Below are 72,089 nucleotides of genomic sequence, written 5' to 3'. Positions count from 1 at the left end.
CCACCAAACACTCCATTTTCATTTCCTTCCTACACACACACACACTTTCTCTCTAATACCCGGACCCAAATCCGAACCAAGGAAGAACGAATCTCAGGTGTAAACACCATCAAACAACAAAGAACACGTCCAGATCCACGGGTGGTTCAGATCCGAACCCGAACCGAAAGGTGAGTTTTGGTTAAAAAAGATTAAGTTTTGAGCTCGGTTTCGACATGCTAACTGATAGAATGATAGATCGGGCTGTAAGATGTAAGAACAATATAAACTTGGTGAGTCGTAATCTAACGGGTGCGTTATAGCAAGAAAAGGTGATATTTGGACTTTGTAAAACACGAGTATACAAAGTTGGTACAACCCAAAACCCATAAGAAGGGTAAAATCGGTTCCTAAGGAAGAGTCACGGAGGAAAAGGGCTTTAAAATGGTAAAAATGCATAAAAGGAGATTTTGATTGCACAGAAAGAAATCGCATCGCATGCCATGCGAAGCGAATGGATTCCATGCGAAGCGAATGGTTTTCCATGCGAATGAATTTCCATGCAAATGGTTTTCTAAGCGAATGGTTTTCCATGCGAATGGTATTGCCATGCGATGCGAATGATTTTGCATGCGAATCAAATTGTTGTAAATCGTAACCCGATTCATTTTCTGATGCTAGGGGCTGCCGCCCCTAAACCCCGCTACCAAGGGCGCTGCCCCCGAACCCCTGTTAGTTGAAGGTTTCATTAACGTAGATGTATGAAGTAGTTGTAATAGATAATTGATACTCGTGACTTATTACACAGTTAGCCGTACACAGCCAAGGAAGGGCATTACCATTAATGTGACATCTGACCCGATCCGACCCGACCCAGGTACCCGTTTCTCTGACCCGATCTCTTTCTTTTATGATTTAATATTTATTTATGCTTATATTTTACTTTTAATAATAATAATATACTTTTCCTTCCCGCCTCTCTCTCTCTTTCTTTCCGCCGTCCCGTCCCTCTCCTTCTCTCTTTCCGCCTTCTTTTCCCTCTTGTCGCCGTCCCGCCCTTAAGCCTTGTTTCCCTCTTTTTCTTCTAACTCTTTGCTTGTCCTTTGGTTCTTCCCGCCTAAGGTTGTCTGCGCAGCTCCACGCGCCAGACCCCTTACAAGGAATCCTGCGTGAAGACCACCTGTTTCAGCGATACGCGAGACGAACTCTTCCCGCGACGCGCTAAGGATTGTAGTTCTTCTCGCAGCGCGCTAAGAATCGTAGTTCATCCCTCGACGCGCGAAGAATTATAGTTCTTCCCGCGGCGCGCTAGGAATTTTAGTTCCTCCCGCGGCGCGCTAAGAAATGTGACTCTTCCCGCGGCGCGCTTAGAAATGTAGTTCTTTCCGCGACGCGTTAAGGTTAGTTCTGTCTGCCTTCGCGCTCGCGCTCTCTTGACCTTTTGTGTCAGCCTTCTCGCGCTAAACCCCTTTTGAGTTTTCTTCTGTTTAATCTAGCCGTTGCTTTTGAGTTATCTTATCTTTTGAGCTGTTGACATAATCTGCTTTATGTCTGAAAAGTTACTTTCGGCGCAGCATGCGCACCAACCCCATTGGTTGACAGATAAAGTGACTGACATAATCTTTTGAGAATCTGCTTTTGCCATGCTTGACCAGTAACTTTATCTGTCCTCTCCCATGCCTTTTTCTGAATCCTGTCAGCCTTTTTCTCTTTTTCCCTGCTACCATATCTTTTGATATCTTTACTTTTCAGAACTTTTTACTGTTGATATCTTTTCTTTTACTTTTGGAGATCTTTTCTAGGGTTTGTGTCCCCTAGGGTTTGCCTATATATAGTACTATTTTCTTAACACTTCACACACTACACTTATTCTCTTCCTCCCTTTTTGCTCTCTGCCGTTGTTCTTCAGCCGCCTCCCTCCTCTCTTGCCTCCGTCTTCCTCCCTGTTCTGCCCTGCTTTTCCGGTAATATATATATATAATAATTTACTTATTAATTATGCTAACTTATAATCAAGACTTAAAACCGATCGTTAAAACAATAATCTTTACTTATAGGTTAACTTGCTTGTTTGGTTCTTGCTTTATCTATCATCGCATCTTTATCAAGTGAGTAATCTCGTACCTAATCCCTTTTTGCTTTTAATGTTTTGGGATGTTCATGTGTTCATACAAACTTAGAGTCTTAAACTTGTTTATGAACTTTAGTCGCGCAGTATCCCATGTGTTGAGGATGTAGACTTGGCTGTTTATTTGTATGTGTGGATCATTAACCGTCTTGTCGGTCTATTCCGCAGTTCGCATGGTACCATTAGATGAACACGGGAGAACTATCGTTTATGATTTTCTCTTTTGTTACACTTGCACAGTTAGTCTTGTTTGTGAGCTCAATTGTGAGCACTGGCAGTCTTGTCTCTTAGAGTTGGTCCCGATCTGATTACACCCTTGTTGAAACCCAGACATACACATGTTGCGCGCAGATTTATTGTTATCTATGCATTGTATTAAACTTGATTTCTCACCAACACGCAAGTGTTTGACGTTTATTTTAACACATGTTCAGGTTTGCAGTAGCTGTTTTGGAGCTTGTGGACACATAGGAAGTTTTCTTTATTTTGGACCTAGATTAAAATGTATCAAAACAAGTTATTGCTGTTCGGATATTATGATTTATAATATATTGATTTATGTTCATCATCATCATCATCATCATCGTACTCAGTATATCCCACCAATAGCAATGCTATGGTAGGGTCTGAGGAGGGTAAGATGTAGACAGCCTTACCTCTATCCCATAGGGATAGAGAGGCTGCTTCCGGTGAGACCCCCGGCTCGATAGTAGTTTTGAATCAAGCCTTGGACATAAGACACATAACACTCAATCATCGGAACACCGGCTCATTGGTGCATGTGCCCTTGTCTTTCGGCTATCAACGCCACCACATGATGCCTGATTAACCTTCCGCCACTTTTAACGTTATTTTCACGTGATTAGTAAAATAACGTCAAAAATAGTGCAATTTTACTTTTGCCCACCCAAGGGTTCACACATGGGTGGGCAAAAGTAAAATTGCACTATTTTTGACGTTATAGCCGAAAGACATCATGTAGTGGCGTTGATAGCTGAACGATAAAAGTGAAAATAACGTCAAAAATAGTGCAATTTTACTAATCTCGTGAAAATAACGTTAAAAGTGACGGACGGTTAATCAGGCATCATGTAGTGGCGTTGATAGCTGAACGATAAGGGTACATGCACCGATCAGCTGGTGTCCCGATGATTGAGTGCTATGTGCCTTATGTCCAAGGCTTGATGCAAAACTACTATCGAGCCGGGGGTCTCACCGGAAGCAGCCTCTCTATCCCTATGGGGTAGAGGTAAGGCTGCCTACATCTTACCCTCCTCAGACCCTACCATAGCTTTGCTATTGGTGGGATATACTGAGTACGATGATGAATATATTGATTTATGTTTATTTATATTATTTGTGTTTGCTTTGCGCGTGCGCGAATGAATGTATTTATTAAATATTGACACCCAATAGTGTCACGAGTAATGAAACAATATGTGGCGCCCCGATGTATAATCCGCCTTTGGTCGGGGTGTTACAGATTGGTATCAGAGCTCGTTGACTTAGGGATAGGTGGTTAGACGTAACGGCCTAGAATACCTAGATCTTTATTATTTATTCTTACTAGATTTTGTTCTTCGTAAGGAGTCCGTCTAGGGTTGATTATTTATTATTGTCTATTGAGTCAATTAAATATTTTAAATTGCCTTTGATTTCCGCGTTGTAAGGTAGGATTTTGTATAAAGGAACTAAATCATAATTAATTAGGTGACCGTAAGGGAACTTGATTTTTAATACTGGTATGCGTTAAAATTTATTAGAAACCCATATGTGTCTTCTTGAGAAGGGTCAGGGATCCTGTTCGGGTTTTCTTTTAAGTGTCTATTTTACAATCCCAGTCCATAACTAAATATTTTCCCGGGTTAAGTCATAACTGAAATTTAGGGGATTCTAACCTAGGTAGTTTTCTCATCATCATATTATTTTAAATAACAAATTCTTGCTTTTGTTTAAATTACTTGTTTTCTTAATTAGTTTTTAATTATAGTATTAAATTAGTATTTTAAATAAAAACCCCCAAAACAAATATAATTAATAAGTTGTGTTTTGTAGTCGAGTCTAATTAGCTAATAAACATAATTTAGAGAGTCTCGTGGGTTCGATATCCGGACTTACTTAGCTTTTACTAGAGTCGACCGGTTCACTTGCCGGTTAGTAGTTTAGTCGAGTTTTAGAGAGTCTAGAGTATTACTTAGTGTTTATCTTTAGTTAATTTAGTTAATAATTATTAAACTACTTCAAGCATAACAATGACCTTGCATGCGATTTATCTGAGTACGTTGGTTGTTACTAACTGGAAAGGACCTTACTTGCGCGATTTACACATGTTCATGGAATTGTATGATTTTCTATTACGTACATATCAAAACTTGTGTGATTCTCACCAACTACTTGTTAGTTGACTTTATTTTTATACATGCTATAGGTAAAACCATTAGAGGTTGAAGAAAAGGAAGAAAATTAGTACTTAGGTTATCAAAATAACGGATCAAGATGCAAGTTGCTAGCTGTTTTTATTTCCTTGTATTTTCTTACTTTCAAACTTGTGTATGTGATGTTTTAAATTAATTAATGATAATATTGTCACTTAATAGTGTCACATTTGTTTTGAGCAATCTGTACGTCATACTCAGACATTTCCGCTTAAACCGGGGTGTTACAACGATGCAGAACCTTCTACCTCAAAACATATTTTGAAGAAGTCAAATTTAACCTGAAAGTGATTCCAAACATCTAGGCAGAACCGAGTTGTAGCGGAAGAACCAAGTCACTAGTATTTTAAAAAAAGTCACATAGAAAGGGGCTGGAAACTCACCTATTGTCGGTTCCGCTCAGAGTTAATAGTAATACCCTTCTTCAATTGAACTCGGCTAACTGTTTAATAAAGTACAAGTATTAACTTTCTATTTTAAATATCTTATATTTCTAAGTGAACGATTCGACTTATACTTTTAACGAATTCCGAACTTCATCGGTTAATGAAACCGAACGCATAAGTTAGAAAACCAATCTTTATTAGTTTAACGAGACCTAACTTTATTATTTAAGGAACCGATCTTTATAGTTAATGATTTCTTAACAAGTAGGGTCTCGGGTTTGGTTTATGTTTTCATTTGAATCAGGTTTGGGTTGAGTCTGCGTGCTTTATTTGGTTGAATTTGGATCGAGCCGATGCACCCTTCTTCCCATTCAACTTGTTGGAGTCGAGTCAGGTATCCCCTAGTCGACTCGAACAGATTGCTTGAACCAACTCAAAGCCTACTCAAGTCAACCCATTGAGTCGAGTACATCATTCCAATCGAGTCCATTATTTAGGTCGAGCTCCATGACCCTATCGAGTCGATCGCATATTCCACTCGATCCGACTGGTCGATTCGGTTCCTTGGCCACATTCGACTCAAACGTGAGCCGAGTCTTTCAACCCAGTCGAATCCTCAATCGAGTCGGGTTCTCCTTTGCGACTCATATTTTAGATCGAGTCCTACCCCCACTCGGCTGGAACTTGAATCGAACCACCTTATGTCCGGTCGACTCGAATTATGAGTCGAGTCTACATATATATATATATATATATATATATATATATGGTAAGGTTAAAATGAAAACCCATTTGAGTTGTGAAAATCCGCGAAAACCCTATGTAACATCATTTTTTTATTTTTGTTACATGTAATATATGTTGTAACATTTAATACAAAATATCGAAACATCAAAAAAAAATGTTTTGCTATTTTTTAACATTTTTTACTAATTTTTATATATGTTTTCAGGAAAGAGAAAAAGTTATATTTATATTTACATTTTTTATTCACTTAATTGTGGACCACAAGATTTAAACATTAATTAAAAACATGTGGTTGAGAATGGGTTTCTAGAGTTTTCACAACTCAAGTGGGTTTTCATTTTATACTTAGCCTATATATATATATATATCCACTTGGTTAGAGTGGGGTTGGATGCTACAACTACTTAGTTCAAATTAAACCCATTGAGTCGGGATCCAACTCAACCGCTTGGCCTGAGTAAAGTCTATTTGGGTCCTATAATCTCATTCGGACAAAATAGGGAATCGGGTTTTATAAACCTCGCGAACCGGTTTAGGTTCGAACCCCGTGTTCACTTGAACCGAATCAAAATCATTTGAACCGAACTCCAACCCATTTTCACGGTTCAAACAAAACTTACTCGAATCGGGTGGACTAGTTCGTTTCGTTATCTAACTTCCAATATTCATTTGTTCATTACTACTTCATAAGAAACGAGAACAAGATGAAGATGAATGAAAGGATTAACTTTTAACAAATACATACCTTATAGATTTAGTCTAGATTGGATCCTGAATATCTTGAAATTCCTAGGTGATCTCTTCTTCTTAGGTGAATAGAATACAACTTGCTAATTTTTTATCTTGAATGAGATGAAAGGAAGGAATGTTTGTGTGTGTGCACTGGTGTATTTGATGATGATGATGATGATGATGATGATGATGATGGGAATTACTAGGGTTTTAGGAATGTTTAGGACTTAAATACTCTTAGGCCCATAGGCTTTAGGCCCATAATCACCCGTAAGTCCATGAACAATCCTATGCTTATCCTTTCACACTATTTATTATTTAATTTAATTAAATAACGACACACGACATTTAATTAAATAAAATCTTATATTATTTTATTCAATAGTTTTCAAACGCGGATGTTAACACTAACTCAAACTTGTCTATTTAAACGAATCTACCAAGTAAAAGATTTAAAATTTTATTATGAAATCATTGTAGAAAATTTGTAAGGACCATAAATATTACCAAATGAGTATTTTAAGAACAACCAAGTTATTTGTTAGTCTCCAATAGTTATAAATTTTTAGTCAACTAATACTACTTGGATGAATGATTTATACATAACAACCTTTAAGCGTCAAAAAGAATTTATAAATTTAAAGAAAGAGCACGCACGTAAAGCGAGCAAAGATGAGTCTTTAGAGCTTGATGGTTAATGGTTTTCCGGCTTGGATGAGTCTTGGGTTTCGGTAAGATTATAACCGATTGAGAGAAGAGAAAGATTAAAACAAAGTACAGAATAGAAAGTGCTATGGAGAGTGTTTGTTGAGAGAGGCTACATGCAAAAACAAGAAAGAGTGTGATATGGAGTCTATTTATGGGAGGGTTGTAAGGGGTTTAAAAAGAAACTAGAATTTTAATTTAACTAGAAACTTGACTAAGCTTTTGGAATATTAGACTTGGTCTCTGGCTAGTCGGTTTGCACCACAACCAAATGGAAGGGAAGAAGAAGACAAAAATGAGTAGGTTATGTCCCTGAGACTTGCAAAGAAAGAACATGAGTATGGTCTTTGGATAATATAAATCAAGAATGCACATTACTTGCTCATATGAATAACATGTAGGTCCTTTTGTCTGGCTTTTCTTCTTATTGCTACTATCGATTTGACAGAAAGTAAAAGGCAAGAAATGTGTTGACCAAGTCTTACAAGTTTGGTAAGAACTAATATAATAATACTACACACAAAAAATAACACTTGGGTAAACATGCTGCTACAATGGGTGGAAAGGGGAAAGCCACCGGCTTTTGTGTGGAAAGGAGGACAAATATTGAATATGATGAGTAAATTAATCCGTTTGTTGCCCATATTGTCTACTTCGTAAGAAACTCATTATAATATAATGAGATATTAGAAATTTAAATATGTCATTAATTAGATGTATATAGCAATTAGTTTTGTAGGATTATGGGGACCCAATTTTGAGATTAAGTGGTTGGATTGCGTCTTGAACTTTAATAAATAAGAGGTTTTATAGATAAAAATTTAATAAAAACTCAGCTTGGATTCGATCCATATGTTCTAAATCCGTGCCATGTGTATATTTAAAATATGCACCTTTAGACTTAATAAAATCATATACAAATAGTATTAAATACATGCCATGTGTATATTTATAAATATATACTTTCGGGTGTGTTCGTAATCTCAAACTGCTAGAAAAATACGTCTATGTGTATTAGCGCCAAAAGATTATATAAAAATAATCTTATGCAATATGTATGTTTGCATGCGTGCATGTATGTATGTATGTATATCGCATTCTGAAATTCCGACTGTCTTATCACCAATGTTCTCGTTTGTCAAGCTATTCCTTGTGTAACTCTGTAATTCCGATAATTACCTAGTGCATATGATGTGCATGATCTATCTTGCTAGATCTATTGTTGATTAAGTAGACCTGCGTCTTACCTATTGCAGTTAACGTAATCTAATCAAGTTTAAGGATTGTTCCAAATTGTGGATTGTCACAGACTAAAATCGTAAATTTGAAACTATTGGATTAAAACCGCAGATTTAGACAAACCACATGGACAAAAACCGCAGTTTACTCCATCAATTATTTTTAAATTACATGTTTATTATTTTGTTTGGCCCGGTTAATACAACATAGTCTGGTCAGAGTGGGATCGGGACTCTCCAAAGTTAGAGAGTGCGGTAGCCTAAATACAAAAAAATCATCACTCTAAAAAAATAAAAATTATGGTATAGATATGTCTCGTACATCATTCATGATTCTATTTTCGGAATGTATGACTATAAATTCTTTCTAGTTGCTAAGTTATCTTTGGCTTGTGCTTCACATCTACCATTGACGTATACTTTTGACATACATGTGTATGAAGTTGATAAATACCACCGCATAACACTACGTCATTGATAATCTTCTCTACGTCTCGTCTCATTGGCAACACTTAAAAATGGCCAACACCACACTAATTTTCCATATTAAAAATGAAGATATATTTTTGTGTTTTCATCTTCTTGTGCATGTTCTCACTTTCCTCAGCCCAAGTTTCATCTCCTGTCCTTGACATGGACGGAAATTCCCTCAGACGCGACACGAGCTGCTACATCTTGCCCATCACACGTGGCATGGGAGGCGGCATAGACCTAAGACCCACATCAGTAAACCTGAAATGCAAGCTTGCGGTGGCCCAAGAACGCATTGAGTACGACGGGTTACCATAAACTTTCATACCAGCCAACACTAGCAAAGACGCCATCATTTGTGAATCCATTGATCTTAACATTATGTTCTCAGGTAACGTCACCATTTGTGGCAAGCCTTCGGTTTGGAGGCGTGAGGTTATGAACCAACAAGAGTTTATCTCGAGCTATGGTAAGGTAGGGAATCCAGGTAGGGATACCTTAAGCAATTGGTTCATTATTAGAGAAGTATGGTCCCGGCAAGGGTTACAAGCTTGTGTATTGTCCTACGGTGTGCAACACCTGCAGCCCCGCTTGTGGTGATATTGCTGTGGCTAATGACTGGCAAAGAACTCTGATTTTGAGTAACGAGCCTCTAGTGGTCATGTTCAAGAAGGCATCGTGACTTAATTCCTCATCAAGAATGGTTACTTGTAATAATAACAGCTTGTCGTATGTCATGTTGTAAACGTTATAAAATTACCAATAAAACACAACAATATACGATAGCATCTATTTGTGCCTTGTGCTTGACATCTCTACTGATGTATGCTTCTCGCATACATGTGTATAGTATATAAACACATCATCTCTAAGACTATAATCTTCTTCCCGTCTCCTATAAATACAAGCTAGACATTCGGTTACACTTTTAATCGCCCAGCAACATACAGCAATAACACTTGATATCCTTCTGTGTTTTCATTATATTCTCCATGCTCTCAATATCCTCCACCCAAACTCCATTTATCCTTCATATCAACCGAGAATTCCACAGATCAGGCAAACGCTACTACATCTTGCCTGTCATGCGCAGTAGAGGCTGCAGCAGCTACCGTTGAGTTTCATACCAGACAATTCAACCAATGGCTCATGGCATCTTTCATGAATCCACAGATCTTAACATTAAGTTCCCAAGTAAAACAATGTGGCCAGACTGCAGTTTTGAGGCTTGAAACCATAAACGGACAATGGTTCTTCTCAAGACGTGGGACAGTGGGGAATTATTATTCAACTGGTTCAAGATAGAGAAATATGGTGAAAACGGTTATAAGCTTTGTTTACTGCCCTACGGTGTGCAACACATGCAGTCCCAATTTGTGGGTGACATTGGTGTCACTAAAGGCGAACGTAGAGGTTTAAAAAGGCATTATGACTTTATACCATTTGCATGCAATAAAGTTGATGTAGCGTTATAAGAAGATAAATAAAACACAACCATATACAAGGATTCTATGTTCTGTAAAAAATAATACCAAGAACAATATCAAGATTCTACCTTTAGAAGCATGCAATCAAAGTTAAAACAACCAAATTTACTCCACAAGCAGAAAGCTTCAACCACTAATCAAATTTTAAAAAAAACTCGAGAAATAACTAACTCTGCATAGCATGGTAGTTCTCGAGTTCCTTATCGAGTTCATCAGCCGACTTGTCCACAGCTGGCTTCCTGCCTCGACCGCGACCCCGACCACTACTTTGACCACGACCTCGCCCACGACCACCAACACTGCCGCCACGTGTGTTTATCATACCACCACGACCGTTCCTTGTACCTCCACCGTATCTCTGCCTAAAAACACAAACCAGTATACACAATCAAAACTTTTCTCATGAAACCAAACGATATTAAAATTTATGGTTTTAAAAAGAAACAAAATAAAAGGTAAAAACCATCACAAGGTGCGTACCCAAATGAACGATTAGCTGCAGTAGCACCTCTACCTCGGCCCATTCTTGACCTGCAAGGGAGTATGTTACATTAGATCACAATCTTTTAAATTGCGCGCTTATTGTGCTGATGCGCTATTACGAGGATCACGTCGCATTGCGCCAAATTCATGGCATGCGCTCCCAACGCACATCCAAACTTTGGACAAAACGCAACAGAGCAAAGCGTTCCCAACACAATGACCAAAATATTATTGTTATTTTCATATATATGTGTTTAAATAAAACTAGAATGATACTTTGTTATCCATCATCATCATCATCATCATCGTACTCAGTATATCCCACCAATAGCAAAGCTATGTTAGGGTCTGAGGAGGGTAAGATGTAGACAGCCTTACCTCTACCCCATAGGGATAGAGAGGCTGCTTCCGGTGAGACCCCCGGCTCGAATACTTTGTTATCCATGTGTGACTTTAAATTGAAACAGTAAAAAATATTTAAAAAGTGGCAAAAATAGTGTAAATCCATGAGCTACGTGTTATATATGTCGAGACTTGTTTTGTGAATTCTTTAAAGCAATGTATATAAAGCTAAAATTTCTGTTACGTGTTTTACATAAGATAAAATAATACATAGTGTGGCCAACTAGAATGTAAATCAAGCAATATGTAAAAACACAAACTTTACAAAAACTCCATGTCGATGTCCAAAACGATCAAGATCAATTGCTAACAATTGCGAACTTTATATCAAGTTTAAGTTGGCACTTGTGAGAGTCAAATACAATAATTTGATTGTTTTAGAGATCAGTAAGGGGATTTCGCTTATTTGTAAAGTTGGTGCATTAGACTACTGCTCAAGTTAGATTCTAGATTGCAACAAATACTGCTTTATTGGGATGTAAAAACACACAAACATATTTAGCTTTGTATAATTAATGCTTTAAAAAGAAAATCATAAAATAAGTCTTGCACTTAACAGTATGTCCAAGTTCAACTGCAATTCTCCTTTCCAACCAAGTCTAAAGCCGAAATTATCTAGCTGTCCCGATGTCACAAAAAATTCTGTGATAATAGTTCTTCTCAAAAAAAAAGATCTTTAGCTTTAAAATAATTAAAGTACCTTCCATAAGCAAGGTTATCTTTTATTTTGTCTTAAAAGAATAAAAGGAAATGTGAAAGATAACATACGTCATCACAACCGTCCTCTGGCCATTTAAACCTCCAACAACATTGACACGAGCAGAAACAGGAACCTTAGTGTTGGACCCTTCAATTTCAATCTTCATAGGCTTCCCGTCCAATTGCACATTGTTATACCGCTTTAATGCCTGAAAAGCATCACTTCTTCTAGCAAACAACACTTCAGCTGAGCCCTGTAAAATGAACACACGATATTATTTGATTTTACACTTTTACCCTTCACAATCACATTTATCATTTCCATAAAACTTACACTTGGACGACCATGTTTGTCATAATGAATTGCATATCTTTTCAGCTCTCCAATCTCAGAGAAAAGTTCCTATAGTTTAAAATCCATTATCAAAAAACTAAAAAAAGAAAACTTGCTAGAACGAGGCACATGAAATACATATATAAACAAGTTGTAAGGATGTACCCTAATATCTGAATTTGTCACTCCAATGTCCAAGTTGGAAATGTTTAATTTTGCGCCATTATCGAATCCGGGAACACCTGCTGCAGTTAAACTCTCTTCAAGCAAGTTGTGCTGCCAAGGTGAATTCTTTGGTTTGCGGAAAGACTGAAGCAAGCATACCAAAAAAGTCCAAATTGGGACAAAGTCAGTCTATTACCATAAGTTAAACAATTCACCGTTCTTCATGAATGAATCCAGAAACATTCAAATATTGAAATGATGAAATACTCATAACATTGAGGTATGTGGAGCTACACTAAACCCATTGCACAAAAAGTTTTGCTATTGTATAGAAACAAGCTCCAGTTCTGAAGTTCACGCGAAGGAATCCCCTTTGCAAAAACACCATGAACTAGGAGAGTAACTGATACTTTTGCTGGTGATATATCCCAGAAAAAGTAATAAATTCCATCATACATCCACCATCAAAAAATAGTATTGATGCTAGTAAATTGACCAAAAATAGATAGGCACGTGTTAGAATTTAGAAATGAGTATAGAAAATTTTGTCCCCTCTACTGTTTGGACTTTTGGTTATTTGAAATGATGAAGCTCCTTTAAAGGATGTGGCAAGCAAGTAAGCAATCTAACACAGCAATAACATCAAAGAACTTTTGTATCATCAAGCAGATGCATAAGAAAGCCCTCAATGCAACTCAAATGAAGTAGAGAGTAACAATTCTTTAGTAGCAGATCTGATATGTACTTTGCCATGAAGATGATGGTATCAAACACTCCTCACGTTAGAATTTCTAGCACAATGTTATGAGGTCCTCATGTTTGGTTTCTACTCAATTCTTAATCAAATGCATAAGTATCCATAAATTTGAAGCTTGCCTTGGCAATAGTATAAGCTGATGGCCGAGCATTGACAGCAAGGGGACCTCTGCGAGGTGGCCCTGTTGGTCTTCCACCACCAAATGACCTTTGTTGACCTCGGCCACCACGGGCCCGACCACGACCTCGATCTCTACCTCTAACAGTAGTACGCCTACTCTTTATCATATCATCAAGCGACATATCCAAAGATGCCATTGCAAAGAACACTGCACAGCCTTACTTTCAGAAGTAAACAGCCTGTCAAACACCAAAACTTATAAGAAAACTAGATCCAATAACATCAACAGAGCACAGTCATGCAACATAAGAATATGTAATAAAGTTGACAGTAAATGAAGATGTTCACAATACAACTACCTAAATCACAATATCATCTATATGAACAAGCTCATATCATCACAAAGAAACTAAACTAGCATCCCAAGTAAAGTAAAACACACACAATCACTGAATCACAAATATTGCAAGTTAAAACTGTGGAGTCTGGGCATTCAATGCCTTGACAAGGCTATGAATAACTTCCTGCATACCATGGTTCTAATACCATCGTTGTTAATAGCAAATAGCAGTCAATAGCAACAAGCTACCTATACGCTACGTAGAGATAGCGATGAAATAGTGGGCGCTATTTGATGTTTAGCGACAACGTATTAGAAAATTATTTAAAAAGAAATAGTCTTTAATTCACGCATTTAAGTTTTTACGAATTAATTACTGAAGATTGATGCTGTTTGGCCGATTACTAAAAATTCAGTTTTTAATATTAAAAAAAAAACAAATTGTCGCTAACGCTATTGAGCGTTAAACATCAGATTGCGCTGGATCATCGCTTCTCTGCGCTATTCGCAATAGCGCATGCTATGAGTGCTATTAACAACTATGTCTAATACTTTTACGAAAAACAGATATGACAGGCATTCACCTATGTTTGATCAGTAGCTAGCAATAAACAAGCTCAGAACTCAAAATTTAAAACAAAAACAATCAAGATCTACCTTGAAAAAAGCAATGGGCATTCAAATTTTAGTACAACTATCTTCGAATGCATTATATGCATGTATCACAATATCACATCAAATGTCATTGCGGCAGTGATGCCTAAAAGTTTGATGAATGAAGAATTATTAGTTCTCACCTGATTTAGTTATACCTGTTTACAAATCCTAAATTCACAAGTCTCAATAAACAAATTAAACTCAAATCACAAGCTTTAATAAGCATTCATCTACCTTTTTTCAGTAGCAAGCAGCAAATAAGCTCATATCTCAAAAATTAGGGCAAAAGCAATCAAGATCTACCGTTAAAAAATCAAAAATCATACTACACAACAGATAACGAAACAAAAACCTAATTGACTCCGTATACGTGAGATTAATAACGCTGCTGAGATAATCTAACGGCTAATTTGTACATATACAGAAAGCATACAGGATATCAACTGGTAACGTAAATTTACCTTTAGATGGTCACAGATCTGTGACGCTAGGATATATGATGGAGGATTATATGATGAGAAGCTGTGATTTATGGAGATTGTGATGCACAAAGCAAAGGGATTGAATTAGGGTTTGGGTAGAGAGGCGATAGATAGAGAGTGATAATAAAGATCGTAAAGTTTGACGTCGAACAAATTGGTAAATGGCGCTAGGGTTTTCTACAGGCCATGGTGGGCCCACTCAATTCTCCTATTTTATTCGTTCCCTTTTTTTTAACCTACCAACAAAACCCGATTCAGCTGTCTACAAAAAGCCACTCGTGATTAGACCTGTAAACGAACCGAATGTTTAGTGAATTATTCGTGAATTGTTCAACGGGAAGTTTCTTTATTTAATAAATAAACGAACACGAACAAAAATTTTGTGTTTATTTAGTTAAACGAACGAACATGAACACATGGTATGTTCGTTCATTTATGTTATGAATGTTCGTTTATGTTTATTTATTTATGTTTGTTTATTTTTGTTCGTTTATGTCTGTTATTTATGTCCATTTTGTATTAATAGAAAATAATTAATTATTATCTGAATGAGCTATCTACTTAAAGGTTTTTTATTTTTTAATTTGTGTTTATTTAAAGATTTTCGTTTATGTTTGTTTGTGTTCATTTATGTTCGATTATCTTTGTTCAGTTATGTTCATTTGATCTTAAATAAACGAATACAAATGTTCATTTTTTAAATAAACGACAATGAGCATAAATATGTGTTCGATTAAGTGTCTGTATTCGTTTAAAGTTTTAATTGAGCGAATATGCCCTTGTTTGTGTTTGTTCGCTTCATTTACAGGCTTTCATTAATCACATTGATGAATACATCGGTCCTCCAGGCCCTGTAGATTATTTGTGTTCGTTTGTGTTCATGAACACATTCATTTCCTTAATGAACGAGCACGGACATAAAATATCATTCGGTAAGTGTTCGTGAACCGTTCATGAACACATTATTTCCTTAACGAATGAACATGAACAAAGCCTTGTTCATGTTCGTTCGGTTCGTTTACAGCCCTACCCTTGATAGCGATCATATAGTCGCAAACGACTTAGTCCGCTACCAATTTTAGAGGAAACCACCGCCCGAAAGCCCACTATGATAAAACCTTGGTTCAGGTATGATATTTTTGTCACACTCGAACCCCATGACTTCTCATAAGGAAAGTCACGGGCTTCCATTGTACAAATGGCCTATGATATTTGTTCCTTCTTTTTAAACGAACTATTTTTTGCATGGTTGCATTATTTTTCCTAAACAACATTATCTTGGTGGGATTTCTTTTCAAAGTAATAGGTTTAAAAAGAAAAATATGGTTTCTATGTGTTTAACAATCGACCAAATGGATTTTAGGTGCCCAGCCATCTGAGATAGTTGGTTCGCGTTTATCTCTCCTAGTGGCGTTCCATGTAAGTGATGAAGTGCACGTTTTTTATGACTGGATCAGCCATCTGAGATGGCTGGATCCAAATGTGATAGCATAAGATGAAACCAGGCATCTGAGATAGTAGGATTGAACTCTGTATTTTCAATCATTGCAAACTTGTGGGTTTACTCTTTTGAAGATGCAAAGATGATTTCAAAGTCATGTAGTATAAGTTGATGGCATCTGACATCTTATGAACACTATACTTACTATTTTATACAAAGGAAGTCACGAGAGTTTATCCATTATACAATAATAATTTTATTCTACAAAAGAACACCAATACGTTTTCCCTATATTTCTCAAGTTGCTACCTCACATTAATTAACTTTTACTGACGATTTGCACTTGTGGAATGCATGAAGGTTAAAGGTTGAACAAAAATGTATGAAAAAGAATATTGGTGTTACTTTGTAAAATCAAAATTCTTCTTGTATAATTGATATACTCTCATGACTTTTAAATCATCTTTGCAGTACACCCGCGAGCTTGCAGTAATTGAAAATACGGAGTTCAATCCAACTATCTCAGATGGATGGCTTCATCTTATGATGTCACGTGGCAAAATTATGTTCAATGGAATAAATTTGGATCCAGTCATCTCAGATGACTGATCCAGTCACAACAAATGTGCACGCCATCGCTTAAATGGAACACCATTAGGAGAGATAAACGTGATCCAGCTATCTCAGATGGCTAGTCGTCTCAGATGGCTGGATACCTAAAATACATTTGGTCCATTATCAGACACCTAAAAATCACTTTTTTTCTTTTTAAACCTACTACTTGGAAAAAAAAAATCTCTTGGTGGGGGGAGGTGTCTCTTCCAAAGCTTTAATTACATATTACACATATTGGAAACGTAAATCATATTAAAAATTAAGATTGTATATACACGCTGATCAAGATTAACACGAAGACGGATGCTCAAGTCGACGAAGCATTAAAGATCGATTTGATACCGGTACCGGTATTTAGTGACCTAGGTGGTTCCATTTGTTATATATGAGAGTTCACGTTAAGTTTTCAGTGAGTTTCGTTAGTTTTCATCAAGATTAAGCTGTCTTTTGTTTCATTAAATTAGTTAAATCTATTCGTGAATGATTATTTGGTCAAGACTGGGCAAAGGCTTAGTAACCCAAGCCGCCTCACATGTAGCCCTATAATACCATACGCCTTCAACAGCCACCGTCTCGCTTATCCTCCGATTATCTATCTATGACAACCAGAAACCAAGCCAAGCGGAAGTCTCAATCCACTGGTAAGCATTATACGCCACAATCTGCATCATTCGTATTTATAATTTAATAATTTCTACTTCATTTTTCTGTAATTTCACATATGTCGTATTTCTGGAAAACTATACAAGCGCTAGGCACCCTGCCCTTGCATTCTATTTGTTTGCCAAAGAAAATACAAAATCGTCATAAAACTTGTATAAGGGCCCCGGAGGCTGCTGTAGATTTTCTGACCAGGGTTGAGCGGGCCTTGAATAGTAATCTTTCGGCCCCTAAGACTCAACGCTTCGTGTTTAGTAGAATCGGTTTGGCTATTCAAAAGGGGGTTGTGGCGCAGCTTGTTGCCCGTTTGCCTACCACTTTATTGTAATCACTTGGGTGTAAGAATATAAATTTGAAGGAAAAAAAAGAAAACTTAAGTTAGTGTTACGAGTTTATGCTATTCAGTTTGGTCAAAATTAGGTTTTTTTATTTTATTTTGCAGGTGAAGGTGAAGTGAGGAAGGAACCGGGCCACGACACAAAAGCAAAACATATTGGTTTGTTCATGTTTACCACTTGACCACATAATTTATATACTTGATGTTGGTGATTGCTGTATTGCCAACGTATTTTAACGTAATTGGCTTTGTGAAATAAGGCCAAAGATATTCAAGTCAAGTTGTAGTAATGCAAGTAGGATATGTAAAATGCATGCTTTGTGTATACTTGCCTGAATTTCATTATTAAAACATGGCCAAGTTTTAATTTTGAAGTTTTCCAAACACTGAATTCTACACGGACGTTTAGATCTGATGTAATTCAACAAAATAGTCGTGGCAAAAATGAAATTGTTATAAATGAGAGTTAATTCGATTATAACTATCTTTCTCTCCAAAAGTGAACGTGCCATTTTTTATTAACAGGGCGTAACTAACTTTTCATGAACAATTACATTTTTGCACGAAAAAGGTGCGCATCTATTTATATGATACATTTTCTTGACCTTATAGACAAGTATAAAGAATCAATATTCAATTCATCTCTTTGAGTTTTGCTTAAATTAGTGCCTTATACTTGAAGTGTTTGTTTCTTACATTATCCCAGAGTTGATCATGTGATACCCAAAGCATTAAAGGGCCAAAATACTATGTAAAGTGATATTCATACACAATATGAGGAAACATATCTAGCTTGTTTGTGAAACACCCTTAGATGTGAAACACTCTTATTTCTGTCTTCTATACTGATAGGACATCTTAAGGTAAAAGCTGGTAAATATTTTGAAAATGTGAAATCTAGATTACAAATCACATTAAACCTGCTGTATATCCTGAACTAGATTCACAGGCAGTTTTATAAATATTTGAAGTAACCCTGTATCAGGCAATCTTGCTAGTACATCACGTGATGGTGTCAACAAGTTTCTGAAACAAGCCGGTTCACGCCGTTCTCGTGGGTCAAAAAAACAAGATAATCACACTCTTAGTTGGGAGACTGCTGATAAGGTTAGTTATTTTACTTCAACTTGCAAGCATGCAAAGAAATGGCTCTTATTTGTTACTGCTTATCATTGATCTTAATCATCGTTTCATTTTCCAGTTAAAGGAGAAGGAAAAACAAGTTGAAGCTGACACAAATGATGGAAGTCCTCAGCAAGCTAATAAGTCTGAAGTGGAAGATGTAATGGCTGATTCAGATTGGGAAGATGGATCAAATCCCAATTTGAATTCTGAAAATAATAATCCAGGTTATGTAAACAAGGATATCACTATTGAGTTTGATTCATCACCTGGTACAGCTAAGCGGAAACCTATACGTCGAGCTTCTGCTGAAGAAAAGGTTAATGTTAATAATTATCTTGGTCAACAACATAATAAATGTTAAAAAATTCTGTTTAGTTAAAAGTTGTTTTCTTTTCTTTGGTTACAGGAAGTGGCTGAGCTTGTACACAGGGCACATTTACTCTGTTTAATTGGACGGGGTCGATTGATTGATAGTGCTTGTGATGATCCTTTAATTCAGGTTATTTTCTTAATTATTACTTGCACTTGACATTGTTTTGCGCACTTTTTGTGTGGCACTATATCTCTTTTCGTAACAGGCTGCCTTGTTGTCACTTTTGCCTGCAAAATTGCTGAAGTTATTAGAAGCCACAAACCTCACAGTGGATGTTTTGACTCCGTTAGTCAACTGGGTACACTTCTTTCTTATTCCTTTGTTTAACTTTTATACTCTTCGAATTAGTTTAAAAACTGTTATAATTGTTGTTTTATTACTTGTAGTTCCATAGTAACTTCCACGCCAGCATTTCAAGCAGTGAAATACCCTTCCAATTAGCTTTAGCTAAGGCTCTTGAAACCCATGTGGGGACTCCAGAGGAGGTATGAAGAAATGGATACATTAATTCTCTGAATATTTTCACATATGAACTATGACCAATTTTTGATCAATATTGTTGCAGGTGGCTGCTTTATCTGTTGCACTATTTAGAGCATTGAATTTTCCAACACGGTAAGGTTTTCAAAATTTAATTCTCTTAGAATATGTGGTTTTGTTAATAACAAAAAGGGTTATTTTGGGTTTTTCAGATTTGTATCCATTTTAGATGCTGCATCCTTGAAGCCAGATGCTGATAAATGTGATAATATGTCTCAAGGAAGAAAATCTAATAAGGGTGTATTTGACTCATCAACGATCATGGTGACTCGATCAAATGAGGCTTCTACATCTTCTACAAAAGTTTCAAGCCAAAAGAAAATAAAAAAGTTAGGTCAAAGTCAGAGTCAAACAATCCCTCAAGATTCAGACATTCCCATTGTTGACCAGTCAAATGAAAAGAGCACGGGTCCTTCTGAGGGATCAAAGAGGAAAGGGGATATTGAGTTTGAGTTGCAGATGGAAATGGCGCTTGCTGCAACTGCAGCACAGACTTCTGAAAGCAATCTTGACAATTATGCTAAAAGTTCTAATATTAGCACTTCAAGTTTATCTCCTTTCAAGAGATTGAAAAAAGTCAAATTTGAAGAATCTCAGGACATTTCTACTGCAATTGGTTCATCAAGAAAAACAGGAGCTCCATTATATTGGGCAGAAGTTTACTGCAGTGGAAAGAGTTCTTCAACTGGCAAATGGGTTCATGTTGATGCAGTAAATGCAATTGTTGATGGTGAACACAAAGTAGAAGCTGCAGCTGCTGCATGTAAAACTAACTTGAGATATGTAATTGCTTTCGTTGGTCAAGGAGCTAAAGACGTGACTCGCAGGTAACGAAACTGTGATCAGTTGAGTTTAGAGAGAGAGAGAAAATTGTGAGTGACTAAGCTTTTATCATGATTAGGTTAATCACAAACAAGAAATAACATATATAAACATCTATTAGCTATATATCTAGATTTTACAAGTCTAACTAACTCTGTAGTTGTTAGTTATGTAACAAACTAAAATAACAAGGGTAGTATTGTCCTTTCAGGTATTGTGCAAAGTGGTACAAGATAGCTTCACATCGAGTTAACTCGACTTGGTGGGACGCGGTGTTGATGCCACTTAAAGATTTGGAGTCTAGAGCAACTGAAGGTGTGATCTTTTTTTGATAATGAATAGTTATTGTATTATTATATTAAACCAAATTGAATACTTTTGGTACTTGATCAGGCACTAGCAGAATGTCTATTGAAGATATGGAGCTTGAGACCAAAGCATTAACCGAGCCACTTCCAACTAATCAACAGGTTAGGTGCATAAAGTATGATGCTTTTAGTTTATGCATTTATATGATTTATTAATATTGTTATTAATATGTATCCAGGCGTATAAAAACCATCATTTATATGCTCTTGAAAGGTGGCTTACAAAGTACCAAATTCTTCACCCGAAGGGCCCGGTTTTAGGGTTTTGTTCAGGTCATTCTGTTTACCCGAGAGCTTGTGTCCAAATGCTGCACACTAAAGAGAGATGGATGCGTGAAGGGCTACAGTTAAAAGCCAATGAACTTCCAGTTAAGGTGTTGAAGCGGTCAACAAAAGTGAACAAGTTGAAAACTCCAGAAGCCGATGAAGATGATGAAAATGATCATGTAGGACCCGGAGGCACCATCGATCTTTATGGGAAATGGCAAACCGAACCCTTGTGTTTACCTTCTGCAGAAAATGGGATTGTGCCAAAGGTCATAACTCATAATCATAATCATTTTGTTTTGATTATGATTATAATGGTTATATTTTTATAACGTATTGTTTGCTACATTGGTGTATAGAATGACCGCGGGCAAGTAGATGTGTGGTCCGAGAAGTGTTTGTCCCCGGGAACCGTGCACTTAGGGTTTCCAAGAATCTGGTCTATAGCAAAGAAGTTGGAGATCGATTATGCACCTGCAATGGTTGGATTTGAATTCCGTAATGGTCGTTCCCTTCCCGTATTTAATGGAATTGTGGTGTGTAGTGAATTTAAGAATACAATTCTAGAGGTAACTTAATCACCTTTTGATGTCATATACATTAGAGTTACACACGTTTTAGTCCTTTGTGGTTTGGCCCAAATAACCTTTTTAGTCCATAGTTTAAATTTGACTTTTTTAGTCCAGTAGTTTCACTTTGTATCAATTGAAGTCCAGCCCACTAACCCATCCAAATATTCTGTTAATTTTTTATTAAATGACCAATATACCTTAGATATTTGTGTTACTTAGCCAAAATAATAAAATCTTTTTGGCCCAGTTAAATATAAAGTATATATACTAATACAATATGTGCAATATAAGGGTATTTAAAAGTTAATAGAAAATTTGGATGGGGTTAGAGGACTGGACTTTAACTGATACGATAATAAAACTAGTTTACTAAAAAGTCAAATTTTAACTAATGGACTGAAAGGGTTATTTGAGTCAAACCACAGACTAAAACAGTATTGAACTCTATTTATTATTTCATAATTTTATAAATTCTGGTTTTGTAGGCATATGCAGAAGAAGAAGAGAGAAGGGGAGAAGAAGAGAGAAGGAAGAACGAAGCTCAAGCACTATCGAGGTGGTATCAGCTTCTTTCATCAATAATTACTCGACAAAGATTGAATAACCGATACACAGAGGGAAATTCTTTGCAACCTGCAAATGATATTAAAAAAACAAATGATGTGTTTCATCAGACAAGGGAGGATATGCAGAAACCGATAACTGACCCAGCAAATGAAGATGTTGGTCAACCTGATTTTGTGCCACAGCCGTTGTTTGAAGAAGACCATGAACATGTGTTTTTGGCAAATGATCCTGGTTCTGATGTTGAGAGTTCGATGAGGACAAAACAGTGTCGATGTGGGTTTTCTATCGAAGTTGAAGAGTTGTAGTGACAGTTATTCATGTCTTAAAAATTGTTTTGTTTTGTGAAAACGTTTGTACTCGTAATGCAGTAAATCAATCTTATTAGGGTTATTTCAACTGCTCAGTATATAGTATATAGCTGGTTACATGTTTACCAAGAAAATATTTGTTGATAAGTTTTTGTCAGTAGCAACATAATAATGATTCAGTTTAAAGTAGAGGTAGTGCAACACATAAACACAAGTAATTTAAGTAGCCTTCCGTCCTAAGCTATGTCCTCATCAAAAGTTTTGTCTTCAATACCGGCAATTTAAATCGCTTGACAAAGTAACGATCGCCATTTCTTGTCTTACTAGTCTTGTTAGTGACGAGTGTTTTATCTTCCCTGTGATGTTGGTAGTAATCGCGGCTATTTCTATGCAAGGAATAGAAAGTCATCTCTAATACTTGATAGGGATAACATTCACAGAAACAATGTAAGTGTTTGAATTTGAATATTACAATCCCTCAACAAGCATAAGCGTGGCAATAGAAATTACTTGAAGATAACTACAGAGGTCTTGAATTTTTGTGTGCTAAGAGGATATTTCAAACACCATAGAAATGTTAGCTTAAATAATTTAAACATCAAGACCCAATTTTTATCATAAAAATATTACATTTTGTTAATGTTAGAGAATTTTGCTTGAATAACTGGTTTTTCATTATCAAGAACTCCTTATATCCAACGGTCCACAAATCGTTTCTTCCAGACTTTCAAAAGGTTCCCTATAAATAGTATATAGGAGGTGTTTGGAATTGCTTATTTTCACCAACTTCTAACTCATACTTTTTGAAAAGTTAATAAGTTGTTGGAATTCTTTATTTTGTGAAAGGATAAGTTAATAAGTCAGGATATTATGTTATTAACTTTTGACAAAAAGTTATAAGGAGGTAAAATAAAGAATCCCAAACACCTCAAAAACCAAATAATACCTAGGGGTGTGCAACATTGGAAGCCCGACCCGACCCGACCCGCGTAAAGACCGACCCGACCCGCGTAAAGACCGACCCGACCCGACCCGATACCCTATATATACAAATTCTTCGGACTGATTACTGGGCCTTGTGTAGTGTGTCGGGTTTCGGTCTTTCATCTGTTCGGTTTGTCGGTCCTATGCAATTGACCGAAACCGATGTTTATTTCCAATTCAACCTCATCTTTTGATCTTGTGGTGTGAGTTCTAGGCAATAACTTCATCAAATCGAAGTGGGTATGTAATTCTATTTCTCCAATTCAAGTATTCAGCATCAAATCTTTAGCTTATCTGGTACCCTTTTTGTTGTTCTTCAATCTTCACTATCCTAGGTACTATGAATTCTATAACATCCTACTTTTGTTAATAATAAATAAAGAGTATTATGTTAGCTTAATTGTGTGTTAGTTTTTGGATTATGATTGAGTTTGGGCTTGGGAATGGTTGGGAAAAAGGTTATGGGCCCTAGGGCCCATGGACTCATATATAAACTCCAAATTCCACCAAACACTCCATTTTCATTTCCTTCCTACACACACACACACTTTCTCTCTAATACCCGGACCCAAATCCGAACCAAGGAAGAACGAATCTCAGGTGTAAACACCATCAAACAACAAAGAACACGTCCAGATCCACGGGTGGTTCAGATCCGAACCCGAACCGAAAGGTGAGTTTTGGTTAAAAAAGATTAAGTTTTGAGCTCGGTTTCGACATGCTAACTGATAGAATGATAGATCGGGCTGTAAGATGTAAGAACAATATAAACTTGGTGAGTCGTAATCTAACGGGTGCGTTATAGCAAGAAAAGGTGATATTTGGACTTTGTAAAACACGAGTATACAAAGTTGGTACAACCCAAAACCCATAAGAAGGGTAAAATCGGTTCCTAAGGAAGAGTCACGGAGGAAAAGGGCTTTAAAATGGTAAAAATGCATAAAAGGAGATTTTGATTGCACAGAAAGAAATCGCATCGCATGCCATGCGAAGCGAATGGATTCCATGCGAAGCGAATGGTTTTCCATGCGAATGAATTTCCATGCAAATGGTTTTCTAAGCGAATGGTTTTCCATGCGAATGGTATTGCCATGCGATGCGAATGATTTTGCATGCGAATCAAATTGTTGTAAATCGTAACCCGATTCATTTTCTGATGCTAGGGGCTGCCGCCCCTAGACCCCGCTACCAAGGGCGCTGCCCCCGAACCCCTGTTAGTTGAAGGTTTCATTAACGTAGATGTATGAAGTAGTTGTAATAGATAATTGATACTCGTGACTTATTACACAGTTAGCCGTACACAGCCAAGGAAGGGCATTACCATTAACTCCTAAGAGAAACCGACTGCAGGTGAGTTCTAGCCCCATTTCTCTTTGAAATGTTTTCGGAACTGTGTGCATACTTGTAAGACTAGAAGTATATATATATACACTTATATACACATATGATGAATGTGAATACCTAAGGCAAGAATGAAAGAATGTGGTAAGAATTTGAATCTGTTTAGTTTGATAACTAAATATGATTGTAAGAGTCAAGTATGAATATAATGTAAGAGTCAGGGTGGCAGGCCCGTCTAATATCTGGGCAAGAATAGAGTGGCCGACTATGATATCGGTGCAAGAAGCTGGGTGGCAGACCCTTATAATATTTGTGCAAGTCTGGTGGCAGACCCTTATAATATCTGTTAGGGGTGTTCGCGGTCCAGTTTTCGCGGTTTTTAGGTCAAACCGTGAACCAAACCGTTAGTAACGGTTTTTGATTTTCGTGAACCAAAACCGAACCGTTGAACTCTTAAACCGAACCAAACCGAACCCTTAATAACGGTTTGGTCTGGTTTGGTTTCGCGGTTTGGTCTTGTTCGGTCTTTATACAATATGTCCAAAATAATTCATGATATGTAAATATTGTACAAGTCACAATAATTTATATAATTTAACAAACAACTTATTTTTACCTTTTTAGAATCTCGTTTAAGAAAATAAAAAACCAATTAAATTTTCTTGCATTTGTTATTTGGGCTTAGCCCACATTTTTTTGGTTTATTATTAATATTTGTCAATATTTAGTAGTGTATATGTATATACACATATATATTATATGAAATATTTAAAAAATACATATAAATAAATCATACGATCCAGTCCGGTTTTATGCGGTTGGTTTTCGGTTCAACCGTAAAACAAACCGTTTACTACGGTTTGGAAATTTTCAAACCAACCGACCTAGAGTAAAGAAAAAAAACCAACCGCGAAACCAAACCGATGGCCGGTTTGGGCGGCGGTTTCAAACCGAACCATGAACACCCTTAATATCTGTGCAAGAAGTTGGGTGGCAGACCCTTATAATATCTGTGCAACAAGTCGAGTGGCAGACCTTTATAATATCTGTGCAAGAATGTAAGAATAATTATATGCTATGTAAGAATAATGTAAAAATAGTACTGGGTAATATTTGTACGTAAATGAAAGAACGTGTAAGAATAAGTACATAAAATGATGTGTAAGAATAATCCTGTAACTGTTAAACTAGAACTCACTCAGCGTATCTGATTTTTAGTATGCACGCAGGTGAATAGAATGCGGCAGGTTGCTTGAGGGGAGGCACGTGACAATAAAGTGAAGACTGGCATCGAAGAAAGAAGATTCACGTGTCATTTATGTTATGTTTTAAGACAAGTTAAATTATGCTAAGGCAAAAATTATGTTTTGTAATATATTGGTTGATGTTTTTATATTTCCGCAAAAAGTTTTATTTAACTCTGATTTTAAAACTGTGTTTATGAGTAAATCCAACGCAAAGTATAGCTCCTGGGACCGGAGCCTTACAATTCATAAAAATATGATTGCTTTTTCTTAAACTGATTAAATTGATCATCAGAGATTCATAGATGTATGAATATATGAGTTAGGTATGATTGTTGTTTAAACTTGTTATTAGGGGATCAATTCAATGGACTTTATATTGCTGCAATATTCTTTGTTAGCGCACACCAACTGTTTGATGAAATGGCTGACTCAGACTACATTCATAATCACCTGCTTGCTTGATCGTATGATGCGGTTTTCATGATAATATTAGTGTTGTACTTAACAATTTAAACTTTGAATTAGTAACAGAATTGCTGCTGGTCCATAAATTTCAAGGTTCGGGCCTATATTTTTTCTAATTTGGGTTTCGGTCCTTAGTCGGGTTTTATCGGGTATTGGCCCGAACCCGACCGGAGACCGATTAACAACAATTATCAGGACCGAAAGATAACTGAGAAAAGTCGGGTAGGTCCAGTTTCGGGTTTTTTAGGGTCGCGTTTTTCGGTCCGGAACTAAATATGCACACCCCTAAAGGGTCGTGTTTAATCATCTAATTTACTTAATTTTTGGGTCTATGTTCTGCTTTTGGGTTATAGAAAACAATATTCCACCTTCTTTATACATAGCCTAGAAAAGCATCTCTTTTGTCCAAGTCTTTATTAAGATGACCATAATTGCTTTTTCTTTCTTTTCTCAACGGGCATAATTGCTTTTTATTTGCTTTATAACTTTTTGTATGCCCATGTCACACTTGTACATTATGCTATAGAAGCTATATCTTAAATATTTTACCACATCTCTTGTTATGCACCAAATATTCTACTTTGGAATCTTCCAACTTTTGGAGACGTACTAGCCAATCAAATACAAGAAGCATAAATGTTATTTGAGTATATTTATTTTTGTAACGAGAGATGATTTATATAGCATGTCAACTTATTTATGGCTTAATGCTATAGATATAGACTCATCTCAAATCTTAATAGTAGCACTTAATCTAGTTAAATAGATGGGATGGGAAAAATTAAAATACAAATGAAGACAAAAATAGAAGTATGAAAAGGAATTGTTGCCACACAAAAAGACTCTCAAAAATTCCAAAAAATTAATTAAAAAATCAGAACTCAAAACACAAATAAAAAACGAAAAAGTTTAAAAATAAAAAATGTTTCCCTCTTCATTCTCGTTCCAAAAAAGAACAACGCCGAAAAGACGCAATGCAGAGACAAATGACACATTGACGAAAATGAACAAAAGACACAATTATAACTAAAAAAAGATACAATAAATCGCAAAATATAACACCATGCCGAACAAAATATAACACAATGTTGAGTAATATAACACAATATCAAGAAAAAAAAAACACAATGTCAACGAAAAAAGACAAAATCAATGACGAAAATAAACACAAAACACAATGATAAACAAAAAGACACAATGGTCTTTTTCACTTAACATTGTGTCTTTTTCGAGTTTTTTTTAGAACGAGGAAGACGGTGAAAATATTTTTGTGTTTTTACTTTTTTTTGGTTTTTTATTAAATTTTGAGTTATGATTATTTATTTATTTATTTTTAATTTTTTTTTTGTGACTATAAATCCTTCTCATCCTTCTCATTTTTGTTTCTTTTTATAAAATAACTTGACCCATAAACTATAACCAAATATTAACATAAGACTATAAACTAGAAGCGGGGAAAAGATCTGATTCCAGAGGAACTGAAACCGGTTGTACGCGATCCGCGGGTATGGATCAAGTTTCGATGCCTCTATAAATTGTACCCAAACCCGAATGAACCGGTTCTACATCTACCCGGCTAAAAACCCGCAACCAAGCAAAACCTAACCATACCCGAAATCGGTTCTTGCCTACTCAAAAAGTTCCTACCTAACCCAGTTCTTGACTTTTAACTTTTGTGGAACATACAAACAACCCGTTCCTAAACAACTCAATTTTCCAAACACTACTATATACGTTAAGTGGCTACAACTAACAATAGTTTAAAATTTGGTTTGGTTAAATAAGTCGCGTCTTAACAGCCAAATAGTGACATAAAATTACATGTGGTCATGTGGAAAACAATCTGAGACAATAGCTTTGAAATTCAATTTCTGAAATGAGTCACATCTATTTGTGGTAATTTGATTTCAAAATTAATGGCTAGGATCTATTTGGATCAACAGTCAAGAAGTTTCAAAGAAATTTCCATACCAATCAAAAATAAAATAAAATTAAGCCTTTCTTAAGGATTATTTATTTCATATTAAATTTTAGCTTTTAAATAAAATATAGTTCTGAAAGTTAGCATATTCAAATTTCAATCTTCCAACTTTGATATCATTAAAACACCTAAATAAATAAATGATATGTGGACCCTCACAATTCACATGAAAAGTAGCTACAAAACAAACACACAAATTCATTTAATTTAAAAAAGCTAAATTACAAAGAAACCCCTAATGACATAAACTAATAACCCAACTTAGAGATAATTTTCGTTAGGTAATTCTTTCAACAGATACGAAATTCTCAAATCCAGAGCAACAACGACCTACCCACTTGTACATTATGCATCCAGACTTGTACACCACTCTAAACATAACAACCTACACCGATTATTCAAAAACCTCAATTAGCTTCAACCCCAGCATGCTCCGGCTGCACCTTACGCGGCCGCCCCCTACCCCGACCGGTCTTCGACGGTGGCGTGTGCTCCGTCGCAACCTTGACCTTCTTCGGCGCCGAAGGAGCATTCGGGTCCTTCTTCGGACGCCCTCGCCCTCTCTTAACCTCAGACCCAGGTTGCGCCGGAGCCGACGCCGACACCGGCGTCGCAGAGTCAGTATGGGCCTGACTCTCCGAAGCCGGGTCCTTGGCTTTCGGAGGACGGCCACGCCCACGCTTAGCGGGCATGGCCGCGTCCGGGCGGGAGTAGTTGTCGTTTATGACAACTAGCTCACCGGTCTCAACAAGTTTGTTGAGCTGATCTGTTAAGATATTATTATGCTCTTCGGGTAAACACCCACAGGTGGACTCGAAGTAGTTTGAGATCGATGAGGTGGTTGAACCTTCTTTTTCTTTCAAAGCATCCACAGCTGCGAAAATCATCTGTACAAAAATAATATTAAGCATAGGTCAATAGATTGGATTGAAACCCTAGAAGTCGAAGATGTGTTTGAGATTATTATTGTTGTTATTATTACCTCTGAATAAGGAGGAAGAGATGGTGGTCGGTTGAGTTCTTCTCCGGCCATTGAATTGAAGAGGTGAAAGAAAGGTGATGTCAGCTAAGAAGAAGCACGGCGATAAAATGGTTGAGACCTTTTGGGGCCGATTTATGTGAATAATTTCTAGGTTGAAGAAAGCAATCGACGGTTGAGGTTTAAGGTGGTGATGAGATCAACGGTGCTGGATATTTTGTGTAATGGGTCACGCGGATTGATGACGTGGCGGATGGGTTTTTATGAAGTGTTTTTGTTGTATGAGTGAGTTTTAATATTTTTTTTGTCTTTGTTTTTTCTTCTCTATTTGAAGTTGGAGAGAGAGTACAGAATCATTTAGTGGATATATTTTTATTTATTTTATTAAACAATAATGTAGCTAAAGGTTTGGTTTCACGGTCGTTTTTTTTAAACCTTTTAAACCGGTGGTTTCACGGTCGTTTTTTTTATGCTTTCACTCGGTTGGTTGGTTTCAAAATTTTCAAATCGTAGCTAAAGGTTTGGTTCGCGGATTATGATGAAAACCGGCCATATGAAATCAGACCAAACTTAAATGTTGTATGCATTATAATCTCTTTTATTTTTTAGTGTTTGACAAGTTTTGTTATGTATATTAAATATAGTTAATATATAAATGAACAAAGTCTTTTTTAATACAAGTAAACACGAATATTACAACTTTAAATTAACCTAATTTTAGTATGATTTTTTATAATCTTCGTTCTTGTTATAATTTTGTATCCTAGGTGTTCCATTAATCTTTACCATGTATGTTGCTAAAAATTATCATTTTTCCTATTTTGTTATATATAAGAGAGTTGGTAACGATTCGGTTTCAATTTTCAATGATTCAATTTTAGTTTGGACGACGAAAAATCGATACTAATGGTTGGGCTCACAAGTTTAACTTGCAAACTATCAAAAACCGGCATCAAGCACCGCTACGTAACTTATTAATTTATTAAAAATTGAAAAAATATAACAATATTATATTCAAATTAAAGAGATTAAAATGCTCGATTTTATGGTGCACTTTTTTTCTACAAAAATATTAGCATACGAAAAAATTATGGTCGTTTAAAAATCGTGGTGGGAAGTTAGTTTAAGATTAAAGTTAAAAACATAATAAGGTTAAAGATGATAGAGCAAACTTGTAAGTTAGGTGAATTGTGTTAAAAGACAAATTTACCCCTTTTACACATGTACTATATGCATTAGCATTTGTAAAACTCTTAAAACCAAGTGTCTTAATTAACTCTTGTCTCATGTATTATATATATATATAGGATCAGGATCATGTGAGAACTCTTTGGGAATTGAGAACTATGAGAACCATTTTGAATCACAAAAAAACCCAAAAATAAAAAAAATTATAAAACAAAAAAAAACACAAAAATAAAAAAAGTAAAAAAACCAAAGTTCTTATTTATCATCCCGGTTTCTAAAACGAAAAAAAATTCTCGGTTTAACTAAATTATACATATACATATATGTATAATATGTACATATATGTACACACATGTTTTTTTTTCTATACACATATGTATAATTTAAGGTAAATGATAATGTACATATGTGTACATTACATAACTAGAGATTAAATGAAAGTATACATGTGTATAGATATAATACGAATTAAAAAGAAAAAAAATCGTTTTTTTTATTATACATATATGTATAATATGCACACACATGTTTTTTCCTATACACATATGTATAATTTAAGGTAAATGATAATGTACATATGTGTATATTGCGTAACTATAGATTAAATGAAAGTATACATATGTGTATAGGTATAATACGAATTAAAAAGAAAAAAAAATCGGTTTTTTTTTTGTTTTTATATAATGAAACCGGAATGAAATATAAGAATTTTGGTTTTTTTACTTTTTTCAAATTTTCGGTTTTGTTTGTTTTATAATTTTTATAATATTTCTAGAGGGTTTTTTTAGTGGTCCAAAATGGTTCTCAAAAGTCAAAATTTGACAATGGTTCTCTTAGGATCCTTACCCTATATATATATATATATATATAGGGTTAGGTTAAAATAAAAACCCACTTGAGTTGTGAAAACTCTAGAAATCCATTCTCAACCACATGTTTTTAATTAAAGTTTAAATATTGTGGTCTACAATTAAAGTACTAAAAAATGTAAACATATATATAACATTTTCTCTCTTCTGAAAGCATATAAAGAAATTAGGAAAAAAATGTTAAAAATAGCAAAAAAAAATGTTTTGTTGATTTTTCGATGTTTTGTATTAAATGTAACAACATATATTACGTGTGTAACAAAAAAAACGATGTTACATAGAGTTTTCACAATTCAAGTGGGTTTTCATTTTATACTTCCCCTATATATATATATATATAGGTGTGGGTTCTAGTGAAAACTCATCTTAAAAAGAAAACTTAAAAACTCCTAAAAACTTCTAAAAAACTATTTTTAACTTTTTTAAAAAATTTTTTTGAAGTTTCTTTTTTTTTCCATTATTTTTATATGTTATCGGTTCAAAAAAAAAAAAACTTGTCAGTAATCTCGTCGATATAGTGCGCATGTGTAATAGTGTGCATTGCATATATGCAAAAGTGTTTGTATTGCATAGAATACAACACTATTGCACATATTTGATACACGCTATTGTATATATGTAATATAAGACCAATACACACATCGAATACACATTAGTACGTATGTGTAATACAACATTAACGCACATGTGCACCACATCGACTTTTATTTTATTATTATTTTTTTTCCATATAATACAACACCACTACACATATACAATACATAAATACTGAATATATGCAATAAAACACTATTAAACTCAAAAATACATAGTAATACACATGTGTAATACAACGGTATCGCACAGTAATACGCATGTGCATTACAACGGGTTTTTTTTTTATTTTTTTTATATTTTTCGAGTGAAATATAAGAAAGTATATGAATAATGGCTAAAACAGAATTTTGAACATATTTTTTTATTTTTAATTAAAAATAATTATTTAGGAGTTTTTTAGTTTTCTCTCTAAAAGTGAGTTTTCTTTTGATCCTCTCTCTCTCTCTCTCTCTCTCTCTCTCTCTATATATATATATATATATAGGCAAAGTGTAAAATGAAAACCCACTTGAGCTGTGAAAACCCGTGAAAACCCTATGTAACATCGTTTTTTTTGTTACATGTAATATATGTTGTTACATTTAATACAAAACATCGAAAATATAAAAAAAAATGTTGATATTTTTTTTACTAATTTTTATTTATGTTTTCATGAGAGAGAAAGTGTAAATAAACTTTAACATTTTTTATTAATTTTAATTGTGAACCATAAGATTTAATATTTAATTAAAACATGTGGTTGAGAATAGGTTTCTAAAGTTTTCACAACTCAAGTGGGTATATATATATATATATATATACGTATATGTATTATCCTAAACCCTAAATTCTAAAATATTCTCACTTTCTCTCAGCCATCACATTCTCACGGCATTCCTAGTTCCCTCTCCGGCTATCAGCTCCGCCTCTAAACTCCGGCCATCAGCCTCGCAGCCACCGGTGCTTCCTTCGGTCTCCACTATTGTCACACCCCGACCTAGGGCCTAGGCGTATGACCAATAATTGGTTACTGATTTGCAAGTATATCAGAGTTACGTTCTTTTAGCGGAATTCATAGAATATTATTATAATGAAATCTTGGGAATTTAATACCCGTTTTGATATTTCAAATACCTGCTATTTTAAAATATGATTCTTCACAATATTTAAATTAGAGTTAAGTGCCATTTTAGTACATTTGGTTTGTCAAACTACGCAACTTTAGTACCGTTTTTGAATTTATTGCAAATGGCTACATCAGTTTTCTAAAACTTGTAATTTTAGTACTTTTTTCTACCCTGTTAATTTTTTTCCGTTAAGTCAAGGGTACTTGGGTAATTTCGGTTATTTTATATATTTTTTCTTTTCTTTTGAAAGCCTTCCCCCCTTTATATAAGTAAAACCCTAAATCCCCAAATCATAGCATCAATCCAAACTCTAAAATCCTAAATCAAGCTATTTCTCTTCCATGGATCCTCGCCAGAAAAACGTACGCATTGCACCCACTTTATGCTCGCCGGAAAAACCACCTCCTGTTCGTCGGAAAAACCACATCATGTTCGTCGGAAAAACCACCTCTTTTTCGCCGGAAAAACGCACCTGTTCGCCGGAAAAACGCACCTCCTATTCGCCGGAAAAACTCACCTCATGCTCGAAAAAAAAACATACCCAACCACCATTGCACCCAACTCTTGCCCGCCGCACCAACACTTACATCCACCATGTTCACCCACCTCGTCATCTCCATCTCCGTTGCACCATCTCTATCATCTCCATCATCGGAAAAAACGAGTTCCTTTCGCTACCAGTGGCCACCGCCACATGCAATCACCATTATAGCCACAAGCAACTTCAAATGGTAGATCCAAATACAAACTGAAATTTGGGGTCGCTGACCGGAATGTATGGTTCAACTTTGTTAACCTTAAAAAACACCATTGTATTTTAGGTAGTGTTGGAAGTCATTATTTTCTTTTAAACAAAATAATTGTTTTAGGTAGGGTTACTTGTGTTGTGTTTATTTAATTCTGTCTTTTTTTTCTACACAATGAGGCAATGAGCAATTGTGTTTATGGGAAATGGAGGGTGATCTGTAGCTTTAAAGAGGGGAATTTGTTTAAAGGAAAAGAGAAAATAATGAAATTATAAAATTACCCCTGACTTAACAGAAAAAAATTAATGGAGTTAGAAAAAAGTACTAAAATTGCAAGTTTTAAAAACTGGGGTAGCCATTGCAATAAATTCAAAAATGGTACTAAAGTTGCGTAGTTTGACAAACCACGGGTACTAAAATGACACTTAACTCTTTTAATTAAAACATATGAGCCATCAGATTACCTTTAATGACTATGTCCCCAATCTTCTAATCTGTCTTGCTTGCCTGTTCTACCTTTACTGTTTTCCCTGAAATTTGGGGGGGAAAATACGTCAGTTATGTGCTGCTAAATAACGCTGACTCAATAAAAAGATTTTCATAATTCATCATAATATAATCATATACAAAATCACCTCGTTATGATACAACACCAATAGTATTCAATGACTCAGTGGGCCTAATCCCATCTCATCGGAACTAAAAATACCAATAGACCACATAATCGGACTTTACTCGCCCTAGAGATAGTCACTTGCCTCATGGTCAGTATGTTTGTAGTGGCCTACTACAAATCATATATGTATGGATCCATACACATGTATTTTAGCCTGAGTGTTTAGTACTACCTTGTATCAAAACGTTTTAGAGAATTTGAACCAACCCACATGAAAATACTTTCATAGCTCTTTACATATGGATAACAGTCAATAGTTTATAAGAGTAAACATTTCATAAACATAGAGGATTCGTACCAATCCTCATATAAATCTTTTCTGACTCTTTATCTATGGATAACCCTCCATAGTAAATTTTTAAAACAGTACATAGACATATTCACGTCATAAAATATTTCACACTTATAAAAAGGTTTGGACGTATTCACCTTATAATCAATGTGTCTCACTGATAATTGTCTGATCTTTATCTCGGACCTGGTATGGCTTGTCTAGACAGAATACTTAAACTTCCCGTGGGCAGCACTCCTACTTGCACGTACTTCTAGACAAGTAACATGTCGGAATTTTCGGAACTATGGCACGAAAACCAAGGTTAAGTGTGTGTGATGTGATGGAGACTTCATCCCCATGGCTGCCTATTTATAGCCTGAACCTGTGCATCTTCGCGTATCGCGAAGCTGCTTCGCGTATCGCGAATGTGCACTAGCTTAGGTGAGTAATCGCGTAGGCTTGTGTAAGGCCCCGAACCCGGTAGCCTTACTTTAGCGTCGGATTTACTCATAAACACAGTTCTTACAATTCAGAGTTCATTAAAACTTTCGCGGAAACGTTTACTTGAAGCATTCGTTACAAAACATTAAATCTTTTCTTTGATACCATAACACAAAACTTTATATTTAAAACATCTTTTCTTCTTTCTTCAGATGCCAGCCGTTCAATCCATGCCATGTGCCATCCTCATGCTAACTCTATAATCAGCTCACCTGCGTGCATACTAAAAGTCAGCTACGCTGAGTGAGTTCTAGTTAATCATACACTATACAATACACATAAACTTATATTCTTTCAGTCATACTTTCATACTTTCTTTACATACATAATCATACGTTTTAAAGAGCCTTTCGCCCTATAACCTCACAGATATTATAAGGGTCTGGTCCCTAACATCACAGATATTATAAGGGTCTGGTCCCTAACATCACAGATATTATAAGGGTCTGGTCCCTAACATCACAGATATTATAAGGGTCTGGTCCCTAGTTCTCGAATATTAGTAGGGTTCGATTCCCTCTTCGTTACCAAACAACCATACATCATACTTCGAGTATTATTAGGGCTCGGTACCCTTTTTGTAACCATACAACCATACAACCATCATTTCCTTCTTTTATTAACTTTATCATGTTCATACACATAAGCATACATATCATACTTACCTTATACATAGCGTTACAACCTGACAGTACGTGCAATATCCGAAGATCGTTCACGTACCATCAAGCAATCATTCATACATATCACATATATCACATATGGCATACACTTATCACTTAGGGTAAATGTATTAACAACACATCGAGTATGCACACAGCCCCGAAAACATAACAAGGAATGGGGCTAGAAACTCACATGAACTCTGCCTCTTCCTCCGATAGTTGTAACTCCCTTCTTTAACTGAGCTCGGCTGACTGTATAAGTTACACGTATCAATACTCGCCTGATCTAATCTGGCGGCCTAGTATTAGCTTACTTTTACTTATCGTTTATAATTTATTTTCTAATCGAACTCGACTTTAGGCGAAGTTAAACCATTGGCGAACTTAGCTTTAGGCGAAGTTAAACCTTAGGCGAACTTAGCTTTAGGTGAAGTTAAACCTTAGGCGAACTTAGCTTTAGGCGAAGTTAACCCTTAGGCGAACTTAGCTTTAGGCGAAGTTAACCCTTAGGCGAACTTAGCTTTTAGGCGAAGTTGTCATCAGGCGAACTTAGCTTGCAGGCGAAGTTCATCAGGCGAACTTAGCTTGCAGGCGAAGTTGTCGGCTGCAGCTACTGTTCGTTCTTAAATCCTTCGTTTCTTAACCAAATAACTCGATTTAGGTATCCACGGAATCGTCTGACCAGCGCCTACAAACCCCAACCATCAAATCGGCCTAACATCGATGTTTAAGGGGTGCGATTTAGGCAAATAGGTTATGGGTTCTTTTAGGTTAACAATTAACCTATCAAATGCTAATCAATTCCAGTAATATTTGTTGTTTTAGGTTCGTTTATAACAAACTAACATAGATCTATGATTTCCCAAACAAACCGAACCTATACGAACGATTTCTAACTATAAACGTACCTTGAACGAGTCGAACTACGAACCCGGTTAAGCCTTGATGTTGTTTTGGTCCGTCACGACGTTCCAGCACCAACAAGCTCGGGTTTTCGCCTTCGGATCTTGGTTCGGGTTGTGTGTGTTTTGGTGGTGTATGGAATATGTGAGAATGAGGATTAAATGGTGATTAATGGTATTTATATTTAGGGATCATGGGCTTAAGCCCATGGACTCTCCTTCCTTCTTTCATAACCCAAGTCCATAACCCATATCCATTACCCAACACTAGCCCAACCCATACCAACTCCTACTCTATTTATTTATTTCCCGATAACCTGCGTAAAATTTCCCTCTATTATTAAGTAATACAATTAATATTATTTTGGAAATTTCGGGATGTTACAGCTTGCCACGTGTCGCCACGTGTCACTCCGGTCTGCCACGTGTCTATGACGTGTCCTGCATCTTCGCGTATCGTGAAGTTGACTTTCTTGTCATCTTCGCGTATCGCGAAGATGCTAAAGTTTCATTTTCAGTCCCTGGTCTTTGGTAGCCTGTCACATCTTGATCATAGCCCAAAAATACTAAAGCGGTCCTTATGCGGCTCGCGGCGATGCGAGCGTGCGAAATGCAAAGTGCACTATTAAAACGCCACATTACGCCCATCGCCCGAGTCCAAGTCCGAGTCCATGCGCGTGCGCGTCGGGTGCTTCACACCCTCCACTTGGACTAGTGAGAGTGGTTAGTTACACAAGAACATTATCAAACAAAACTCCTTCCTTATAAAGTGCTTCCATATCTTTCCTACTTTCCATGTGAAATGGAGTTTCCTTACTTATTCCTTTAACATATAATGCTTTCTTTTCTTTCTCTCATTTCTTTCCATTACTTATCTCATAATTATTTTTAGTCCTTGATCTTTATAAACTTGTCAAATTTGGATCAAAAATTTTGTGGGTGTTACAGCTCTCTACGCTGTCACAGTCGTGTACTTCAAATACTACCAAAAATCACCACTCATTCATCACACATCCACTCTTATCGTATATTATCGTGCATACCATATATTAACAAGTTCGAATTTGTAACATTCGTTACTTTCAAACCCGAAAACTCGATCCATTTTGAATTTTCGGTTTTTGTTTACATGTGTGTGTATGAATATATATAAAATAATGTTATAAACTTTCGTCGCACATTTTCTATGTGACAATCATTATTTTAGTATCTTTACTTACTCGTATTCGTTAAACCCATTCGTTTTAGCGTTTCAATGTATTTTGTTCATCGTTCGTCGTTAATATAATATATACAAGAATTTACGTTTATTGTTCATTCATTTCCTAGTTGTTTTACGCAATTAACGAAACACCGAGGATTTAAAGTTTACGATTTAAACAATTCGCAACTATCGGGTATAATACGAAAATAATCCAAATATATCAGCTTTTAACAAATTTATATATCAATTCAAAAGTTTAAGGGTCTTTTGGTAAATATAATTTAATACATGTTTTTTTCAAAAAAACTAAACTTCAGGGACCAATTATGTAAATAGTTCAAATCAATATATAAAAATCGTACCCAGGCCATCACCCCCCTCCCTCGCGATATTCTGGCACACCAACTTCCGACGCCGGAGAATTCCCATAACCCCTGTAAAACATGCTTTTAATCAATTAAACGCTTATAGAAGCCATGTATCTTGACGAAAAACCTTTAAACATCATTATTAACATGTTAAAACCTCAATAAACGGCTAATCAATTCCATAATTATCTTAGAAACAGCTGGAACTTTTAAATTTCAATCAACGATCATTAAACGATATACGCTCCAATTAGCACTATAAATAGGATCCTAGACTTCATCTAAGCACACGACAATCATCATTCTAATCTAAAACACTCAAAAAACCATTAATAATCCGTCAAGATTCATTTTCCGGCAAAACACCGTTCTCCGTCAATCCGTAACAATACCAAGTAAGTATTATGTGGTTTTGCATCATTTTTCATTGACAATTAAAAGCCCTAACATAGTTTGATCATTCATGGAGCCAATTAACAAGATTAGATCTAGGGTTATGAAAATGGGGAAGATGAATAAGGTGCTGTTTGTTTTTTCAGAGGTAAAATGTCTGCAGCCTGCGGACCACATCTGCAGGAATCTGTAGCAGAAGAGGTGGACCAAACATTTGCAGTCTGAAAGAAGAACACTGTTTTTAACGTCTGAAGACTGCTAAAATAAAACAGAAATTTTTAAATAAGCTGAAATTTAAATAAAAAAAGTCATTCAACATCAAAATTTAAATAATAGTCAAACAACACTGAAATAATATTTATAAAACCACAATAACATTTTTCTTTAAATAATTTGTTCGGTACTTTGCATTAACTGCTCAACAATTTCATCTTGCACAATACACACATATTGGATTTACATCTAGTTTAATTCTGTACTTTGCAGGCATACTTGTAAATGTCTTGGTTAAAACCCGGGCTCTTGCTTCATATTCATTCCATTTGATGGCTCAAACATCATTATCTGAAAGTATCAAGATAGATAATTTAAAACAAAAAAAGATTTGACCAGTTTTACCCAAACCCATTTTGACCATAACTAAAATACCTTTACCTGGTTTGTAGGACTATGAGGTAAAATGTTATGAGCAAGATCTTCGTTAAGTGATACACGAAATGGAGGCCCGGCACATACCTCATGCTGCATTTAAAAAAATAATAAAATAAAATAGTAATAATAATAATAATAATAACAGGAATTATCAAATAAAGCTAGTTTAGTTATTGAGCCCGAACTAGAGCCTTATATGGGAAGGTCGTTTAGACTCGTCAAGCCTTAATGAGCCATATAAAAAAAAGAAAAATTGAGGATAATCAAAATAATAATGAATAAATAAATATTAAATGAGCCGATTTCGAGCTGAACCCGAGCTTAGAAAACGAGTGCCAAGCCAAGGTCTCTTTAGAAAAAGAGCTCGAAACAAACCGATCTCAAGTTATTGTAGGTCAAAACGAGCCACTCTAGAGTCTAGACTAGTCGAGCTTGGGCTCGGGTCGGCTCGTTTACACCCCTAGTGACAACAACAAAACCCCATAGTAATCAAATTAAGAATGACCACTATTAATATCATAATATATCATAAGCAACAACAATAGAAACAATCTGGATCAATTCATTCCTTTACGAAACCCTAAACAGTAATTGAAATCAAACCTAAACATAAATAAATCAAACTTAATAAAATTCTTAACTAGCAATTATCAATACATCAATTATCATTGGACAAGAAGCTTACGTTGTTGATAGATATGAACAATAGGTTGGCGGATGTAGGTGGTGAATGGTGGCTGGAGGTGAGCACCGACTGTAGGGGAACGGCGGCTGGAGGTCGCCGGAGGTGGAGGATGCAGGTGGCGGCAGCACACCGGAGGTAGAGGGCTGGGGTGACGGGATGGATGAAAGGGGCTAGGGTTTGAGAGATTTTTTAGAGACCTGATGGAAGATGGAACAAAGAAAGTATGATAATTTTAGAAGATTTGAAAAGTGGTGGTCCATGTCTGCGCGAAGAAGAGGGCGCGCAGACGTTTTTTAATGAAATGTCTTCTGAAAAACAAACAGTCTGCCAACTTAAACGTCTGCGCGTGGTCTGCGCGGTGCAAACAAAAGAGGTCAGGAAGATCTTTTGTGAAAAAACAAATACCACCTAAGTGTGTATATACATATATATCTTTGGTTTCTGTTATAAATATTATACACAAGCTAGACCAGCTGGTTGAACTATATGGGTGTGGATGTGAGGACCCGGGTTAGGCCGTTTCATTTCTTATTTTTTAAAAATCGATTTTGTTTTATTATATTTAACCAAGTAAATTCATTACAAATTATACAAATCATTTTAAATAAATTAAAATTAGTTTTCAAACTAATTAAAATTTGTAAATTATAATTTATTGTTTTCAATTAAAACCCAACTTTCATATTTCGTCAAACCTTTAAAACGAAATTATATTCCCGTTACTTTATTAATTTTAAAATTGTTAAATTTGAAGCTTATAAATTCCGTTACATTTATTAAACTTTTAACCCACTAAATTTCATTCGTTATACCATATTTCGTTAGCTTATAATTCGTAAACTTTGATTCGCTAATCTTTATTAGTTTTAGCCCGTTAACTTTATTTCAAAGACTTAGTTATAATCGTTCAAGTTAAGATTTTTATTTAAAATTCGTTCAATGTTAAACGGTAACTTTCACATTAATATTAAAGTTATAATATTAAAAACCGTTAAACTTCCGTAAAGCTTAGAATAATATTAAAATAATCAACGCCTTAAAATAATAAAATTTATAGCGCATCATCTTTGAAACTGAATAATTAACCCGTATAATTCTGTTAGTTAGTCTTTAAATTTTCGTATTTCCTATTTATAGTTCGAGAAATTGAATAATTTCGAGTTCTTTAACGTATTTTCGGTTGCTTCGGTTTCGTTGTCGTTTTGGTTTTTCATTGCAATGTGTATATTAAATTTCGAGGTGAGTTTCTCACACCCCCTTTTTAACGCTTTTACAATTTTTGAGGGTAGCATATATCTTATCTACTCAATGGTTTATCGAGTCATTTACAAAACTGCGATTCATATCGTGGACTTGTGTGTTTACGTGCTTACTTGCTTACGTGTGTTGATTTTAATTTCAAGTGGTTGCCTCAATAAGTATGATCATACGCCCCCCTTTGCACTCAGGACAATTTTGTTATGAGTGGAAAAGGGACCCCCGATCCGAGTACGTTGGTTGTTACCGACTGGAAAGGACATTGCATTCAAAGTAGTTATAATTTTCACAAGTTTCATGGAATTGCATGATTTTTTATGTATTATATCAATTTGTGTGAACTCACCAACTATTCAATTAGTTAACCGTATTATATATATATGCTACAGGTACCGTTAGTAGAAAATGACACATGGAGAAGATACTAGACTAGGTTGTTTAAACCAATTAGTAAACTGCTTATTTGTATCTATTTTCCTTGTATTTCTTGTTTCAAACTTGTATACTTGACTTGTAAATTAATTAATGATAATATTGTCACTTAATAGTATCACATGTGTTTTAAACAATATGTATGTCACACTTTGCCGTTTTCGCTTTAGCCAGGGTGTTACAGATTGGTATCAGAGCCGTGACTATAAGTAGGGCTGTCATTTTTACCCGAAACTCAACCCGAAAAAACCTCCACCCGAACCCGAACTAACCCGACCCGAAAAACTCAAACCCAAGAAAAGACTAACCCGAACCCGAACCGAAGTAATGCGGGTTGGTTTTCGGGTTTGATTTATAAGTTTTGGGTCAAACTGAAAAACCCGAATAAACTTTTTGTTTTGAAATTAACTATATTTTTAGGTATAATAGGATGAGTCTTAGTCACTAAAGTTATCAGAATTTGAGCATAATCGACTGTTCTTATTCCAATTATTATGGATCGATTGTTCATTGTTAATTTATGTTTTCTGTTTATTACTAATAGCAACCGTAATTAAACAACCAAATCACGTCTAATTGAAGACGATTATGGTTCGAGTTAGTTACTTGGTTTTACTTTTCTTTTGAGTTGTTTTATGACTTTTTCAAGTTATGTTGATTTATTGTTTGATTACTTGCGACGAGCAAATAAGAATATGTTGTTTTAATTTTATGATTGAAGTTTTTTAAATTTTTTGTATTATTTTCTAGGATACTCGAAACCCGATTAACCCAACCTGAAAAAACCCGAACCCGAATTACCTGAACCCGAAAAATCCGTGAGAGATTTGGGTTGGGTTTCGGGTTAAGATTTAAAACTTTAAAACCCGAAGAACCCGACCCGAAAAACCCGAAACCCGAAGAACAAACCCGAAGAACACCCCTAACTATAAGATAGGACATTAAACGTAGTGCCCTAGTTAGTTATAGCTTATTTGTTTATTTGCTTATTTGTTTAGGGTTGCATGATTAGAAATTATGTGAGCCCTATGTGATTGTTCGAATGCACATGCTATATTACTTTATTACTATTGATTCGATTACGCCACAATTACACAAGCACACACACACAAGTCTAAGGCTTATGTTTAAAACGAAGACTTTCAATTATTTTCAATCGGTTTTATTTCGGTTTTCCGATATTTCTTCTTCATAAAGACGATTCTATGTGGCGTATGTAGTTACTGTAAGGGAGACGTGCTTGTTTTCCGAACTCTTGACACCAAGGTTATTGAAACCTAAGGATGAGCAATGCGCATAAATCCCAATCAGCTGCGGGACGTGGCTGCTTACCTGGAGATTTCGGAAAAGGGCATGAAACCTATTAAGCCAAAGCATACAAACCAAACGCCATACGAATTGCAACTTTTTATGCTTTCAAGCGTGACCATGCTCACTTTGTGAAAAGAATATGGTTACACTCCTAAGGATGTCACACAAGTCATGGTGGTTCATGCGACGTGTGACTCCGACACTCAATGTTTTACAATGTGTTTTAACTAAAAGTCTGGACAAGTCGTGGTGATACACGGATACCCATCTTTTGGTTCGATTTAATTACGCATTTTGATTGTGTGTTTTAATTGCAAGTCTGTCAAGTCGTGGTGATACACGAATACCCAACTTTCGGTTCGATTTGATTACGCATTTTTTGATTTTATTGGAACATACGAGTTATGATAATTCATACAACGTGTGATTCCGAAGACTTAATTGTTTATATTGCAGTTTTGAAAAGTCATTGGGTTATGTGAATAGTCGAGTTTTAACTTTTTTTCTGTGTTTATATATTCATAAAATTTCTAAAAGTCGTACTATTGCATGAATCGTCAAGTTTCAACCATTTCTTTATTTATAAATTCTGTTATTAAATTTGAAAAGTCGAAAGGTTATGGTGATGCATGAATAGTCGATTTTCTAATTCGTTTTCTTTATTGGTATACACTCATTATTTCTTATGTTTTGAATTGAAAATATGAAAAGACATGGTGATACATAAATAGTTGATTTCCAATTCGTTTCTTTATATAATTCGATTATTATTATGGATTCAATTGAAAATTCGAAAAGTTATCGTGGTACTTAAACACTCGATTTCCAATTCGATTTCACTACTTATATTAAGTTAGTATTGAATCCGTAATTTCATTTCAAAAGTTTATGTATTTTCCATATGTTTATTCAAAGATTTTCGAGGTTATTATTGAAATACGAAAACTCATGCTAATTCGTGAGCATTTCAATTTCAATTTCGATTTTCAAATTTTGTTTCATGCGATTGTATTTCTTTATTTATTTTCATATTTATAGATGGATTCCGATTTTAGAAATCTCTCATGAAATGTTTCTTTTGATTTTGATATGAATTTCATATTTACGTTCCGCGTCACGTGAATTCTTCATGGCCTGTTTAATACTTGTTGGGGCGTGTGCTGCCACATGGGCCTAATTGGGCCGAGGTCCAAGCAAACCTACTTTAGCAGGTCCATTGTTGAATGAGTTGGGCCTTGGTGTTGTGGGATAGAGGCAAGGTGGAATGGGCCACCGGTTTGGGTAATAGGATTGATTATGTTGCTAGACAGCCCACTAATGTTGTGGAGACCAGGCCGAAGACCCATAGGGACCAACGGTGGGTTTGTGTGTATTACCAAAAGGCCCATATGAATTTTTTGGAGTGCCCCTTGCCTCTTCCATGGAATTGCCATCGACGACCACAACCACCACGATAGGGGCCACAACGACCGTGTCCCGGTCTAAAATCAGCATGGTAACTAGGATCGCTGTCCGGTTTATTAGTAGTGGCGTGTAGAGCTGTGTTAGCATTGATGGCAGTAGCGGCGACTTGAAGAGATTTCCGAGTTTCTTCATGTATAAGTCTTGAACAAGTCGCATAAAAAGATGGCAAAGGTTCCATATTCTGTAAAAAATGTACCAATGCCTTCATATTGTTCATTAAGACCAGTAATTAGTTGAATGACCAGGTCTGTCCACGTTGTCAATTTGGTCTACGAGAGTTTTTAATTCTTGACAATAAGCATTCATGTTTGGGAAGTTGCCTACGCGGGGTAGTAGCAAACTTGGTTTTGAGGTGGAAACCCGGGAGGGTTTATTGCTAGGGAAAATATTAGCAAAGGCTTTCCATGCGGCGCGAGCCATTGTATTTTTCTTCCAAATGGTGTTAAGCACGTTGGCTGCAAGTATATGTGGAGTTTTCATATCTGCTCGATCTTTGTTGGACGAGGAGCTTTGAACTTTTGGTGTCGAAGAAGTGAGATGGTCATAAACCATGTAAGTTTTGCAATGAATAATAAATAACTCTAACCAGGTTGTGTATTGCACATATTCTATCTCCTTAATATTACGAGGATGAAATTTTTGATGTTCGTTGACGGTAATGCGGGGTAAAAGCTTATTGTCTATGTTGAGAAAGAAGAGGATGGGAGGATTATGGCCATGATCGATAACCGTAGCCGTGAGAGAAAGAGAGAGAGACAGAGAGAGAAGGGGGGGGGGGGGTAGGGAGGTGGTGGCGGCTAGGGTTTAGTGAAGGATGACACCATGATAGAATAAAAGACTTTTGGTAAATGGCTCTTTACCGTCTTTCTCATTTACGTATGATATAAATACACATACAAGGTTTCTTTTACAAGACAAATATCTCAACTGACATGCTAAATACAATGTATGAAATATGTGATAAATATATATAAGTCTATGAGGTTGCTTGTGATAATTGGTCGAAACATGCATCACCAAGAGTAGGTGAACACAATACTAGAAAAATGAGTATCATCGCGAATAGGTGACGTACATATCACCACAAGTAGGGTAAATACGATATTGAAAAACAAGTGTCACTACGAGTAGCTGGTTCGCATGCTAATGCTAGTAAGTAGATACGACAACGTGTGAATTAATAGATATACATGGGTGATAATGGAATAATGGAATGGTACTCGGGTTGACCCGATACAGTTAGAGCTGATTAAAGAGTAGTCTTAAAAGGGGGTATAGAATGCCAAGTCCCAAATGCTGTTTTATTAAGTGTCAAAACTAACATATTGTTGATAAAAATATTTAGAATACTTTTGTACGATTAATAACGAGTATCGTTTAACACGTTTTAAATGAGAAAAACAACTATTTATAAATGAGTAAAGAAATTTGGTGACCTAAATTCGTATTTAAGTTCAATATAAAGTTTTTAGAAGATAGGAATTCCACGAAAGTCATAAACTAATAATACAAACTCGTTAAATACACAAACGGTTTGCCGTTCATCAAAACATGAGTATGAGTATGACAAGTGTATGCCAGCTAAACCGTATTTGCACCAACATACCATGGAATTTAGAGCATATGCCATGGTTACTCCCACGACCAACCGCTACAAATGTTGTTATAATCCATTATTATAATGTTTACAATTCATTTTCCACTCCTATAATTAAAAAATCGAACAAAGGTAAAAACATTGCATTAGTCACTTATCAATTCCTATGCACAAAGATAAGATAAAAATAAAAATTCAAAATTCATCCCCTTGGCAACAATTTTGATCATCCAAAGTTCAAACTATTGTTTTTCAACTAGAATTTTTACACCTCGATCAACTTCTACTTTATATGTCCTTTCGAATCCTTTCTAGAACATACTTACGGTCCAAGCAGAATGAGATGCTTCCGCTTTGTCATTAATACCCTCGATATCAAAGACACAAAGCGGTTTGTTTTCCTTATAGCTGTTATCTTCTTCCAAACTCGTTTTCCTGGCATGATCCTGGTTTAAATCATTCGCCAATGTCATTAATGACACATCAAGCTCCTTAAACTCATTTAAGAGCCACCGTGTCTCAATCTCAAACCCCACAACAGATTCATCATGTGACCTTAAACGCTTGGAATCTAAAACCTTAATGTCAACTAAGGATTCCTTGGTAATGCAACATGAAGCATGCGGGCATTTTTGTATCATTTTCGCCTTCGTTTTTCCCTCGTAATCTAAACTTTCTCTTTGTACTTTTCAAGCTTGTTCTCAAGCTCAATATTATCCTTCTCTTGCTTCATAACAAGTTCGTTTAAGAGCTGAAAAACCTCATGATCATACTCCGCTTGTTCTTCCATCAATCTTTGATTTTGAATGGCTTTAAGCTGAATTGCAACCTTTTCTTCTTGAAGTCTGGTTATCATAACCGTTGCTTGGTTTGCAGCTACTGCAGAAGCCTTACGTTCTTCATCTAGTTCTATGTATAAGCGACATACCGCAAGTCTTTCCGCTTTTAAATCTGCCATTAAACTATCAACCGTGACGGCTTTATCTTTTTTATCTTCTTCATCTCCACATGATGATTGCAAGAGCCTGGCTTCTGTATAGTGCATACTATTACTATTGGATAAAATGATTTAAACTAGCTAGCTTGCGACAATTAAACAACTGGTAGATTGAAAATAATAACAAAGTCTATGTAAATTCGGTTTTTCTATAATGGAAAATGATTAAGCACTAATTGATTGAAAAACTTTAGATGCGTCCCTTTTGATAATATTTCGGTCATCATCTTAACTTATTAAATAGTTGGTCTAGAAATGAAGTATGCAATCTTTACCTTGATCTCCATCTTCATCACCATTCACACTAGAACTTCTGCTACAACTAGTTGATGAATCAGTCCACTCAAGAGGGATTATCTGGTCAAAAACTTGTATGTGTGGACTCTTATTCTCAACAGGAAGATCCATGAATTCCACCATTTGATTGCCTTCAAATTTTGATTCGATCTTTGACGCACTGCTGAATGATCTATCAACAGACATTGCCTGAAAGTTGATGCTAAAACACGAGCGCCTTCTGCCATTCTCAGTTGACAACTTTTGACTCTCAAGGCAATGATAATGATTCAAAAACTTAGTTGCATGTGCTTCACAAATAAGGTTTTGAAACGGGCTTACGTTGGTGTTCGGGTCAAACAAATGATCAATTGTGGAACACCAAACACAGGGGGGTTTAAGACTGTAGTAAGTAGCAAACTTTCGGATAAGATATGAGAAGATGGAGTTGAAAAGAAGCATTATGATTAGGATCCATTCGAGTACTGCGTACGATAGCATAAGGATTGTTTTGTGGGTGGCAGCCATTGATGTTCTTGAGGATGATTTGAAAGATATAAAGAATAGGGAAAAGAAAAAGGAGGAGACATAGTTGATCAAATTAGGGGAGTTAATATGATTATGATGGCCATGGTGATTATTATTATGATTCCCTCACACCAATTTTTGTCTACTCCTTAATGAAAGTAATTTCAGTTAAGGCTTAATATGTTATTATTAAGGCCCTTTTATCACTATGCCAATTAAATCATTTTTTGTTTTATTTCTCAAATCAACATTATCGTTTTGTTTTTATCATATGTTTAATTGGATAATATATAAAGATAAAATATAATCATAAACGTTTTAATCTTAGTGTTCTATAGGATAGTTACTATTTTATTTTTTTATAGTTTGTTTAGAAATAACACGGCTAGAAAATTGAGTATCCAAGACACATCAATATTATCAACGGCATGTACTCGGTTACACAGATAACATATGTTGACACATATCCACTCACTTGACCTGTTGATGATCCACAACATGTGGAAAAATATATGGTCTAGTGGTTGGAGACTGAAAGAAATGCTGACTCTTTGGGTTCAAAAACACGCATATCCTTATTATGTTATCACCGGTGATCTCCTGGTGCTTTCAACATTAAAAGATCTCACGTTGCTCATCATGATCCATAGGCATGTACTTATATTTACGTAAAGTGTACTGTATTATTACATCATCAACAAACTACTAATCATTTATTTAAGGACTATTGGTTTTTATTGGTCCCAAGTATTTCATTTTTGCCGGCGCTGGTCCCAACTATCACTTTAACTGCCAACGGTCCCAACCTTCACACAAGTGTCTGCCACCAGTCCACGACTAACCGAGTACTAACTCTGTTATGTTTTAGCTGACGTGTCCATCCTACGTGTTAAAAAACGTTGACGTGGCTGCGTGCGTGTATATTAATAACAAAAACCCTTCTCCTCCTGTATATTCTCGCAAAGTCCTCGAAGCACACGAACCCAACCTCGTTTCTTATCCACCTCACTTATCATACGCCTACACTCCTCTAACGTGCACCGTCCCTCACCAACAATCATCTCAAACACCGCAAACAACTCCTCCGCCGTTATCATCCCGTCACGGTCCGTATCAAACACCTCAAACGCGCCTCTTATCTCCTCCTCACGCGCCGCCGGGACCAAACGCCGCACCGATCACTCCAAACTCCGTCAAGCTTATGCTTCCGTCGCCGTCGGTATCGATCTCGTCGATCATTAGCTTTAACTCCTCAGCCGGAATCGGTTCGGATCCTCCGATCCGGTTTAGTAAGGATTCTAGCTCCGATCTGGTTATTCTTCCGTCGCCGTCGGTGTCGAGTAGGTTGAAGGCTTGGATTAGTTCGTCGTGTGGTGGTAGGACGCTCGTCGGAGTGGTGATGCCGGTGGATTTTGGATTACGGTGAGATGATTCCGGTGAGGTGGATGACGTGGCGAGTGATGAGTTGGAGGAGTGGAACGACGACGTATCGGATCTGGAAATGGTGGTTCGTTTCTTTGATCTGAATAGGTTCTTAGGGTTTATTTTTGCGACGAGTTTCATGATTTATAATATTTTTGTTATTAATATACAGGAGGAGAAGGGTTTTTGTTATTAATATACACGCAGGCAGCCACGTCAACGTTTTTAACACGTAGGATGGACACGTCAGCTAAAACATAACGGAGTTAGTACTCGGTTAGTCGTGGACTGGTGGCAGACACATGTGTGAAAGTTGGGACCGTTGGCAGTTAAAGTGATAGTTGGGACCAGCGCCGGCAAAAATGAAATACTTGGGACCAATAAAAACCAATAGTCCTTTATTTAATATACGTGGATTACCATTCAAAAAGAAAAAAAAATGGAGGCAGCGGAGAGAGATAAGTGGGCACGAGATGTGACATAGAACGAGGAGGCATGAACGATACACTAGCGATGGTTGTGGCATCACATGCTGGGCGGATGATGATGCAACAATTTTTCTTAACAATCATATGAAAAGACATTACACCGAAAGGAATTAAGACCACTATCATTTGACAACCCTCAAGCTACTTAGTTTTTTTTAGTAATAATGCTTTAGCTTTTTTTTTTTAACGGCCAACAAAAGCAAAATTTTATTAAAAAACACCAAGCAATCGACCTGGGACTAGCAAGACACTAGCTCAAGGACCAAGATACACCTAACAAAACCACCACGGAACATTTACAAAATGTGCCTAGCTATATCTTAAACTTACACCAATTCTCCCAAGACAGCTAGACCCACCCGACCTATTCTTAACCCAAAGATATCCAAGTGCTTTTATATTCCCCACCACGATTTCCGCCGTAACCGCCATGCCATTAAACACTATGTCATTTCGCGCCTTCCATAAGCACCACACTGACACCAGATAGACCGCGTGGAAGAACTTCGCCTGTCGTTTTGAGCCCTTTATAAATTTATATAACTCAAGGATATCTCGAATACTAAACGCGAAAATATGCGGAACCATACACCAAGTTGAAACTGCTTGCCACACCGCTTGAGCCAAACTGCATGAGACAAAGACATGCCCGGTTGTCTCATCCGCCTCTCCACAAGCCGGGCAATCTAAAGACCCAACAAACACATTACATTTTGCCAATAAGGGCATCATCGGAATCCTATCTAACTCCGCTCGCATACTAGAATACCCACTTTACCAGGGACCCAATTATTTCATTTTACTCTGAACCTGGGATGGGTGAGCCTAACCCTATTAATTTTTTCTTTCAACTTGAAGTTGAGAAACCTCCTAAATCATCCAGATCCCACCCAACCTTATCATTCCCATCCTCCAACACTACATTTTGACATAATTGAAGAAGTTCCCTCAACTCCACCATTTCTGGACCTGAACATGGTGTTCTCAACCAGCCCCAAGTACTACATATTTCACCATTTACCATGATCAGACTGTCTGCCAAAGTACACCCTTTCTCCCTTTCCAGCCCGAACAATATAGGGAATTTAATGCTTAGTATTTCGTTCCCGATCCAGTAATTTAGCCAAAAAAGAGAATTGTTTCCACTCTTTAGCACTTGCATTAATATTATATCCAAGCGAATCCCCAACATTTTCAGCTCGTCTGTAGTTTTCTTTACCTGTTTCCATGGTCCCGGAATCGACATCTTCACTGGAATGCTTTGTCAATCCCTCGACTTATGATGAATCGACCAGACTACCCTCCTCCACAGACTTCCCCGCCCTCCTTTGAACCACCACCACCACTTTGCCAACAAAGCTCGATTCATATCCCAAAGCGAACCTAAACCAAGCCCGCCATAATCCTTCGGAGCAATCACCCGTTCCCAAGCGACCCAATGAATCTTTGAATTTTCCTCCGAACCACCCCAAAAGAATGTTCTTCTTAGTTGGTCTAGTTTATCTAACACGCCGTCAGGGACCCGAAATAGAGAAAAATAATAGGTCGGTAAAGCATTAAGTACCGACTTAATTACCGTGACTCGTCCCCCGAAAGATAAAGTTTTAGCTTTCCACTGTGACAATCTCTTCTTGAACATTTCTACCACCGGATCCCATGCCGCAATACGATTCATATTCCCTCCGATTTGGAGACCCAAGTGCTTAAACGGAAAACTTCCAACCCGACACCGGAGTAACTCTGCCATATTCTGTTCTTCCATCCGGTTCACACACATACTGTCACACCCCGACCATGACGGAAACGTCGGGGCTCAACCGATTGTTCATCGCACACGACACTATTAAGTGACAATATTTAATCAACTCATTTAAATTCATAAAAACACAAAGAGTCACATAACTTGTTCATACAATAACCAAATTCAAATCATAGTAAATAATATATTGTTCGTTTTGCTAATATCCTAATAGTCTCGATAACGTTTTTTTTTCTTCAAGTACTCGAGTCAACCTAAAGTCAAACCTGTAACATTGCATAAATAGATTTTGTCAACACAAAGGTTGGTGAGCAATTTCATAGTTTTTGAACAATAGATATATAATATGAAATTCCACAACTTGTATACAAAACAACAAATAATAGCAACAATTTAGATAAATGAAATCGTTAATAAGAATACATTAACGACACCTTTCTATAAGGGGATGCCAAATATACTCGGATGTCACACCCCAACCGACGGCGGAATACGTCGAGGTGAGACGGTGATTTTTCATAGCACATGATACTACGTGTTACAATAGTCGTTAAATTTAATTTAATATCAAGCAATACAGAGATAAAATGAATTGTTTTATAGTCATCTAGGTCCAATCATGCAATCCTATATCTTGCATCAAGTAATCTTCAACAAACAAATTTCCTATACCTGAAAAACATGCGAGAGTGTCAACTAAAAATAGTTGGTGAGAACATAGGTTTTAATAAAATAAATTTTAAGTTGAAAGCAATCCATATGTGTTAAGTTACTTTGTATACTTTGTGATTACAACCAAACCTCTGACACATTTAGCGAGTCGTCTAATCCATGATTATACTATTATGTTTAATGTTTAACGATCGTCGGATTCTGAACACACAAGCCTCTACCTAAGGCCTGCGTGGGCGGGTCGGGCCAATAGATCTATCATCATACTACCACGGGCTTTAACAAGTTAATGGTTGTACATGCGATTAAGTATACACTTGTAATAATCACACAATGAATATCATGAATAAAGCTTGAATCAAATAACATGTAAAACAAATTGATTATGCATGTTTCCACCCCGAAGTATAAAACGTTTAAAAGCATGTAAAAGGGGCTATGAACTCACATTCGTTGATGAATTGAGACTTGTAACGCTTTTGTTTAGAGCCCTAATGATCAAGAAAGTTGTTAGAATGTGACCCTATTTCGGTGGAATAGAATCCCCGACCTCAGGTTCCCAGGAAAAGGTAAGTGGGTCCATTCACGCCCGGACACGCCACTTGGTTTTTCCTTAGGCCGTAGCCTTGGTGACAGAACCCTTGGTTGAATATCTATAGACTTGGTGTTTGTTTGGAAGTACAATTGGATTTTAGGGTTTCAAGTGATACTTTATGGTTTAGGGTTTTAGATTATCTTTTCTAGAAAAGAATAGATTATTTACTGTTCAAGACACGAATTTTTAAAAATAGTAAACCTTTGAGTTAGATTACGAAAATTTTATATCTTGTAACCGTATGAGTTTCTTAACATGTATATTTTTTATAAGATTTAAGTGTTTATAAAAAAATATATAAAATTCATAGACTACCGAGGGGTCTGATTCTGAGTCAGTTTAGTAGAAAAATAACTAAAAATCGATACTTTAACAAATTAAGGAGATTCTAGTTGGATAATTTTTATAATTAGAAGGTCTACAATATATCCAAAAATTGGGTCATAATTCGTAAACATGAGTGAGTTATGACATTCGTTTTGAGGCTAAAGTTATCTGTTAGGATTTTCAGCAAGACCCTTTGTTAAAGAAAAATAATAAAAACGTTTTTAAAGTTTATAAAATTTTACACCAAAAATTACAGAGATACTAGACACATAAAGAACCAATTTAGGCTTTTGAAATTCGTGATTTAGATATATTATGACTGATATCTAAGCGTTGAAATAAAAGGTTTTTCTGCAGAATGAAAGAACAAAACATTATACGGAAATTAGAACTTACTAGGAAGGAAACGAGTTGTGAATCTTTGAGAGGATGATGATCACGAATTTTCAACCTTGGGGCTTTGGAATATGCAGGTTTGGAATGAATATTAGGGGTGCTAGAGAGTTCTATTTATAGGGGTGTTTAGAGAAGAGATTATGATAAATTAGAGATAGAATTTGACTAGGACTTGAATTCAAATTTGGATAAGGCTAATCTTGGAGATCAAGAATAGAATATTCTAGAAGGTTATTCTTAATTTGAATTTAAGGATATAAATAAAATTACTTTAGAATAAAATTGACAATGACAAATATTAAATCTAGGCATTCCTGGTTAAACGTGTCACGTTAACGATTAACCATGTATAACTAAATGTACATAGAAACATGTAATTGTGCATATGAAAATAATATTAATAACTAGAAATAAATAATATATGATTCCATAATAATATAGATGGTGAACTAATACATGGACCTTATTAAATACGAGTATAAAAGATTAGTGATTTCATGCATGAAAATGCATAGGTGTTACATCGGATTTTGTATGAAATCGTTAATAAGAATACATTAACGACACCTTTCTATAAGGGGATGCCAGATATACTCGGATTTATGAATCAACCATCCAGCGGTAAACACATTAGCACTTAAACATATAAGCATATAATCACCAAATCGAGCATTTATTTAAGTGAAGTATACAATAAAGTTTGTAGTTTAAGACTAAAGTATAAATCATTTGGATTTGAATAAGTTTGCAATGTCACCCCCAAAATATAAAAGAGTGAAAACGGGGGATGAAAGTACTCACATTCAAGTAATAAACTTGAAAGATTTGATGATTTGGAGATTAACCGGAACGATGAGTTTAACGAACGAAGCCTAAAGGAGAAGAAGTCTTGTATTAGAAAAGTTGTCTTGGAAGTCTTTAAATGAAAATAAATGATAAGAAATATAAACAATTTAAAATTTAAGGTTTAAAATGTAAATATTTAAAAAATTATAATAATAGTCCTTTAAAAATGTAAGTTTGCTCGAAACCGGGTTAAAGTATCTAGCCCTTAATTTTACTCAACCTATGTTAAGTAATAATGTGGGTAAAAATGCAAGAAAACAAGTCCCTTTATAATATAGATACTAAAACGGGTTTTAACGAGTGTTCGGGTGGTCGGTTCGGGTCTTGGTGACTTGACCAAACCCAAAATCAACTTTCCCAAAATAATAAATGTATGAGATAACTCAATAAATCTTAAAGAGACTTAACCAAGTATGTAGTTCTATTGTTTTAGAACTAACAACGTCCGTTAATCGAGTGTTCGGTTTAGTCGGTCCAAACTTTGTTATAAGATCAAGTTGGATTCAACATTTCGAGTACTTTGTGAAAATAATTAAAATCAGTTTATAAAGTATTTTTAAAGAAATATATAACCTTTAATGGTTAAAAACACACTTGTGTGTCTTAAGCGAGTAAACTTTGTTTAGTTCGGTTTGGTTCGGTTTTTTTTTATCTTGGAATAAGGCCAAGAATGGTTAGCACATGTCCAAACATCATAGAACTTTTAAAATAATTTATAAATAATAATACCAAAGTTTTACATACAAAAAGTCAACAACAAAGTCTTTAAACGAAAGTTCGGTTTTCGGTTCGGATCTTGTTTCGGGATAAGACCGAGGTTAGATTCTACAAACCCATAACCATGGAACTAATTAAATGATTTTAGAAACTCAAATCTTACATAAAACATGTTTATACAACTATTTAAACAAACTAGTAAACAAGAGTTCGGCTTCCGGTTTGGAGCTATTTACGGAATAACCGAGGCTAGTCTCTACAAACCCATAACCATGGAACTCAAAATGTAAAATAAAACTAAGATGAGCAGAAGTTAAACAAGTATAACTAGTTTGATAGTTAGATGCAGAAAATATATATAATCAAGGACTACTACGAGTCCTCCATGTAGCTTTGTCTTCTGGGCTGGACACTTAACCGACCGAGACCGGAGAAATGCCCATCGAAGGTACAAAGGGTGCTATTATATATATGTTGTATAACAATCTTCAAGTATAAATAAGTGTTAACAAGTTGATTATAATGTAAGACTATGGTCAGTTTGACTTTGGAAAGTCAAACTGCCAAAAAAAATATGAAGAACACCTTTGAATGCTTGAGAATTGAAAGAGAAAGAGATGAATGAGCAAGGATTAATGAAGGGGATAGGGGTGTATATATAGAGTGGGTTGAAAGGGTCAAGCATGGGGTGTGATATCAAGGTTTGCATGCAAGAAGGGTCAAGACAAGTCACAAAACAACAAAAAAATAAAAAATAAAAAAATGGGTTGCTGGTCTGCTGCTGGACAGCACGTCGGTTCGCGTCCGGAAGTTCGTTTTTGATGTATCTTGAGCGTTTTAAGTCCGTTTTCGAATCCGTAAAAGGGGTTTTTCAAATTAGACAAGCGGGAATGTTTTAGTAACATAAAATCCAATATTTTATATATTTGAAATGTTCGGGATATAAATCGGGTCGGTTTACAACATAAAAACAAATACAAAATAAATACAATTTAACCCGAAATCGAGGATTGTCACACATACCATACACCCGACACTTTGATAAGTTCACTTTTAACCCCGACACCATGTGAAAGCATCTTAAAATTCTACATAGATTCATAACATTTTCCTCCTCCCATTCTCCTATAAATATTACGTCATCCGCGTAAATAAGGTGCGACACGAGTGGCCCATTACCTCCACATTTCAGCCCCCGATATAGGACCGTAACCTCCGCCCTCTTCATCATCGCGGTTAAAGCTTCCATTGCTAAACAAAAACGGTGATAACGGATCTCCCTGCCGAAGACCCCGAGAGCAAGAGAACTCCCGCTTAGAAGAACCATTTACCAAGGCTGACGCTTGTCCGGCTCCTAAAATAGTCTAAATCCAATTTCTCCACCGAATCGGGAAATTCATCTGACTTAACACTGAATCAAGGAAACCCCAATTAAGTGAGTCATACTCCTTCTCAATATCAACCTTAAAAATCATGCCATGTTTTCCGGACTTACGCAACCATGCCACCAACTCGTTTAGGATTAACGGTCCATCCAAAATACTTCTGTTAGACAAAAAAGCGGACTGTTCTTCCGAGATCCACTTCCCAATTACTTTAGCTAGATTTTTCTTTTGTATACAATTTTTATATACTTTAGTATTTGACTTTATATTCTAATAATAAAATTTTGTTTGTTAGCAGTATATTTTTTTTAATTATATGCACGTTTTGTTTACCTTTACTAAAAGTTGACACTATTTTTTTAAATATAATTAGCTACCGACTGCAAAATGTAACGATAATCTATTGGCAGAGACCGCCGATGATTCATCATCATTGAACGTTTCGTTATACTTTCATGGTAACTACCATTAATCTCCGTCGATGAAATGCTTGTTTGTGATCCCTTGGTAACCTGTAGGTATCATGCATTATCTACGTCATTTTTTCGATGGTGTATCACCAACGGATTACCAACAACACCCACCTTCACTAACACTGTATTCTCGGGTTTAAAATACAAGGAAAATAAATAATAAGATTGGATAAGGGAAAAAAGAAAAGAAATTATATACTTAAAAAACATTCTCAAGTTAAAAGAAAAGAAAAGAAAGTGTTAATTACATTTTTGAGTTAGATATAAAGGAAAAGATAAGAAAAAAATTGTAACTTACAATTATTTCCTCATTCTTGAGTAAAATATGGGTAAATTAGTAATAAATAAACTTTTCCTTCACAATCCAGTCATATTTGACAGGAAAGTTTTGGAGGAAAAAATGCCAAACTTTTCTTTCCATTCTCTTTCTTTTCTTTTAATAAAAACACTCAAGAATGAAACAAGAATAATTTTCTTATCTTTTCTTTTTTAAACCCTTAAATAAAAAACTCAAGAATGCAGTGTAAAGGATTACGAAGGGATTTATCTGCCACTAAAATTTTTCCGTTTTGTGAGTAACTAAACAAAAGTTAGATTCTTTATTTAATATGCCAACTGTAAAACGAAACTATTTGATTTAACTATAAAACAAACCTATACGTGTTCATAATATGATGCAAATACAAAATGTAGTATGTGATTGTGGATTATTCACCTGTCTCAGCTATAACTAAGATTAAAGATAGACTCTGAGTAGTAAAAAAAAAACTTATTCCATCAAATTATTAGTTTTTTTTGCATCGAAATAGAATTCAAACGAGCAACAAACTTATTCCATGGGTTTTGTATAAAGAAAATACAATAATATAATTTTACGCAATATATGATATGAATGTATTTTTACATACATTGGACTCTCCATATTTAATTAGTTCATGCGCCACGTACATTCACGTCGAATCATTAATTATGCAAAGACATTAGACATAGGATCGTTGATTGTTTCATTGTTTGAAGGTGTCGTATGGTAGTTAACCTTTTAAGAGTTTGAGGCCTGTAATGTGTTATATGTTTTGATTTAGATCTGAACAACATGTAATCACCCGTCATCATTCCTCTAAAATAACCGGTCACCTTTACTGAAAGAACAATGCCAATCCCTCCTATATATAGTACTATACTACTATGTCATGATCTTGAAAATAAAAAACGACGTGCAACTAAATGAAAATCACATATATGTGACATATGATGAAAGTTTAATTCACTATAATCATTAATGCTTTCGTAAACACAATACATGCTAATAGCAACTTGACTTGATATCCAAATTTAGCTTAGCATCTAATGGCTCCACCTAGCCAACAAATCTTGGATAAATAACACTTTGACTAAAATGCCCCTTGGTTATCCACACTCGTTCAATTTATTCGAACTTAAAAAACACACAAATTGATGGAAGAAACAATTAGACCCTTGGGTTTATAGATGGATCGAACTGTCAACTAAACCCCTCGATCTGATCTTTTGATATATATAAAAATCAAGGACACTTGGGCTTGCCTTCTTGTGTCTTCCAGTTGTTGTAGCAAGAACACTTCTGTTTGTTGCCATAAACACCTGGTGGTACACACAGGCATTTGGCGCAACACTTTTGGCAAAAGAACATGCATGGCTTCTTGTGCGATGTTGCCGAGCACCTATACGTGCATCGCGGTTTGCATTCTGTATAAATAAAAATTCAATATTAGTTCAATATACATCATTTGATGTTTCCTGCGTGTAACAAGCATTTAAGTTGACTCAAATTGAATACGAAGCTCATAACATATAGACTTATAAACTTATGGTGAACAACTGAATATTGTAGGTATGCTATACCTGAGGGACGAAGCCTGTTTTTCCCCTGTAGAATAAAACAACAAATTAGTGTCCCTATTCAATTCAAATAATTTAGACATGGCATATTTTGAGTTCCAACTCAAGCTAGCTAATAATTTTTTTGTTCCAACTTGATTCATTTGTTATTTATGTACTTCTGTTATATCTTCAATATTAATTTCATATATAAATGTTATTCTAGTTTCAGCATAACTTCATAATATGCAATGTGTATTTATACCGGTAGTATATTTATATACAATAAACATCATTATACATGTTTAAATAACAGTTCGCAGGCCTAGTTTCAGCTCGATCAATGCATGAAGTTCGATCTCAAACTCGTTTAAGTTAGGCTCATTTCAAGCTTTAAGTGAGGCTATTTTGAATCGCCAATGACATGCTCAGCTTGTTTACATTCATATAAACATGTATACAAATATAATAATGTGTTTACTTTCTTTATCTAGCTAGCTATTTTCATATTATGTTGTGGAGGATTAAACTTACCTCAGCCACTTCTGCTAAGGCGAACAACAAAATCAATGACACAACCAGAAGCAAAGGCATGCGTGATCGGCTTCCCGCCATTCTTCCTCTTGGTAACAAAATCAAGATCTAGCTAATGATTGAGAGAGAATTGAATGGATTGTGAAGAAACTTAGAAGTATCAACGGATATTTATAGGAAATTTTTCCATGGAAAATGTGAGAAGTGTTTGTAGCTGAGATTGACAGACAGTAGATCGTGTTTGTGTGTGTGGATGCGGAGGTTAAGCCGTGAAAAAGGGACGCAGCCATTAAACCAGACCATACTTCAGATCGTGAAAACCAATGCAAATTAAATTCATCGGATAAAATGCCGGGTTTCATGTAATTTTAATCTTTTGTCATCGTGACGCTAATTATTTTGTCTCCCTTCATGTTCTTCTCATGTGTATGAAATTAAAAAAAGAAGATATTAAGATAACAAGGTGAAGTTGGTTATAATCACATGCAACAGTTGAGGCTCTCAACTTCTTACGGAGCCCATAACGAATTTAGTGCTTTACTTGCAAGTCATGTGATTATTTATATTAAACTTTAACGTACCGACTTACAGTGAGCTTTTCCGAAATTGGTTGCATATTTGTGACACAACTTGTCAAAAGAGTAACAATGTAGCAAGAAAGTTCTACTCCAGTTGATAAGATATTGTGAAGATATCGTGGAGTACAACGAACTATGTACATAACTTGGGATCAACCACTTGAGCCACTAAAACCTCATAACACGCGAGTAAACATGCCCAGTCGCACAGTCAATGTTTAGATTAGACCGTTTCTGCATATGCTTTAAAAGCATTAATTTTCTTTTTTAATCGTACAAATATCCTTACATCTTTTAATCACCGTTTTTTCACATGATGTTCAATAATAAAATATCCCTTATACCAGGTTAAATTATCTATAAAATTTGTAACCTATTGTAAAAACAAATACTCTGTTTGAAAATTTATAATATTTGTATTATTCTACACAATTATTAAGTTATTATTTTAAATGAACTAAACTAAAATATACATAGCGTACAAGTGATCGTTGCCGAAAGGTCAATAAAAACATTTATAAATTACCTTTACTAGCTAGGGCAAATAAGGTGTCGAATCCACAGGGAATCAATGGAAAGTGTTAATCAAGTTTAATGCTTCTTAATTAATTATACTAAGGTGGACAAACGATGTCAAACGGTTTGAATATTGATTTGTTTGTAAAACAGTTAGAGAAAATAGTGACACACTTCAGATTCAGGAAATGCAATGAACTGATTGATGATAATTTAGACCAATTGGGAAATCCCATAGACATGATTCGAATATTAGAATAGATAAATGATTACTAGACACAATAGTTTGGTTATAATGATTCATGGAACTTAATCCGAAGAATTGACACAACTGAACACGGTCTACCTAATTATCAGTTCATTAATACAAAACTAAGCATCTATCAATGATTAATGGCAAATGGTTCAATGATGATAAGAACTTAATCCTAAATGTTGATAAACACAAATCAAATAATTAATGATAAACCAAAGTCCCAAAAAAACAACTGTTAATTAGTTCCAATAAACAAATAGATTCAATCAACCAAAAGATTAATCAAAACTAAATCTCAATACAAGTAATGTTCATAAAATAATCAGTTCATATGCGAACCCTACACCTAAAGTGGTCACGAGTGGTTTAGCCTTGCCTCTTCATCAAGATTAGCTCGATTATGGATTGGAATGATGAAACCATGGATAATTTGGTGATTGAGAGGTGTTAGGATGGTGGAAAGAGGCTCCCAAATCGTTCTTGGTGGCTAGGGTATGAAGCATAAGCGGCATAGAGTTGAACCGGACTTAAATATGGAAGAAAAAACCTTAAAATCGCATTTTTCCGCCCAAGCGGCCGTAAGCTACGGTCACACCACCGTAGGCTACGGTGGGGACCATAGCATACGGTCCTCACCTTCCGCCTTACGGTGGCAGCCCCACCGTAGGCTATGGTGGGTCTGTCACCCACCATGGTATTTTTCCTGTAACCTTTTCATTTGAACTCCGATTTATGCCTCGTTTTCGGCCACGTCTTCGTCTTCAAATTCTCTATCATTTCATGCAATAAAACCATCATTTCCATTCCATCTCCTATGCTCCAATTTAGCTCATTTAAGCTCCGCACACCTATAATCATGAACTCATACAAAGTAATCATATTTCCGGCATATAATAACACAAAACATGTGATATGACTTATTTAACGCACGATATTTTACCTACACATCAACAAGTCATTAAAAAAAGTTAAAACATATGAGTTTAATATACGTGCTTAATACTAGTTGGGTCCGCCTAAACCTCCAGTTCAAACCCTTCACCAAGGGCGGTGAGCTCCAACCTTGTCCTTCCCAATGATGTCTCCTAATCTATAAGGGCAGCTAAGGACGTCATGACGTGACATTCTTATTTGAGAACTCAAAGTCACCCTCATCTAAAGAATAGCCTAAAAATAAAAACAAAAAGAATCGAAAGACGATTTAAATTGACTTCTGTCATTGACTTTCATGCAACATGTAGATACGTAGATAAACAAGGCCCCCCCCCCCCCCCCACCTACCTCACCTTAAATTTTGGAGTTTAAAGAAATATTTTTTTGTTGGCTTTATGAGTTCAGGTCTTCTAAAGGGGAACCCAAGTGATAATGGTTGTTGTCACATTACATTGGTAAAAAAAAGTTTATCCGTTATTTAATACTTATTTTCACATATCTAATACTTTAGTGATATTGATTTGCACGACATCATTGATATTTCATAGCGGATAAAAATATATTATTATCATAAATATTTGTAACATATCCCTAAAAAGGAATACTACACAACTGTAAAATTAAAAGAAAGTATAGAGTAGAGAAGAGGATGTCAACTATATAATCAAGTAAAACAAAACATTTTTCAAAATAGATGCTAGACTAGACTACAACTCTACAAGCTTCTACCAAATTTTCATGGATTCGCATCTTCAATTTATTGATGTCTAGTTTTATTTAAAAAAAAAAAAAGCAAAAGATTAGTATGAAAAATTATACAAATCTTCAAATATGAATGTTAATACAAAAGAAAAAAAAACTAGTTAAAGAATAGCTTTCTTTTTAGAACAATGACTTTCTTTTTTGTGTTTAAGCTACCGGACTCTCTAATTTGGAGAGCTCTTTTGTCCCACTTTGGCTAGACTATGTTGTCTTAATCAAGCCTACGCTGACTTCAGAGTTTGGCTTTGGCGTTTCCCAGGAAATCATACCGTGCTATTATATAATTTTAGTAAAAACATGAATAAAATATATTTTTTATTAATTATTAGTAATAAAATATATTACGATGGTTAATATGAAATATTCATTTTATAAAGTCATGCATTAGGTTTGATCACAGTTTTCATTTTTATTCGAATAGATAAAATGACATAAATACCCCTGACTTAACATTAAAAAAATTAATGGAGTTAGTGAAATAGACGAAAATGGCAACATTCACATACCTCAAGGGTCCAGCTGAAAAAAGAAATTTGTGCTCAAGTTGTGTTGGATCACTATGAATACTAAAGCACAAAATCTGATCTAACCTTTACTAGTTAAATTCATGTTAATTTTTTTTTTCATGTAATCAAGGTTAATTGCAGTAAAAATTAAATGAACAAGCTAACAACTCATATGAGAAGATATCTTTTCATTGAATCAAAAGATTACAATATCATAGTGTTCCCCTCGCCTTTAGTTTATCATTCTATGATATTTGTACTAAATTGTACTTTTATTAGAGAATTTTATGTGTAAAGTATTAATTAACGAGACACTCTCTTATTTATTTTATACTATTTTATACAAATAGTGTTGATGATATTAACACTGTATTCTTGAGTTTTTTATTTAAGGGTTTGGAAAAGAAAAGATAAGAAAATTTTTCTAGTTTCATTCTTGAGTTTATTTTTTAAAAGAAAAGAAAGAGAATGGAAAGAAAAGTGAGGCCTCTTTTCCTTCAAAATTTTCCGGCAAAATATGGCCTGATTGTGAAGGAAAAGTTTATATATTACTAATTTACCCATCTTTTCCTTCCTAACTAACTCAAGAATGAGAACATAATTGTAAAGTTACCATTTTTTTTTTCCTATCTTTTCCTTCCTATATAACTTAAGAATGTAATTAACACTTTCTTTTCTTTTTCTTTAACTCGAGAATGTCTTTTAAGTTTATAATTTTTTTTCCTTTCTTCCTTTATCCAATCTTATCATTTCTTTTCCTTCTATTTTAAACCCGAGAATGCAGTATAAGGGTGAAAGCAACATGCAACAATTTACAAGCAACCAACCAACTAACAAAACTAAAAACTATAAACAACTAACAAATTACAAAGACAATCTATTCTATTGATATCTTCAGAACAACTAATACAATCTAAACTATTGATATCTTCAAAACAATTGATGATGCCTATCAATTGTTTTCTTCGGTCTTTTGTCTTGAGCATATAGATCATTTCATTATCAACATTTTTTGTCTTATTCAGCAGGTGTTTGCAATGTCAGTCGTTCATATAGGTTGTTTGAGAGTAGTTCTTTTATTCTTTATTCTTTTAAGTGGAGAACAATTGATTTTCAAGATCAGTTGTTTGGTTATTGGTACATCAATCACTTCCAATTTGCAACAAGTTGCGTAATAAACCAAACCTCATGGACGAACATGACATTTTACTCTTCTCTTTCGTGTGCTATAGCGAATACATTGAAGCCGAAAAACTTTACGTTCACTGCAATGTTCGGGTTTAATGCCGCTAGTTTAATTTATAACAAATTAGTAAAACGTGCATAGATAAAATCTCCATTGAAGTTTACATCTTGTGACCCTTTCATGGAGTTTTTATTTATGCAAGTTTAATAATTTGTTGTAATATAAATTAGCGAAATCAAACACGCGCGCTGCAGCTAGTGTAAAGTTTTTCCAGCTTCGATATATTCACTCTAGCAAACGAAAGAGAAACCCCAAAAAAAAAAAAATAACCGCAATTTAAGCAAAACGGTAATGGAACATATTGGTTTTAATGTTTTTTTTCATGTCACGTCTAAACTCACGTTACCAAACTCGCACGTTACGATAGTTTCCAAACGAATAATAAACTCAAAATATAACGTGTTTAGTTTGTTGCAATATGCGAGTTAGTTGAAAGAAGAATAAAGAAAATAAAAACATAATAAATAATTTTTGAAAGTAAAAAACTAAATAAATATTATGAGAGTAAGTTGCTTTTTTAGCTTAACATTTAAATTTGTTTGCCATATTGGCCCATTAGCTAACTCATCTACTATCTTAACGGAAGATAACAGATAAAATTAGTATAGAGTGTTAAATCCGCAATCAAATTTAAACATCAATGGTCCATTTTTCTAAAAGGTTAATCTTATGCTCAAAAGGGTTATGAGAAATAAGTCACAACGACCACAAAAGTAATTTACTCGTCTAAATTTAAATTTAAAAAGTTTCATTGAAAATCATATTAGTGGGTTTTAGATAAGTTGATGCCACAGAAGACCACTGATTTTTAACTATTAATTAAAGTTTATTTTAAATAATATATATTAGTTTATGACATCGTGTTTTGGTATGTCACACATCATTATTAATTTAGTGGCTAACATTAATGAAATTTCACTTAAAATTGTCATGATGTATACGATGACCATAAAAAATAGGTCAAGTTGTCATTTGTTAACCCAATTTGTATCATCATATTATTTTACGGTATATATTTTACTCATGTTTCCACCATATATACAACAACAAAATGAAGTACCTAAAACCATACTGCTCAAATAATTACGATTGAAGGGGTGGTGATCACTTGAGAACCACAAATCACAATTAGCCACGCTATTTTTGTAATATCACTTGATTACTTGAGATCCAATTTTCAAACACTGGATGGTGATTTTGAGCAAGGGTGGACCTAGCCCATACTAAGGGGCAGCGGTCTACCTTAAATTTTTTTCTAGTATTATATGTATGTAAAAATGTCGACCCCCCCCCCCCAACATTAGTGTTAAGTCCCCTAATCCCCTCTGACGAAAAAAATTCTCGAGTTCATCACTAATCACGAGATTTTGCTTTCCTTTTTGAAGTTTCATATTATGGCAGTTGGATTTCTTTTCATAATAGTCTCATGACCCACATTGTAATTAGGGCCTTAGGGCAAAGCCCTATACAGCCCAAACTCGTAGTGAAAAAAATGGAATTCGAACAATCGAACTTATGGCCCAAATTCTTGGTGAATAGTAGAGGTACACAAATCGGGTTTTTTAAATACCCGGTTTTGGATATGGAACGGGTTAGGTATGACCGGGTATTGGTAATACCCAGGTTAAGTTCGGGTCCGGGTATTGTCTCCAAAAACCATACCCTTTGCATCAGGTTCGGGTCGAGTATAGAATCGGGTATTCTAAAACTGGGTATTTGAAAAACCTTATTTTTGGGTATTGAAAAAACTATATTTTCGGGTTTTTTCGGACTTTTTTCTAGGTATTTTTTTGGATATAGATTGTTTAAATGGTTGCACTTTTTAGAGGTATTTTTCGGGTATTTTTAAGGTATTTTTCGGGTAATTTCGGGTATAGATCGGGTATTTGAAAAACCTGGTTTCGGGTTTGGAAAAATCCGGTTCCCGGTATGGAACCGGTTACGGTTTTCGGGTAATATTGGGTACAAATAGAGTTCGGTTCAGTTACGGTTTTTGGTACTGAAAGATATATTCTATCTGTACGCTAGGTGTGAGGTTGGGTACGGGTTCATGTATTGAAAATCTGGGTATAAAATTCCCGGCTCCTGTTTTTTTTTTCGGATTCTGGGCTCGGTTTCTTTTTCACCTCTAGTGAATAGAAAGGAAATCGCTCCAAATGCTGCAAACGTGGTTGGTTGCAACTTGCAATCTATTTTAACTTAAATCTACACTGTTTCAATCTAGTTTATTAAAACTTTATTTGTATATTTATTTATTTATATAACAGTGTTTAACATATATAGCTTTTTGATAAGCTTGAAAACGCGAGTTAAGGTGAATTCGATCGGTGTCGGGTTACGAAACCAGAAACAAACTCCAAAATAACTTTGTTAACATCTAAATACAACAAATTAACATAACAAAAATACGTATTGCGGTTGCGAACCAAGAAAGTTCAATTGGTAGATGGTTATGGTGCCGGAAGTAAGGCAAACATAAATTCTTCCACACTTAAATACAACAATTTAACATATCTAAAATATAAAAAATGCGGCGAACAAAAAAAAACACAAGCGAATTCGTTGATTCTGGAATCGACGAACAAAAAAAAAACACGGTAAAGAACTCACGCGTTTCGCTTGCTAACTAACGCGAATTTGGTCGGAATCTACGTTGTCAGCATTAAATCGTACAAAGAAAACCATGTGTCGTGGTGGCGAGCTGACACGAGTTCGGTCGGTATCAGGTTACGTACCATAACTTGGCAATAAGTTAATTCGTCCACTCCCTTAATAGAACAAATTAACATATATAAATAAAAAAGACTGCAGTGAAAACCAAAAATATACGTGCGTTGTGATCACGAACTGACGCGGATTTGTCAAGAATGGACGGACAAAAAAAACCGCGTGTTGTGACCGCAAGCTGACACAAATTCGGCCTGAATCATTGACGGTATAGAACGGTATAAAAAACATGTGTTTTTACAACTTAAAAACAAAAAAATAAATAAATAAGCTGACCAACCACGTGAGGTCATGTAGACCAATCAGCTGTTTGCGTCGCCAAACTTATCAATTATTATATAAAATAATCATTTGTTTATGTTAATTTGTTTGATTATGTTAATTCAGTTATTGTTAGTTTTTAAAAGTGTGTTGGTTTTATTATTCTTAACTATCATTCTTTGGTCTTTGCCAATCCCAACTAACTAATTGACAGATAACGATCCCACCTTTTATCATATTTGTTTCCAACGTTTTGCGACTAACAAAATTCTAACGCCGTTAGTTGTAGGTCACCGAAAAAACGCTTTTGGCCGGAAAACTCACATTTTTTTCTGGAAAACTCACATTTTTTTTCCGGAAAACTCACAATTTTTTTCCGGAAAACTCAACGTTTTTGTAACATATTTGTAACCTTGGATCGAACCTTTAGGAACTTTTTTTTAGTTAAAGCCCCAATTATTGAGGTCACTGAAATCCTAGAACCATCATAAGAATCGGTTGGTGGTGCTCATGTGGTGGTAGTTGGTTGGTGGTGAGTCGGTTGGTGGTGGTGATGGTGCTCAGGTTGAGTTTTCCGGCAAAACATATGACTTTTCTGGTCAAAAAAGTTTTTCCCACGACCTGCAAGTAACGTCATTAGGATTGTGTTAGTCGTAAACCGTTGGGAACAAATAGGTTAAAAGATGAGATCGTCAGCAGCCAATTTATTGCAACCGGCTACAACCAAAAGATGACAGTTGAGATTAATAAAAATTAATATACCTTTTTAACTGGGGCTATGAAAAAACTAAAAAAGAAAGGTATCATCTACGTACTCATTTGACATCGATCTTTTATAGAATGATGAAGAACTGATAGAATGGGTTGGTAATGATAGCTTAGAGTCTTCATTTAACTATACAAAATAGATCATTTTGTTAAAAAAAAAAACATCTTTGTTTTGTTTATTATTATCATAGTTAACATCGAACTATGATTTCTTTTTTGTTACATATGTTAGGGCTTTTTTTTTACTCACCCTGGGCATCCAAAATCTAAGAGACAACCTTAACAAATATAACTCTCCGTTGGAGAGCTTATAAGCAAATGAACCAACAAGATCACCAACAATGCCCCCCAAATCCATCATCTCATCTCCCTTCACATATAACTCGGTTTTGAGCGTTTTTAGTTTTTACACAAGAGCGCTCATCCTCCCTCAAAACATGTAAAACTAGTTTATTGTAGACGCTAAATGTGGATAGAAGGGATGAACCACTCACGCACTTTAAATCTTCCATATCTTTGTAAACATGCAAGATGCAACTATAAATGTACAAGTCTTCGGTGCAGCCACACATCTCATTCAGTGAATGTATAGATCAGTTATGCATAATGTGTAGGAAACCGTTCGCGTATAAAAATATAACACTTTTAATAAAATGATTACAATACAAGAAATCAAACCTATCTAGGCTAGCAAGTAAATTACAATACGAATTACACCGGAAAAATCAAAAATACAATACAATTGAAATAAAATAATGCAAGAAAGGTGTAGAAGAAGAATGGTGTCGTGGTCTTTGTGGCCGAGGATCGTGTTTTACACGGGGCCCTTAAAACAAATTTCGGGTCTCTCCCCGTTTTGTTTCCCAGGGTACAACGGCCTAAGCAATATGTACTGCCGGGGAGAGCTCTAGCACCCGAATAGTACCTTAAAGAAAATGATGAAAATGATCAAGAATGTTGGATTTCTTTAGGGAGAAAGTTGGAGAAAACACAAGAGAGAATGTGCTATTTTGTGTATTTGTGTTTTTTTCTACAACCAAGGAGTTCCCTTGGTATTTATTCTAGTAGAAAGTTGAAACCATTCAACCCTCATTGATGAAAAAATTGAAGCATTCTAATCAACATTAACCAATGCATTTAAGTTTTAACCAAAACTTAATGACATATTAAATGGCCTTGACTAAATCAAAGATGTTTCAACTAACCATATAATATAAAAGAATTAAAAATTAAAAATATTTTATTTACATAAAAATTTTCCAACATAGTGGTCAAATTGCTTGGTCTATCATGAAAAACAAACCCCACCCCACACCCCCAAAGGTGTTTCCAATCACTGACTACGTAACGATGGTAATTAGAAATTATTATTTTAAGCATAGTCATTAGGAACCGATTATCAAACCCTGTTTATATATGGGAAATGATAATTATACAGGATGGCGGGCTCAAGATTTGTTTCTTCGTGTGTAGGTCCGCACTAAATACGTAACCTTAGAAGTAAGGTTAGAGCATTCCAAACCCATTCCCTACCCTATATCCATATATATTATATAACTAGATTTTATCCCCCGTATTACAGGGTTGTTTTATATCATTTGTTTTTAATATTTATATATTTATATTTGAATTTTAATTTTATTTATTGTAATAAAGTTAATAATTAATATACTTGAGGTTTGATGATGAAATGGTTTCACAAATAAATGATATGTTATAATCTGGTTTAAAAATTATCTGGGTTTGGTGATACTCATTACCCGTTTATTTTCTTTATTATAAAATTATTTCTTACTTATAAATAATGTATATTTTTTAAATAAAATAGGATATTAATTTTTAGTATATCCCTATTTTATAGGATTTTTATATCAAATATTTGATTAGATTAATTTTTAATATAATGAGATATTATAACCCGTTTAAGAGCTATCAGGGTTTGGTGAGACCTTTACCCGTGAATTCGGTTAAATGCGTAAGAAGCCTTCATTTACAAATAAAACAATATGATGGCTTGAGAGAATGGTTGTTTTACATTTTTTGTTTTTTAATATTTATTTTTTAAATTTTAATTTTCTTTACTGTAAGAAAGTTAATAATATACTTAGGGTTTAATGATGAAAATGTTTCATAAATAAATGATATGTTATAACCCGTTTAAAAGCTATCTGGATTTGGTGACCCATGACCAGCTTATGTTTTTTACTATAAAATTATTTATTAATTATAAATAATATCTTTTTCTTTTTAAATTGGATATTAAATTTTAGTATATCTCTATTTTATAAGATTTTCAAATTAAATAATTTGTAAGATTAATTTTTAATTTAATGAGATGTTATAACCCGTTTAAGAGCTATCTGGTTTTGGTAAGACCCAAACTCATGAATTTGGGTTAAATCAATGAAAGGCCTCCCTTTAAAAATTAAGCAATCTGGTGGCTTCCTTAAAAGGGGGGAGCAACCACATCACGACACGTAGGATTTTATGGTTTTCGTTTATATATATTATAGATTACACTAAAAATCACTGTTTTTTCTCTCTACTGTTTAATTAAATAATATTTTTTATACCTTTATTATTATCTTTTCTATTTCCTTCACTCACAATCATTTTTAGAAAATATTAAAAAATTATACGGTATGAAAAGTGAATCCCCAAATTTAACTTTTCCCTATAACATTTTTCCTCTCCTCTACTCACAACCACTCATAAACATACCATATAATTTATAAATTTCCTTCACAAAAATATAGGGAATGGGCTGAGAATGCTCTTAAGAGGTCGTTTAAATTAAAGGAAAAACTATATCTACATATTCTAATAAAGTAAAATAAATGTGGACACTCGTCATGTTTTGGTTAATTCTCACAATTTTTTTCCTCCAAAACTAATATACCCTAATATATGTAATAAATCAATAATTAATCACTTACCCTTTACACTATATTTATATAATATCTATATATTTTTATAAATATAAATATTACATATTATTTTACTATATATTTTAAAATACTTGGTGAATTCCAAAAATCAACAACAAATCATGTTTCTCAAATGAAAATTGTTTCGGTTTTTTTTTTTTTGTGAAACTTAACATTAATTTTTCCTTCAATTGTGATCAAAACGTTGTATGGGAAGCATGTCGTGCAAAATGTGACAAGTGTTCACAATTATTTTACTTTATTAGAATGGATAGATTAATCTCATCAAATATTTGATATGAAAATCCTATAAAATAGAGATATACTAAAAATTAATATTCTATTTATTAAAAAAAGATATTATTTATAATTAAGAAACAATTTTATAATAAAAAAAATAAACGGGCAATGGGTATCACCGAACCCAGATAGTTTTTCAACCGGATTATAATATATTATTTATTTGTGAAACCATTTTATCATTAAACATCAAGTATATTAATATTACTTTCTTACAATAAATAAATTAAAATCCACACACACACACACATATATATATATATATATAAATATTAAAAACGAATAATGTAAAACAACCCTCCGTAATACGGGAGATAAAATCTAGTATCTTATAAAATAATAAAATATGTCACACGTGACTTCAGATTCTAAGAAACACATATTCTATCATCTACGGTGTTAGTTGTGTAAA

The 72,089-nt window shown here is 35.0% G+C and overlaps 6 protein-coding genes and 2 pseudogenes across 6 annotated transcripts; 2 read left to right on the top strand and 6 right to left on the bottom strand.

Annotated features, from left to right (window-relative positions):
- The first annotated feature begins 8,902 nt into the window (after positions 1 to 8,902).
- LOC143588931 (kunitz trypsin inhibitor 5-like) lies at positions 8,903 to 9,503 on the top strand (annotated as a pseudogene).
- An 800-nt stretch (positions 9,504 to 10,303) lies between these two features.
- LOC143588917 (THO complex subunit 4D-like) lies at positions 10,304 to 14,765 on the bottom strand. Its single transcript, XM_077069810.1, has 7 exons — positions 14,727 to 14,765; positions 13,268 to 13,507; positions 12,392 to 12,535; positions 12,227 to 12,295; positions 11,962 to 12,146; positions 10,789 to 10,839; positions 10,304 to 10,670 (listed from the first exon to the last, which is right to left on the bottom strand). Exons 2-7 carry the CDS (start codon positions 13,463 to 13,465, stop codon positions 10,475 to 10,477), a joined length of 843 nt encoding a protein of 280 aa, XP_076925925.1. The 5' UTR covers positions 13,466 to 13,507; positions 14,727 to 14,765; the 3' UTR covers positions 10,304 to 10,474.
- A 4,030-nt stretch (positions 14,766 to 18,795) lies between these two features.
- Positions 18,796 to 22,739, top strand: LOC143588924 (DNA repair protein RAD4-like). The gene is made up of 12 exons (XM_077069817.1): positions 18,796 to 18,907; positions 19,002 to 19,241; positions 19,332 to 19,424; positions 19,504 to 19,596; positions 19,685 to 19,783; positions 19,864 to 19,913; positions 19,991 to 20,665; positions 20,872 to 20,975; positions 21,054 to 21,130; positions 21,208 to 21,564; positions 21,655 to 21,864; positions 22,353 to 22,739. The coding sequence occupies exons 2-12, from the start codon at positions 19,086 to 19,088 to the stop codon at positions 22,737 to 22,739; spliced, it is 2,301 nt and encodes a 766-aa protein (XP_076925932.1). The 5' UTR covers positions 18,796 to 18,907; positions 19,002 to 19,085.
- A 6,271-nt stretch (positions 22,740 to 29,010) lies between these two features.
- Positions 29,011 to 29,989, bottom strand: LOC143588923 (HMG-Y-related protein A-like). The gene is made up of 2 exons (XM_077069816.1): positions 29,743 to 29,989; positions 29,011 to 29,647 (listed from the first exon to the last, which is right to left on the bottom strand). Exons 1-2 carry the CDS (start codon positions 29,791 to 29,793, stop codon positions 29,168 to 29,170), a joined length of 531 nt encoding a protein of 176 aa, XP_076925931.1. The 5' UTR covers positions 29,794 to 29,989; the 3' UTR covers positions 29,011 to 29,167.
- Positions 29,990 to 47,292: 17,303 nt separating this feature from the next.
- Positions 47,293 to 48,426, bottom strand: LOC143588930 (putative myosin-binding protein 6). Its single transcript, XM_077069820.1, has 2 exons — positions 47,898 to 48,426; positions 47,293 to 47,657 (listed from the first exon to the last, which is right to left on the bottom strand). The coding sequence occupies exons 1-2, from the start codon at positions 48,424 to 48,426 to the stop codon at positions 47,293 to 47,295; spliced, it is 894 nt and encodes a 297-aa protein (XP_076925935.1).
- An 889-nt stretch (positions 48,427 to 49,315) lies between these two features.
- On the bottom strand, positions 49,316 to 49,989 carry LOC143588929 (putative calcium-binding protein CML36 pseudogene; annotated as a pseudogene).
- Positions 49,990 to 50,645: 656 nt separating this feature from the next.
- On the bottom strand, positions 50,646 to 51,582 carry LOC143588928 (uncharacterized). The gene is made up of 2 exons (XM_077069819.1): positions 51,204 to 51,582; positions 50,646 to 51,022 (listed from the first exon to the last, which is right to left on the bottom strand). Exons 1-2 carry the CDS (start codon positions 51,580 to 51,582, stop codon positions 50,646 to 50,648), a joined length of 756 nt encoding a protein of 251 aa, XP_076925934.1.
- Positions 51,583 to 59,049: 7,467 nt separating this feature from the next.
- On the bottom strand, positions 59,050 to 59,978 carry LOC143588922 (protein RSI-1-like). Its single transcript, XM_077069815.1, has 3 exons — positions 59,898 to 59,978; positions 59,388 to 59,412; positions 59,050 to 59,231 (listed from the first exon to the last, which is right to left on the bottom strand). Exons 1-3 carry the CDS (start codon positions 59,976 to 59,978, stop codon positions 59,050 to 59,052), a joined length of 288 nt encoding a protein of 95 aa, XP_076925930.1.
- Positions 59,979 to 72,089: the final 12,111 nt, after the last annotated feature.

This window comes from Bidens hawaiensis, unplaced genomic scaffold, assembly GCF_021521415.1.
Source record: "Bidens hawaiensis isolate Kalapana, Puna unplaced genomic scaffold, B.hawaiensis_p1.1 tig00036885_1, whole genome shotgun sequence".
NCBI lineage: Eukaryota > Viridiplantae > Streptophyta > Magnoliopsida > Asterales > Asteraceae > Bidens > Bidens hawaiensis.
Note: the sequence above shows the minus strand (reverse complement) of the source record. Positions and strands in the feature narration are given on the sequence as shown.

Bases quoted from the DNA above. Each gene is read 5' to 3' on its own strand.
- LOC143588917 (XM_077069810.1), bottom strand. From the start codon at position 13,465: ATGGCATCTTTGGATATGTCGCTTGATGATATGATAAAGAGTAGGCGT. The intron at 10,840-11,961 runs GTATGTTATCTT...ACTCCCTTGCAG, and splicing joins CAGAGGACGGTTGTGATGAC to GTCAAGAATGGGCCGAGGTA. The intron at 10,671-10,788 runs GTACGCACCTTG...TTGTGTTTTTAG, and splicing joins GCAGCTAATCGTTCATTTGG to GCAGAGATACGGTGGAGGTA.
- LOC143588924 (XM_077069817.1), top strand. From the start codon at position 19,086: ATGGCTGATTCAGATTGGGAAGATGGATCAAATCCCAATTTGAATTCT. The intron at 19,784-19,863 runs GTATGAAGAAAT...ATATTGTTGCAG, and splicing joins ATGTGGGGACTCCAGAGGAG to GTGGCTGCTTTATCTGTTGC. The intron at 21,865-22,352 runs GTAACTTAATCA...CTGGTTTTGTAG, and splicing joins TTAAGAATACAATTCTAGAG to GCATATGCAGAAGAAGAAGA.
- LOC143588923 (XM_077069816.1), bottom strand. From the start codon at position 29,793: ATGGCCGGAGAAGAACTCAACCGACCACCATCTCTTCCTCCTTATTCA. The intron at 29,648-29,742 runs GTAATAATAACA...ATTTTTGTACAG, and splicing joins CTCTTCCTCCTTATTCAGAG to ATGATTTTCGCAGCTGTGGA.
- LOC143588930 (XM_077069820.1), bottom strand. From the start codon at position 48,426: ATGGCTGCCACCCACAAAACAATCCTTATGCTATCGTACGCAGTACTC. The intron at 47,658-47,897 runs GTAAAGATTGCA...TGCACTATACAG, and splicing joins TGATGAAGATGGAGATCAAG to AAGCCAGGCTCTTGCAATCA.
- LOC143588928 (XM_077069819.1), bottom strand. From the start codon at position 51,582: ATGTCGATTCCGGGACCATGGAAACAGGTAAAGAAAACTACAGACGAG. The intron at 51,023-51,203 runs GTTTCTCAACTT...TTGGGTCTTTAG, and splicing joins GGATCTGGATGATTTAGGAG to ATTGCCCGGCTTGTGGAGAG.
- LOC143588922 (XM_077069815.1), bottom strand. From the start codon at position 59,978: ATGGCGGGAAGCCGATCACGCATGCCTTTGCTTCTGGTTGTGTCATTG. The intron at 59,413-59,897 runs GTAAGTTTAATC...TTTATTCTACAG, and splicing joins CCTTAGCAGAAGTGGCTGAG to GGGAAAAACAGGCTTCGTCC. The intron at 59,232-59,387 runs GTATAGCATACC...TTATTTATACAG, and splicing joins AAACAGGCTTCGTCCCTCAG to AATGCAAACCGCGATGCACG.